Genomic DNA, 71620 nt, shown 5'->3' with positions numbered 1-71620 from the left:
GCATTCTTGTTTCTTTGGTTTTGCTCCAGGTTAGTTTTGGATGCGCTCACAATGGGTGTTCTTGCTTTATTTCTTAGGTTTTGCTCATTGTTGGGTTTTGGTGAATACGTAATGCTAGACATTTGCTCGAGATTTGTTATTGGAGGGGTCAGTATTGGTTCACCACTTGTTGATAAACATGCAATAATCTCAATTATCTGGTTTGCACATTTGTAATTCTTTTCTTGTGAGAATTTTCAGCTATCAAAATTTTAAATCTATTGTGCAAGGTTTTAGTGTTTTAGTTCACTAGTTAGAGGAAGTGTAAGTAAAAGTAGGATTCTTATGATCTTGCAATTATCATCTCAATTTTCATGATTGATTGATCTTCTAATTGTCATCTCAATTTTCATGACTGCTTGATATTGTAATTATCATCTCCCTGTGTTTGAGGTTCCTCATAGATTTTGGTGGCGATCAAATTTCAAAAGTTTAAATGAGAATTTGATTTTTGTGTTTCCTTTTTGGGAACTGGTGAGATGTAAATATGATGAGTGATCTAGCTATACTGGTTTCCTATCTTTATGAGGCTCTTATTAATTGTTCTCAATGAACAAATTGTCATATTTTCATGCAAAATTTTGTTAACAATATTAACAAGTGACTAGCTTTGTTCATTTTAAATCGACGTATGCTTTTGTGTAGTTGTGTGTGGTAATGTCTTTGCAATTCTTCTTCTTGTCAAATTTGTTGGTGCTAAAGTTTATGATATTTGAGTTCTTGAAAGTAGACCTTCTTTGAAGTATCTATAAAAGTCTAAAGAGATTTGTAGCCCACATATTTTATCAAGTGGTGACTCTTGCCTAGCAATCTCTGTGATTTATTGAATAATATTGGACTACTAGATTCTTCTTAGGCCACTAATATGTTTATTACAATGTTTCAATGAACATTGAGCTATGCAGATGGAAAGAGTAGGAAATCTAGGAGGAATGATACTTCAAGATCCAAGTGACGATGATCCATGGCTTGGTCTTACTTTGGGCCCAAGTAAAAGTGTTGTTGAGGAGTTTATGCGAATGAATAGGGAGGAAGCCCATGAAGAACATAATAGGAAGCCCCCAAGTAAGTCTTGTCAAATGACATTGGTGGACTCTAGTGATGATGAAACATGGCTTCAACTTAAGTTGTCCAGAGCAAGGAAGGTCCACTGCATGTATTGCGGCAAGCCATTCTATAACCGGCAAGTTCTCGGTGGACATATAGTCAACTGTAGAAGTAAGAAAAGTTTTGTATTGCTTGTTATTTTACTGTTAATCACATCTTATAGATTTGTTATGTTATTATATATTACTATTTTACTTATACAGTGACATTTCATTTCAGAAAATCAGCCTTTAGATGGACCTACGAAGTTGTATTGCAAGCACTGTGCAAAGGAGTTTCCTTCTTTAGCAGCCATGTCAGGGCATATGGCTAGTTGCTGAATTGCCAATGTAAATATCAGTTAGTTAGCTAAATAAGAGTACAAAGAACCATACAATTGCAAAACATTCAGGATGTTTGGTTACATTGTGTTGAGAAATCGGTGCCTCGATCTGCTCATCGTATTCTTGGGAAGTGAACCAAACTGATGCCACTTCTTTTGTGGACCATACACTCAGACTCTTATGAGTAGACCTTCACACTAATACTAATATTTTTTTCGCGACCAGAACTTCACCCGTTTTTCATTAAAAGGGATAAAAGTTTAAAACGGTACAAACCAGTAGCTGATGGCAGCGAGTCGCCAACATCAGACAACCAGCACAACACAGACCTAACTACTGGAACTCAGACATATGCATTACATATTCGCAGAATCTTGCGACCAGACTTGAGCAATTTCTCCAACAGGAGAGAAGCCTCCAAGGACCCAATCCTGTCCTTCCCTGATTACTGCTTGCACAACTAAATGAACTGACGACGTCGGTCGCCCAAAAGTTCTGTTGTTCCTTTCCTTCCATAGTGACCAAGCGATCAGAAGCAACAGAGAGTCAAACAATGTCCTGGATGCACCGTCCAGCCTACGTCGTTGGTGCAGCCACCATTCAGCAATGTCGGCCTCGAAGTCTGGTGCTAGAACCAACAGATGTATAGGATGAAGCAAAGCGACCCATACTGCTCTGGAGAAGACACATCCGAGGATGAGATGCCTACATGTCTCAGGCGCCTGATCACACAGAGCGCACACATCGCTGTTCTGCAAGCCGTGCCTGGCTCGTCGTTCAGAGGTCCAGAGACGGCGATGCAGCACATACCAGAAGAAGAGTTTAACCCTGGGAGGCGCCCTGACCGCCCAAAGTTCCTTGGCGCCTGCTAATTGAGATGCTCCATTGAAGAAGGCCTTGTACGTAGCAGATGCCGAGTAGCTCCCGTTGGACGACCATTTCCAGACGAAGTGATCAGGCTGCGATGGTTGAAGTACGACCGAGCGGAGTAGCAGCCAGAGACTATTGAAAATCAACTCTCAATACAGAGAGAATTCAACTCTTTATTCACCGTGAACTTGATACAAGGACTCACACTTCTTCACATGTCTATGGTACCATACTACTCTTCATGCCGACCTATCATGACATGTCACTGTTTGGCTTCGGTTAACTTCACATGGTAAGTGGGATCGCAGGAGGTTAACCATTGCTGTCCTAGATCGAGGTCTTGTGCACTACGTAGTGTGAATGCAAGTAAAGCAGCAAAGTTGTTGCTAGTAAAAGTCATTATGTCTGCTTTTATTTCAGTGGAGCACTATTTACAATGCCCAAATTACACTGGCCGCTTTTTAGATGCCACCAAAATTCCAAGTTTTTTCGCTCTCTCTTCATCACATCAATTTTTAGCCGTTTGCATGGAGTATTAAATGTAGGTAAAAAAAATAACTAATTACACAATTTAGTTGGAAATCACGAGATGAATCTTTTGAGCCTAGTTGGTCCACGATTGGACAATATTTATCAAATAAGACAAAAGTGATACTATTTATTGGTTTGAAATTTTTTCAGCTTCTAAAGGAGGGCTGGGTGGACCAGAATGCTACTGCAGTATAGCTAGATCCGAAGCATGTTCCTAGCACCGTAGGAGAATTTGGTCCTTTTGGTCTGAGTCCATACAAGAAATTTATTCATAGAATATCTTTGTATATTTTTAAATTATAAGTTGTGTCGCTAAAGTTTCCTAAATAGAGAGTAGGATTTCCAAAAACTTCCATAGTAGACGGTGAAAACTGTAAAGTCCATGGGATGGCATCGTGCTGCGGTGTCCGAGTGATTCATCGTCTTCCCGGAACCAACTGGCCGTTGGGTCTGAGCCCGGTGTTTGACCCAACCACACCACGCGGGACGGGGCTCCGACCCCGCGCCGACCTGGCCGTGACCGGCTCACTCGGCCTCGCTGCCGTGCCGTACCATACCGTGCCGCCCTGTTCATCGGGTCAAATCCCTCGTCTTCTTCCTCGTCGCTTCCTCTCCACCACCTCCCCACTTCTCCGCGTAATCCCCAATCCGGAACCTCACCGCGGAGAACCCCAGATCAAACCCTTCCCCCGCCCATTCCCTTTCCTACTCCCATTCCTCCAGTGCCATCCGTTTCCTCCTTACTTCCCTGCCCGCCCGAGGGAGAAGACGAAATCGGGACCGACCGCCGAGGTTTCTTGATCCGGGCGCGTGATTCGCGGCGCCCAGGCACCAGTGAGAAATCAAATCAAGAACGCGGCAAGGGAAGGCCGGGGAAGTGAGACGAGGGCGCGGGGAGCAATCAAGATTGCTTCTTGGAGCTGTCGGTTCCCCCGCGCCAATGACGGATCCGGCCGGCGGCGCCCCCCGCTCCCACGGCGCCGGGCTGGCATGCCCCCTCTGACCGCCCCCGCCTGCCGCCGCGGCTCCCGATGCTCGTGTGGTCCTCGGGAGCAGGAGAGGGAGCAGCGGCCGTCGTGGGCGGCGGCCAGGAGCGAGGATGCAGATCCGGCTGTCGCCGAGCATGAGGAGCATCACCATCTCCACTAGCCATGGCCTGCTAGACTTGATGAGGCTCAAGGTCGCCGCGCGACACTTCTCCTACCGCACCGTCTTCCACACCGTCCTCATCCTCGCCTTCCTCCTGCCCTTCGTCTTCATACTCACCGCTGTCATGACGCTCGAGGGCTTCAACAAGTGCTCCTCACTAGGTACGTGCGCCAGCAGTAGTTGCAGCTGCTGTTTCTGTCTTGTAACCATGCATATAGCTACTTTCAATTCCATTCTCCTAATGATCGCCCGTTACTGAAATGGCTGCTGCGTGCTGCTACTTCCATTCCTGAAATGTTGTCAGTACTGAAACAGTTTAGATAGTGCATTGCTTGACTAGTGATGCTCCATGTGCATGTGGTAGCACGAGATGCCTGATTCGGTCGGTGGATAACAGGAATGAGGCTGATAAACTTGGCGTTCTTAACCAGATTTTTTTGTTATGTTGCGCACATGTAACTGCATTGGTCATGATTGGCGTGCCTTGTGCTGCTCTAGTGCCTCGTGGGGCAGCTTGGTCGCATACATCTGATGTGCTGAGCAACCACCAAGGTGCCATCTTGGTTTGCTCAAGCATCCAAAAACCGCTTATTTTGGCATATGTATGTAAAAGGTTACTCTAGAGAACGGTGGCTGCTTATGTGCCATATTAGGTTGTTGCTGGTTTGAGGCTATATGCAGCTCAGCATAGGGTGGGTTCTCATTATTTGGTTATTTGTTACAACACAGCATTGTTCAATGATGAATTCTGTTTATAAAATGTATTATATTCCTGGTCACTTGTTACTAATCACCAGCTGCTATTTTCAGATTGTCTGGGAAGACGTTTAGGTCCGCGCCTTCTTGGTAGGGGAAATGATGGTTCCATGGTACTTATATGTCCTCTATCTAATCTGTTACTTTCTTCCATTTTGAGGATTTGCTTTATTTATTTGAACTTGTATTCTAATGTGCAGAGGCTTGTGAGGGATTTGTATGTGATGCTTGATGAAGTACATTCTGAGGAAGCACCTCTTGATTTGAAGGTTCCAGAAACTTTTGATGGATTTATCTGGGACATGAAGAATAATGATTATGATTTAAGGTCATTTGCTTTTAAGCTGAAGGCTACGGTAAGCTAGCTTATTTCAGTACCCCCCCCCCCCCCCCCCCCCCCCCTTCATTTAAACATTGGCAGTAAACCGTTAGCTTGAGTCAGTTCTTAGTTAATGTTGTTTGGTCATGTACAATCAGATTTTGTCATAGACACTGAATGTTCTTTTTTTTACAATCTAACGAGTATATCACCTATACTTTGCTGTGAAATTATTTATTGGCATTTTGTTGTACTATCAACAGTTCAACACTAATGAAAATATTTTATACACTTGCATATTGTCCAAAGGGTAGTCTAGGAACATGTGTTCTATAAAAGGATCTCTTTTCAGGTAACAATGCATATGGTTTCAGTGTCCCACAAACTTACGCCCTTTCATCTGAATGGTATCTAATTGAACCATGTCCCAAGTATTTTCAGATCTGATGGTTAATAACTAGTCTTGATCAAATGATGTAATCAGGATTCTACATTAGGACTCAATTTTGGAGTAAGAATGATTACTAGCCTCCATCTACCTGACTCTAAATCTTAAGTTATTTTACAGCAGATCAGTATGCCATAGAAATTGTTAACTTTTTTTTTACTTACACAGCGTCCTACAAAGCTAATGCACTTAGTGTGAGTGGTTGACAACCTAAAATTTTAATATCACCTAGTGTGTCATGATGATACCGATACAACTTTCTCTACTTTGTTCCTATTAGCAAGTTGCTGTTCTTATTCTGATTTTCCACATTATGCCATGCAGATGGAGAGCATGGATAAGGAATTGAGGTCATCAAGGTTATCGGAGCAGTTGAACAAGCACTATGCTGCAATTGCTATTCCTAAAGGCCTTTATTGCCTTTCATTACGTTTAACTGATGAATACTCCTCAAATGCCCTTGCAAGGAAACAACTACCACCCCCAGAGTTGGTGCCTTGTCTTTCGGACAACTCCTATTACCATTTTGTTTTAGCATCAGATAACATCCTTGCAGCCTCAGTTGTCGTCAGATCAACTGTTAGATCATCACTGAAACCTGAGAGGATAGTTTTCCATGTTATTACTGACAAAAAGACCTATCCTGCCATGCATTCATGGTTTGCTTTAAATTCTCTCAGTCCTGCTATTGTTGAGGTGAAAGGTGTTCACCAATTTGATTGGTTAACAAAAGAAAATGTTCCTGTACTTGAAGCTATAGAAACTCAGCGCACTGCCAGAGATCGTTACCACGGAAGTCACCGTCCAAGAACCAGTGCTAGTGATAGCTCAAGGGTTTTTGCAGCCAAGCTGCAGGCAGGAAGTCCAACATATACTAATGTTCTCAATCATATTCGAATATACTTGCCTGAGGTATTATAAATTTCTTCTGAATATTGTTTTACTGTTTCTTACTTAAGAGGGAAGGAAGTCCAATTACAGTTTTTGTCTGCTCTGACATATTTGATGAACAAGTAATCATGCTAATTGATAGAAGGATGGTTTGAAACAATAAAAACTGCAAAAGAATTGAAAGTATTTTAGTTTTTTACTCTGTAGAATTACCCACTGTGGACCTGTTCTAGTTTGCTGGTCCTTCTGGGATCAAAAAGTGATGCTGCCCTTTTCTTGAGATATCTGGAGCTTTCTCTGCATATAGTCTATATATACAAAATTTGTATATGGTACAAACTTGTTCAAAATGCAATTATATTTGTTGACCTACATCCTTTTTTTGCTGAAAGTTCCACTGATTTAATCTGTAATCTGTGGACGCAGTTGTTCCCAAGCCTCAACAAGGTCGTATTCCTTGATGATGATGTCGTTGTCCAGCATGACCTATCACCACTTTGGGATATCGATCTAGCTGGGAAGGTTAATGGTGCTGTTGAGACTTGCAGAGGTGGAGACAGTTGGGTGATGTCTAAGAGGTTCAGGAATTATTTCAACTTTTCTCATCCCCTCATTGCAAAAAACTTCGACCCTTCAGAGTGTGCTTGGGCATATGGTATGAATATTTTTGACCTGAATGCATGGAGGAAGACAACAATCAAAGATAAATACCATCATTGGATCAAGGAGGTAAGAATAGATATCTTTTTATGGCCATTTTATAGTATAACGAGTTAACAGATATATACGAACATAATTGTCTTTTACTTGTAGCATAGTTCCAAAAGACACCAAATAAAGAAAAAAAATCAATACATGCCTTCTGATTTGCTTAAAAGTGATCGAAAAAGCATATTTGAGAGAAATTTTATCAGCATTACTTTCCAGTTTAGTTGATTATTGAAACTATCTACAGTCTAACCTGTATTGTTACATTTGAAAGTACGAATTGATGAGCTTCCATTCTTGTTCCTCTGCATGCAGAACCTGAAGTCAAACTTCACACTTTGGAGGCTTGGAACATTACCACCAGGCCTTATAGCATTTAAAGGCCATGTTCACCCAATTGATCCATCATGGCATCTGTTAGGCTTGGGTTATCAGGAAAAGACAGATATCAGTAGTGTTGAACAAGCAGCAGTTATACATTATAACGGGCAAAGTAAACCGTGGCTGGAGATTGGTTTTAAACATCTTCAGCCATTTTGGACAAAATATGTGAACTACTCAAATGAATTCATAAGAAACTGTCATATAATGGAGCCTCAGTTGTAGATTGTCGTGACAATATAAATAAAAGCATATATTAAGTGAAATTAAATTCGTTATTTTGGAGATCAACAGCAGAGAGTTTATGAAGGGTAACCGGGGAGCTCAGTAATCCCCTCACATGGTTACATGCGCTGATGGAGAATATTCAATGAACAGAAAGGAAATGTTATTTTTTCCTATTTACTCTAGGACCCTTTTCCTTTAATTTATTCCATTTGTATCATAGCTCATGAAATTACGATATTGTTTAGGATGGTTCTTTTGTATTTGATGGAGCAATATATAAGTTGAATTGATGGTAGTCCCATCATTATTGTAATTGATGAAGAGTATACACAGTTCACCATGTGAAAAGCATGGATTTTGATTATGTAAAGCAAACCTTGTATACTTGTTACTTATTCTTCGGTTCTCTGAAGCCTGATCATCCCAAAAGACTAACCATCTGTTTTTGTGAATTCCATTTGAATCAACATTTTTTTTTTTTACAGAAGAAAAGCCCAAAAGACTAACCTTCTGTATGTGTGAATTCCATTTGAATCAACATTATTTTTTTTACAGAAGAAAAAGCACGGATTTAACTAATTTTAGTCATTGGAAAGATCAATACAGCTGTGAACAGAACGCAATTCACTGGCACATCAGCAAGTTCGATGGCACAGTTTCCTCTGGAATTTGTTTGATGCTGAACATTTCTTTTCTGAGATGTTGATGAACTGTACAAAGTACAATGACATCAGTAATTCAGTATGACATCACCTGGAGACTATATTCGTTGGGAAAATGTGGATGGCCTAATTGGGGCACAAATCAGAAAACGAACACATATCTTTACAGTGACCTTGTTCTTCAGAAATCTCTATTATATATATAATCAGAAAACCTCGTGACATTCTATCTCAAAACTACAGATTATCATCGGCCACAAGCTTCAGCCTCAAAGTCAGGGAAGACGACAAACGCAATGGTCAGAGGGGCAACATAGATTGGTGAGTTAACTGAAACTTCCACTGGATACAATGGAGGGATGTCACCATCTTCAGTGAGCTCAAGAGGAACTCCATTCAGCAGCATGGTCCGGGCAAAAGGGTTCCCATCTTTCGCCGAGAGATGGTACTCCTCCCTCTTGGAAAAGCCATCGGAGGCTTTGCTCCCGACCCAAGAAACCGTTCTTTTCAGGCCATGGACAAAGGCATTGTCCCTTCTGATCCCTCGCCCTTCTGCGAGATTGACATTTAGGTCGTTCCTGACTGAAACCATGAAGCCCATGGTTCGGTGCAGGTTCAGCAAGAGAAGAGCAACACCACCCTGTAGTAAAAATATTTTGAAAGCCAAGAATCAGCCATCTGTTAATTTGAAATCCCATAAAACTCAGCTAAAAGGCTGACATAACTGCAGTTGTGCACTAAGATTTCAATATTTGTTTCAATTAGTTAAGCTTGTGTAGGCAATCATTGAGTAATCAACATTGTGTTTCTAAGAAGACATCTTAGGGTAGACTTGTACCTTTTGCTTTGCGCAATGCACATAGGCACGCAAGTACGAAGAACCACTGATGTCTATGGAAAGAACACGCGTCCCCATGAGCCGATGCCACAGCAAGGCACTGAACAGATACTATGGTTCAGTCCAATGCATATGGAAGTAGTAAATCAAGTTTGTAGCGGCATATTTGGTATACACACTTACCTGTAGTAATCTGGGTTTGGTACAAAAGTGTCGGTGTCAAGAAGACCGTAATTGCCACCAATCAGCGTCTGTCTACAATAAACCTTGGTGTCATACTTTGCTGACTGACCCAGCTGATCAAGATACCTAGTGGAAACACAGAGGTGAGAGTGATTAAAAAATAATGATGGTAAAGATGTATTTTTTTTTTCATCTGACAAGTGATCACCAGAAGCTATTGAGAAAAGTATTGGACACGAGTCGGCTGCCACTATTATATGCACCACCAGATTCGCCAACCCATGGAGCAGACCACGGTCCATGGCGTTGTATGGTGAGTTGGAGACTTCTGAATGTATCGGAGGTCCGGCTCAGATACTGTGGGTTCAAAATTCTGTTTGGAACTTGTGGATCATTACCTAATCAAGATTGAAATTAGCACAATTATGTCCCCTCGATGTAAGACAAAAAACAAAAATTTCTCAAGGAGTAGAGCCAAAATAATATCTGGAAGGACTCACCAGCACCAAGATTGTAAATATGATGAGTCATTGCATTGAGAACATTTGGCCCGGAGACATCGAGAAGCTGAGCAAACCATTTTTGGTCATAAAATCCTCCTGGGGCTACAACCAGTGGTTTGCTGGAATCTCCGTATAACTCGTTGATGATGGTTTGAAGTTCAACTAGGTCTTTTCCATATTGTTCAGCTGACACACTCGCACCAATTCCACTTCCACTCAGTTCATTACCTATGACACGAACACAGCATCTTATATAAGCATTACATGAATATAATACATCCCCAACTCCAAGAGCATTAAACAAGAATTTTATAACATTGCATTACCAAATTCCCATGAATCTATAGGATAGTTCTTTGAAACAGTGTATTCAATGAATTCTCGAGCATTGCTAGAATTCCAGGGACCACCCCAAACACCTTTTCTTGTCTGTTGTCGTCCTTGAAGCGCGTTGAGACCAAATGTAACAACTGCACTGAAGGGAGAAAATAATGTAGAATTAGAAAACAGATATGTGAAATAATATGCTATTTCAAAGCAACAGAATATGGATATCCTTGATGTAGGTTTATGGAAAGAATAAGTTACAACATGTGGTACATTCGACAATCCATACTATAGTAAACCTCTTCAAGAAAATGCAGAGAACGATAAATAAACAATTATAGAAGGAAGGACTCACCCAGTATTCAGGAACAGATCATTAATATCATCCCATCTTTCCAAGGTTATGCATCCTTGAGAAAACCCAAAAAGGCCACTTGAAACCTTTGTAAATGGGTCGCATGACGATCCTAAATTTGGTGTGCCATATAACACTTGATCTTGTAAAGAGCCTCCAACTCTGATTCGTAGTGGACTAAAGGCTACAAGAACAAGAGTGGAAAAGGAATATATTCAAGATGGAAATATGCTGTCATCATCATATTATGGAAAAGAATAGTATTTTTTTTGGTGGCTTGGTAAATAAACATGGCATAGACTACATAATGGTACATTTTAGCAATACATCAATCATACATTAGATGGGGTATACTCTACCAATGTTTTGCCTTCTAAATTTAGGTAGTGTAAGAAATGATCTCCATATGTGAGTTCACCATTGAATGTTGTAGAATCACTCAATTAAGTAGTTAAAGATATTCACCTTGGATAGCTTTAGCCAACAAAGAATTAGTCAAGTCCTGGGAAAATTCACAAAAGGACCAAAAATTAGTTTTCGCCAGTACCAACCACATGATAAAACGGTTGTCTTGGGAACTAACCAAATTTAAGACAGAAGCCCTTCCCCATGGACACTGGTCGTAGTTACACTTCTCTGGAGGCCACCAATCAATGGTGGCGCAAACAAACTCATCACTGGTCGAAGCAATCGTCTCAGAGCCTCGAACGATGACAGTTACATCCGAGTAATCCTCTGATAGAACCTGCGCAGGCAGACAGAGCAGAGGCAAGAGAAAGAGAGACCATAACCTCATGCTTCCAGAACCTGCAAACGGTGGCATCAACCAAAAAGACACTTCCCAATTAGAATGGCTCGGACTTATTATAAATATATGGGAAATAGTTGGTAGGGAAAGGTCTAATTTCTACTCCATTAGTAAAGCTGAACGTGACTCCTGCCGTTTCAACTTTGTCTATATTATCTGTTCTTCTTTTAAGAGGTCAGAATTCAGTACGTGGAACTGTTCAGCTTTCTTTATTGAACTATTTAAGTAGACCACTTTGTTGATGTCTCAATCATGAAGCTATGATTCGCCCTATGGCACTAAGTCACCTTGAAATATCTACATTTTAGAATAGGATCAAGATAAGTTCATCTATGTCTTCATGTAGAGAAAAACATTTTTCCTTTTTCTCTGAGAAAGGAGGAATTTCATCAGTAGGATAGAGAAGCAAAAGCACTCAGATCCACAAAATGCTTCTCTCGAATTGCCAGCGAAGGCCCCGTGACATTGTACTTTGCTCTCTGAGATGGGAAAGAAACCTGCACCTTGTCATCCAAATCGAACGAGACTCGCATAGAAGGAAACTGAATCCTCTAAGAGCACCCCAATTGGTCCATGGAATCACACAAAACTCTCTCCCTTCCCAACAACCAACTGAACAACATCGAACCATGAACTGAAACAGCGCAGCCGCGCTACATCCAAACACCCGACGCCCGCGGCAACCCACTGCAGATTTTATCTACTGAACCGAGTAAATAGAGCTGAAATCCAAGAGAGCCGGAGAAAAAGCCATCATTACCTGAATAACCGCAAGGAGCCCAAGAACGCCCGGGAGTCGGCTCAGGTGCTCCCCAGACCGTCGAAGAACAGGACCTCCTCTCGTCCCAATGAAGGCGACAGGGCAAATCAAGAAAAGCTCGAGTCTTTCGCCGCAACCCCAGGCCCCCGTCAGCTGGAATCAGACGCGCGGGGGTGGCTTTTTATGATCGCGCGCAGCTCGCGCTAGTGGATAAAGAGCGGGGGTGCGGGGAAGAAGAGGCTGCAGATTCTTGAGGAAATCTCGGCGGTGGTTGCCGCTTCGCTTTGTACTGTGGTCTGTATCTACTCTCTCCCTTCCAAGCTACTCCCTCCCTCGCCGAGAGAAAGCTACGCAGCTCCTAATTAAGTACAGCAAGTAGTGGGATTTACTACCAAACAGCGATGGTTTTGTTCACATCACTCGTGTCCTGAAAAGTCACAGCTGCGTTGTTCTTTTCAGGGAGACTGTGCGTTTGTTTTGTGGGCAGAGGACTCCTCACCAGAATCTGAAGGCAACAGAGCGGGGATTAAACAATCACCGTGTCTATAGCCTGTAGGCCAGGCTGGATTAGGGGGAGAGAGAAAAAACTATCCTGATTCCAGACCCTGAAATGGTGTTGGGTGCAGAGATGGGATCAAGGTTCCAGAATGGCAGAATCCAAATGTTCGACTTGGGCCATAATCGGCTAGCCGGAAAAACGGTTGATGTTGATTTGTTGTGAGAGAAAAATACTGTAACTTCGCTGAAATGGTACGGCTGATAAGTTCAGGCGAACAGGGCCTTGCTTTCTTGAAATTTGGAAATGGTATTATGGAACTTGTAAAAGAACTTTGCTAGAGGAGTGAGTCAATTCTATGCAGCTGCAATTGGACTTTCCTGGTCATCATTTCTTGATATGCAACATCTCATTGGACTGCGGAGAGCTGGTCAATGGTGACAGCCGGATGTGGGGTTAGTGGCAGAGATGTGGGCCCTAGGAGGCACGAGGCAATATGGTTGTTCGCTTAAATTTATTAGCCTGATTTATCAGTCAATAGTAAAGACATTCAGCAAGCAAGTATTATTCCTCGAGTTCTTTCTTTCTTCTTCTTTTCTTTTGATTGCTTGCTTACAACCAAGATAAGCATGCTCTACCTCGTAATGATGAAACAAAACAGCATCAAGGTTGGGAAATGACAATTGTCGTCCAGATCCATGGCTTGAAGAAAGAGCAAGGGTTGGGAGGCTTCTGAGATTTGGATAGGGATGTCTGCTTGCTGCTGCAATGATGCAAGTCGGAAGTCAAAGTCTCACGTTTGATTCTGAAATGGTGAAGATGAGGGGGCGTCCATGGAAGTCAAAGATCGACCGAATCCGCATCACCCTTGTCGACGCAAGATGCAAAGCCCGGGGATGTGCTTTCTATCCACTTTCCTCAGCGTGCAACTTGCAGCTTTGGTGAAAAGCAGGAACGGGAGGGATGCCTGTAGGCTGCAGCTGCAGCTTTCCCATGGTTGAAAGCTTGCATCCGATGATCAGATCCAGCCTGTTCGGGAGGTCGTATCGTATCGTGGATTATTTACTGTTAGCTGATTTGATGTGAGAGAAAAATATTATTCTTGACTGGAAATTTACGATCGTTTACGAGCAAGCGAACACGTTGACCTCTCACGTCAGTCAGACCATGATGTGCACGTGAACTAAACGGCCACTGTTGTCTATGTGATCCCGAATTCTGTCAGCATTGGTTAGCTGAAACAAAAAAAGAGATATGCTAAATTGTTTGATTTGATTATCTTCACATAATTCTAATAGCCACAGTTGCAGTCCTAGCAGAGATGTGTGGCTGGTGGTGGTCAGTTTCCGGATGACCAAAATGCCCTCTGCACAAACATGTTCTTATTTCTTAACCATCAATCCCCTGTTCATTTTGCTGAAATTTGGCCGTTGCTGATGTTGATTTATTATGAGAGAAAAACAATGTTCGTTCGCTGAAAAGTACCACTGGAAAATAGGGCATCGCCTTCATTGTCATTCTGATCTGATATCACATGTTGCATTCCTTGTAGATATATTATGTTCTTAATGTCTTCATCAACGCTGATCTCTCACACGCTGCATATAATTGATTCTCTCTCGCTTGGTACATGTGCAGTGGCTGTAGCCCGTAGGAAGATGCTCCAAATGGCATGCATGCATGCCACGTAAGGCATGCTCATCCATCTATCCACTTCAATCCAAAAGCACGTCATATGCATGCTTCCTTTGCCTCTTACACAAATGATAGGATATGCTACATATATGCTCATCTATTCCACTTTTGGATTTTGGATGCCTCAACTGCTCCAAAGACCAAAATCATAACCCGGCTGGTTCCGTGTTGGAACTCTTTCTAGCTGGGTGGGGTGGCTAGCTGCTGATTCCTCGAATGTTGACTTTGTATTTTAGTACATTCGTCAATCATATAAATATAATATAAAACCAAAACTGGGCCAGCCATATCTTAGAATAAACATCTAGTGTTACTTCAGGAACCATAGCATTGGACACTGGCGTGATCACAAAAAGAAAATGTAACTTTAACCAGGAGTAATATTTCATAATAATATTTACATAATCCATTTGTTTTGCAAAAACATCATCCATTATGTTGGCGTAGCCATTATGGACAAAAGTCATTTCTTTGGTGTGGGTAGATGCATGGTAAAATGGATGTACCGAAAAAGTCAGAGCGACTTATAATTTGAAACAGAGGGAGTATGTAACACCCCTGGTGTTTGCCTTACATTGGTGCATCTGCATTGCATCACATAAGCACATTCATATCATTACCACATGTGCATCATTCTATCTTTCCATGTTGCAACACGGTGTTCTTTACTGCTCATGTATGTTTGTACCTTCTGTGGTGTCTGTGTGTTATGCCTAGTACCCTAGAGGGGTTGTACATGTCCCATGTACTAGGGTCCAGTGTTTCAACGAATTGTTTCGCTTGTTTCGAGTTAACATTCCATGTGTTGCAAATGCATGTTTAAATTGATTTGAGAAGCTAGAGCAATTGCATCACATGCAAATGAATGTGCTGACCCACCAAAATACCCTAGCTACATTTATACTGTCATTAGGAACAATGTTCATAAAGGTCATTAGTCCAAATTAGGTTTCTAAGCCCTAGTTGACTCATGTTGACCCTAGAACTAGTTTTGTTTGACTATTTAAAAAGTGCAGCTTGGAGTGTTTGCATGGAGGAGCACCCTTAAGCAAAGTTGTAGTAAACTTGCTAAGGAACAAAAGTTGTTTTATGGTCATCTCATGAAAATGATCTGAACACCCTCAAAAGTGGCCCACATGGCAGAATTGGGGCTGTTTTAGACTTAGCAAATTTTGCTAAGTGTTAAGCTGTTTTACAGTTTCGGGGTTCATACTTTGGAACAATGTAACTCCCAATCTAGGTCGATCCAGCTCTAACTCATGTTGACAAAGTTGTAGTTCCCATGTAGCTCTACATCTTGTATTACTGAAATTGTGGCAAAGGACGAACAGATTTGGAGTTATGGATCGTTGAAAATGGAGTTTCAGTCGTAATTTTGCGGTAGTATTAGTTCCTTCAGTTTTTGGAACGTCTGAAGCTCGTCATGGCCGACCGGCCACAGCACTTCGCTGCCGCGTGGCCTTCAGTGCTCGTGTCCGTTCGCCAACTCGCCCAAGCTCGCGACGTGTTGATGCCGAGCTGCCCAGATGCCCCTCACTTGCCTCCCCACTCCCTCTCCATTCTCCTCCTCCGCTCAGCTGCCAGCGCCATGGCGGGCGCGCCCATGGCTGCCACGGCAAGGCCCTGCCCCATCCACCCTCGTAGCTCGTCACCTCCACCATCTGAGCACCCAGTTCCATGCCCCTCCAGCGTCTCCTCGCGCCGTCCCCTACCAGCAAAGCCATAAAGCATTGCCGCCGAGACCGTGCCCGTCAGCCGCCGCATCCCGCCGCTGCCATAGCCGGCCGCCGCCGAGGCATGTCGCCCATGCACGTGGCTGGACCTTCCTAGGACAATGCCGGCCAAGCCGAGGCCACCGGCGAGTGCGCGCGGGCCTCCCAGTGCTCCGCCGCCGCTCCACCATCGCCGACGAGCCCCCTACGACCGTCACCGACGAGCCACAGTGCCTCCTCTGCTTCCTAATCCCGTCAGGGACTGTTTACTAGAATTCGACGAAAGTCAGGGGCCTAACTGCAATGTCATTGACTCAAGTGAATAGTGCTTCCGAGGACCTATTTGTTGTAAATCGGGTAAAACTTTGAAACTTCATAGTAAATCATAGGAAATTCGTAAAATAGCAAATGAGGACCTTTTGGAATCCTTGTGAAATTCTCTGTGCACTAGATCTATAATATTACATGTTTTAGTTTAAAGGTTTAGCTGTAAAAATAGATTTAGGCAGTTAGGTTCTTAATGCTAGTCATGTCTTGTCCTTTTTATAACTGCAGTTATTTTACTCAAATAAATGTGAAATTTTTATGGAGTGTTACTGATGTGATTAGTGATGTCTGGTAAAAATTTCAGTATTTTAGGCTTGATAGTTTAAGATCTATAAAAATAACAAATTGCCTGTATTGCCTTACCCCTATTCTGAATAGGCCTGCAAGATTAAATTAATTGGCCTAGTTAGGTGATGAATCATGACTTTGTGATAATACATGAGTTGTAGTACTTTTATTAAGATTTTCAAAAAGCTAAATATCATGATTTTTGGTTAAGTAGATCTTGAGTTATACTTGCTTAAATATCAGTGGCTGTTTCTGCCCAAACTCTGACAGGGTTACCTTGTTGGTATTGTGGGGCCTTCTTAATAGTAGAATTTGCTTTAGGTGTTTACAACAAAGTTGTTTAGAATTTGATAAGCTTTCTAAAAAGTCTAGAACCATATTTATTGGACCTGTATAACTCCATTTATAGTTGTTTAAAGTGGCATGTCAGTTTCTGTCTATGTTTTGGACAGCGATGCAATTATTGGATTAATTGACCTTTCTAACTGTAGAATCATCTTATGATGATAATAAGAAAGTTGTAGATAACTCACCTAACTAGCTTGTGTTAAATTTTCATGGCAGGTGGCCAAGTAGTTTGTGAGTTATGACTGTTCTAAGTTGGTCTTCAGAAATTGTAGCTTTCTGGAATTTCTGGACCAGCCTTGATAAATGTGCCTATTTAACCTTGTTAACTTTGGAATCATGCTGATAGGTTTAAATATGAATTGTAGACAATTTCATAAGATTTCCAGAATGTCTTCTTGCAAGTCATTTGGATTTGTGTAACTTTAGTTATGCTTCTCTGAAGTTGCAATCAGTTTTATGTCCATGTCTGGACAGGTCTGAAACATCTACATGTTTGACCTGTTTAACTTTGTAATTAGCTTTTTATGTAAACATCAATCTTGTAGACAATTTCTATGGATTTTCATAAAGTCTTAGATCATCCTTGTGGGATGTTTGTAGCTTAAGTTATGTTTGAAACAAGTGACTGTTTGCTGCTGTCCAAATCTGCTTGTATCTAGAATTGTTTGCTTCTACTTGCTCTTGTTTGTATGATTGCAAATGGTTATCTTGGACACCTAGAGTTAAGGTAGCAGGCCTAAAATGTTTTGCTAAATTGTGAAGTACTTGATCATGTATAGCTAGCTGGTTGTATGACATGCTTATGTGTGTATAGTGTAACATATGCTTGTTCAGTATGCTTATTGCATTCCTTCATGTGTATTCTTTATGTTCATGCATCTGCATCTATGCATCTCATCCTAGGTATGCTAGGTACAGCACGTGGACGTGGAGCGCATGATGTGGAGACAGACGATGGTGTAACGGTGGGCTGTCCAGAGGATGGAAGAACCCCTGAATGCAAGTGCTAGGACCTGAGATGTCACCAGGACGGTGCAACCTAACTGAACTGACTTGTGTCGGATCTCAGGCAAGCCCCGGAGCATTATAAGTCTCCTAATTTATAAAAGCAATTCTTTCTATATATGAGTTATATATTGTTGCATTAAGTTGTAGGAGTTGATTGAAACCGTTGATGCATTTATTACTATCCTTGCCTACCTTATTACCTTTTTACCATGTTAGGTCAGGATCGAATAACTGCTTAGCCTTGCTTAGACCGGTAGCGATCGGTGATATCCGGTCACCTACATTTATAGGTGGTTACTGAAAGAATTTAGCTATGGAAAGAATGATATCCTGGAATTAACCATGTGTGATGGATAATTGGAGACCGGACGGAAAAAGTTGGAGGCAACCAGACAGGGTTCTGGGGTGCTATTAGTTTCCGTCTGTGTCGATTAAGGACCGATCGTTGTTGGGCCTCGAGTCATGTTGAACGCATGCCTTACATTTAGCTGGCCGGATAAAGTGCCATTCGACCGCGAAGCTGGGAGATTTTTTGGGTCGAGTAGATTGCCCGCAACGCACTGTGCCGGAGCAGGTGTGGTAGGACACGGGGGCGAGATGATAAGACCAAAGTGCAGTCGGTCGGCCCCCGGGTACATGTGGTTCCTGGCAAACTCGAGATTCCTGGAAAGTTGACTCGGTGATCAATATCTCACTTTAGCGGGTGAGTGAGGTTTGTGTAAGGAATAAATCACCAGCTGGTTAGGAATCGATTCGAATCGCCATCGCTCCTGGATAGTGAGCACTTGACTCGAGTTACTGCATCGTAGTAATTATTATGGAACAATGATGGTTATCTGGATGGTATGGGATATGCTAAATCTAAATTGGTAACTGGATGTTATTGGTTAATCAAGTGATTGCTATAGTACAGGTGCTTACCTAGATGGATAGGTCATAATAAAGATGATGCAAAGTACTTAAAATGGTTTCTTTATGATAGCTTATGCTTTTCGCAAACAAGTCAGCTAGCCCACTAAAGAAAGCCTTGCATGATCCTTGGTGTCATTTGTTTTGGTTTCCGATGGGTAAGTCTGGCTGAGTACATTCGAGTACTCAGGGTTTATCCCACCTTGTTGCAGGTGATGTTCTCGGCCTGTTGAAGATGGTGGCTAACCACCGGTGGGCTCGGTGATTCTATACTTACTTCTCATCTCTATGCTTTTGTCGGATGATGTCACTTATGCTAGCAATGTATTTGGAACATATATTAATGTAATCTTTTGAAAGCTATGTTGTGTTCACTAAGCGGTTTTGAAACCCAAACTTGTACTATTATTTGTTAACCTCTTTGTAATATTATTTCCGCTGCAACCCGATGTATGTGATGTGTATTGGCTTAATCACGCGATCTTGGTTGTGATGTTGATTTACCGAGGTCTTTCGGGACACTCGGTGGACTACCGGGTTTATATGAGTGAAAGTATGGGTGTGTCAACGTGTTAGCGGGGACAACCGTACTTGATCTTGTATAAATTGGGCGGTTCTGTTACAGCTGGTATCAGAGCGAGATTAAGCATAATACTGTCAGGTACATAGTTTTAAAAGCTAAGTTTTGGTTTTAAAAGGTCTATTTTAACTAAAACTTTTGCTACAGGCAAATTTGTCAAAACTTATTTGCAAAACTATGCTAGCGACATCTTCCTTTATGCCCAGTTAAGGACTATTAGGTGGCTATCTAAGTACTAACTTTAAGGGATGTACTTTATTGTAATTTTTCTTTCGTCGTCCATACGGCGTGCTATTGTATGGATGCTATTCGCTTGAATGGTAATGTATGGATCAATTGCCTCTACGTCCAGGTAAGTGTGAGTTGTGAGAGCATGACCGTCCAACTGTCGGTCTAAGGGAGAGTTAGCTATGGCTACTGGAATATTTACATGTTACACACATGTATATATGAAGGTACTTAATTGCGGGTATATTTATCGGGTAGCTATGGATATCAAAGTATATACATCTAGGGATGTATATATGGAGAGTATCTTAGTTTACTGTTTTCATTATCTCTTGTGGGGATGGGCTGCAATGAATTTACCTACAGGTACGCTAACCACGAATGCGTAGATTGAATGTAGCTGACGACTAGCTATATATCGAGAGAGTACGTGTTATGCCACCGACATAGAACGTGATTGCCACCTTAGGCTGGCAATTTCGTGAGGACGAATAGGACGAGCATGCATCATGATTGTGCTTGTGCATAAATATGCTTCCCTTCCTTTGTTCTGAGTACTAAGTAACTTGTGATCGATGTATTGCACTATCTTCCTCATGTGGAGTTAAACCAGAATGCCTTGTTCCATGTTGCTTGAATAGGAAGTGCTTGAGAAAAGTGTGTGCTTAGCCTTGCTAGAAATAATTGTGGTTACATGCTTAACCTATAATGTCCTCCAGTTTAGCCAAGTGGTGGGTATGTATGCTTGTTATCTAATTAGTGCCATAGTTATCACCCCTTTTGTCCTCGGTAAGCATACGAGTGTTGAAGAGCTCTATCCTAGAACCACGTCCAAGTTTTGGTAATCTCATGGTTGTCATTTTCAATTAAGTTCTCTCTTAGGAGCCTAAGCCTGTACACGTGGTTGCTAGCCATTGAACGTTGTGCTATGAAGACTTTTATCCATGCCTTTGCTTGATTTTTGACCCAAGCTTAGCCCCCCTTATTTGCTCGCGTGTTTTGTGGTTGTCCCGCTCATGTGTGGGAGGACATTGCTCAAAAATCCTTGTTAGATCTGATGATCTGGTGCAACGCTAATCGCTATCTACCCTGCTTTGGAACCTTTTTCTCACAGATCATGTCATTGCCTTATCAACTGAATCCTTAGTCAGTGCCTTGGCTCTATTCCTTGAATCTTGTTTATTTTGTCTCCAACCTTCCCATGTCTCGGGATGTCTATCATTCTTGGTCTCATGTTGCTACTCGATAAGATCAAATCTCATGTTAATCTTTATCTGGTAATCACTTGGGTGGACACAAGACGTATATGGAAATTTGGCAAGAAGTCCCCTGCTCAGTTGTCTTTGGCAATTAAGCTATGCTCTCTTGCGTTGTGTTTTAATTTTTGGATCCCTTGCTTGTTGACTCCTAACCTTGTGACTACCTTTGTTTGCTATCCCTCCTTCGCATAGTGCTTGCTCCTATGCAACCCAATTTATGCCATGTGAGATTTCTTGTGGGCTGTATGTTCAGTAATGGTGCCACGATTAGCGATCTATGGTGCCGCGACGAAATCGAGAGCCTCCTATGGGCGCGCACACAAGGTTGTGCTGCTCGGCACGCGCTGGTATCGAGGTTTCTAGTCATGATCCATTGCAGAACTGCACCGATATGTTATTCTCACTTGAGCTCTTCCTTGGTTATCTCTCCTTATCATGTCAAGCGATCTATATGTCGAACTAGATGCAATAGGACTCCCTTATGAAGTCGTCCAACGATTAACCTTTGAAGAACAGGTCACTAACAGGAACATAAACAGACTGCAAGAGGTGGTAGACAAGTGACTCTACTTGACGATCCCTATAATGACGTCGGTCATCTAGTGAGCAACTTATGTCATTTTCATTGGATCAGAAAGGTGCACCACACTTAAGGTTGAACAAGTTATCAGTCGGATGATAAATGGACCAGGAGATTATGTGCTGTAATAGGTCACCTGGTATATATGAGATTCCTGTCCTAGTTCTCAATCTTTAGGTGCATAAGGATGACGTAGACGAACCGACCTCCTTTGGTGTGACCCCTTTCTGCTGACTTCAATGGCGACCATCTGTAGGCTTCGACTAAAATTTTTATTATCAAGAGGGAAGATTTGGAACCTTTTTAGTGTTGAGGGACAACTGATTTATTACTAGTAGGAAAGTTAGTCTTTAGATAGGTAACAACTAATTGGTAACTATGAAGGCCAGATCTCACAGAGCAATGTTGATCAAGGAAACAACAAACCTGGCCCCACAATGCAAGTGCTACTTCTTCTCCAAATATGCTATCAAGTCAATTCCATCTTGGACGATCACGTATATAGTACAAGACGTGGTATCGGCTAGGTAGGAGCTAGTGAAAGCACGTCCCTAATTTTAGTTAGCATCTTTATGCCCCAAGGTGCCAATTACACATGTGTCCGGACTCTATTGGATGAAGTGCTGAAGGATATATAGGAATGGTTCCTTGTCAATGTAGAAATGCCCTACATGTGGAATAATGTTTTGTGCCCTGTAAAAACAGCCCACAAGTCCAATGCTTGTGCATAGTCAAGTTGGTATCTAGATCAACGGCAGAAATTGTTACCTAAGAAGCATGTGAGGAAAACTCTAGCCTCCATCCTCAGCTAGGGAAAGGCTGTTGCCGCTATCCAAAGGGATCGAGAGTATAGAACACACACCACAACGTATGAAGCAGAGAAAGAGAAGAACGAGAAATCTATCTACATTTTAAGGTACAGAACCGAACATCTTCAAGCCAACAATTAGTGACTCAAACGAAGTTGGATTGACCCCAAACTTGGTGATCTCATTCATTGCTTAGGACCCTTCAATGTCTTAAGTTGGTTTGAGTATTGGTTGAGTAAAACATCGGATTTAAGAGATATCTTGTCGGCTCGGTTTGCTACCATTTCAGAACACAACAGTTTTGGTAGATGAATTATTTGGATGGTCAAACGGTGTCCGTTTGAGTTGAATTTTGGTGAGTATTTAGAAGACTCATGGATCTGTATGCCTACCAAAATTCATGCATAATGGAGCTGTAGATTGTGAGTTATGAACAACAAACAAAAAGGTATAGAATCTGCAATTTCGCTGTGACTGCGATCATCATTTGTATTAGACAGTTGTGTTTGTAATTCATGCCAAGAAATTACAACTTGTAGGTGTATTGCTGTTAGACAACCCTCCATACTCTTGAGAAGACTAATTGCACCCCTATGTGCCTTGCTTTTGCCCGCTTAGATCAGCGATGTGTGAGCAATTGAGGTGTTCTAGAAGTCAAATTGTGCCCTTGCAATTCGAAAGTAATTGGAAAGGTGTTAAACCGTAGATTTTCGGATTATGGTTTTTGAGATATTGATTGGCCTTAGAATGGAAGCCTCGACGACAAATGTAGTAAGAAGGCTGGTTTTGCTACGATGCAAGTCAACCCAACTTGTTGTGCAACTGCACCACGAAGGCAAATTGTACTCAACCTGCTTGGTAGTGAACTAGTCCCTAGTTTTGTGATTACTTGCAACTTGTGTTGTCCTCCAAGCCATGCTAACATCTTTCTGCGTCAATGGTTCTCTAATGCTGACATGCCTTTGGTACCTTATATGTGTTTTTACCTAAGAGGTGGCATCAGATTCAACCTAGATCACTGTTGCAACTTGGATACGAAGGCTCCCTAAGGAATGATCATCGAGAACGTTGAGCCGACAGAGTCAGCTATTAGGTTTACCACTCACTCGGCAGACTCAGACCATACAATATTGTTATCAGAGAAAGAGAACTGCACACATGGAACCATTGCAACAAGTATCCTTCAGAAGATTATCATCTAGTGCAAAGTCCATATGGTATGTGCTGTATCCACTAGGGAAGTAGATGCTACAAGTATTTAGTCTACGTTTGTATCGCTCTTCGTACATCGAGGACAAAGTACGTAGGACATTGCTATCTTGGATTCCTCCCAAAGTAACCATACTTCATGAAGGCCAACGAAGGAAATTCTTCAGACAAAACTTACTACCAAGGGACAAGTATCAGAAAGTGTCTTGACCAAATTAGCCTCTCTGATACTCCAAAGTTAAGTAGCCTAATGCTATCACTGATGTTGGGAACTGGATGACAAGTTTCTCTTCCCTTAAAAGTCTTTCGCACCGAATCTCGGGACGCGATTCCTTTAAGGGGGGAGGGCTGTAACACCCCTGGTGTTTGCCTTACATTGGTGCATCTGCATTGCATCACATAAGCACATTCATATCATTACCACATGTGCATCATTCTATGTTTCCATGTTGCAACACGGTGTTCTTTACTGCTCATGTATGTTTGTACCTTCTGTGGTGTCTGTGTGTTATGCCTAGTACCCTAGAGGGGTTGTATATGTCCCATGTACTAGGGTCTAGTGTTTCAACGAATTGTTTCGCTTGTTTCGAGTTAACATTCCATGTGTTGCAAATGCATGTTTAAATTGATTTGAGAAGCTAGAGCAATTGCATCACATGCAAATGAATGTGCTGACCCACCAAAACACCCTAGCTACATTTATACTGTCATTAGGAACAATGTTCATAAAGGTCATTAGTCCAAATTAGGTTTCTAAGCCCTAGTTGACTCATGTTGACCCTAGAACTAGTTTTGTTTGACTATTTAAAAAGTGCAGCTTGGAGTGTTTGCATGGAGGAGCACCCTTAAGCAAAGTTGTAGTAAACTTGCTAAGGAACAAAAGTTGTTTTATGGTCATCTCATGAAAATGATCTGAACACCCTCAAAAGTGGCCCACATGGCAGAATTGGGGCTGTTTTAGACTTAGCAAATTTTATAAGTGTTAAGCTGTTTTACAGTTTCGGGGTTCATACTTTGGAACAATGTAACTCCCAATCTAGGTCGATCCAGCTCTAACTCATGTTGACAAAGTTGTAGTTCTCATGTAGCTCTACATCTTGTATTACTGAAATTGTGGCAAAGGACGAACAGATTTGGAGTTATGGATCGTTGAAAATGGAGTTTCAGTCGTAATTTTGCGGGTAGTATTAGTTCCTTCAGTTTTTGGAACGTCTGAAGCTCATCATGGCCGACCGGCCACAGCACTTCGCTGCCGCGTGGCCTTCAGTGCTCGTGTTCGTTCGCCAACTCGCCCAAGCTCGCGACGTGTTGATGCCGAGCTGCCCAGATGCCCCTCACTTGCCTCCCCACTCCCTCTCCATTCTCCTCCTCCGCTCAGCTGCCAGCGCCATGGCGGGCGCGCCCATGGCTGCCACAGCAAGGCCCTGCCCCATCCACCCTCGTAGCTCGTCACCTCCACCATCTGAGCACCCAGTTCCATGCCCCTCCAGCGTCTCCTCGCGCCGTCCCCAACCAGCAAAGCCATAAAGCATTGCCGCCGAGACCGTGCCCGTCAGCCGCCGCATCCCGCCGCTGCCATAGCCGGCCGCCGCCGAGGCATGTCGCCCATGCACGTGGCTGGACCTTCCTAGGACAATGCCGGCCAAGCCGAGGCCACCGGCGAGTGCGCGCGGGCCTCCCAGTGCTCCGCCGCCGCTCCACCATCGCCGACGAGCCCCCTACGACCGTCACCGACGAGCCACAGTGCCTCCTCTGCTTCCTAATCCTGTCAGGGACTGTTTACTAGAATTCGACGAAAGTCAGGGGCCTAACTGCAATGTCATTGACTCAAGTGAATAGTGCTTCCGAGGACCTATTTGTTGTAAATCGGGTAAAACTTTGAAACTTCATAGTAAATCATAGGAAATTCGTAAAATAGCAAATGAGGACCTTTTGGAATCCTTGTGAAATTCTCTGTGCACTAGATCTATAATATTACATGTTTTAGTTTAAAGGTTTAGCTGTAAAAATAGATTTAGGCAGTTAGGTTCTTAATGCTAGTCATGTCTTGTCCTTTTTATAACTGCAGTTATTTTACTCAAATAAATGTGAAATTTTTATGGAGTGTTACTGATGTGATTAGTGATGTCTGGTAAAAATTTCAGTATTTTAGGCTTGATAGTTTAAGATCTATAAAAATAACAAATTGCCTGTATTGCCTTACCCCTATTCTGAATAGGCCTGCAAGATTAAATTAATTGGCCTAGTTAGGTGATGAATCATGACTTTGTGATAATACATGAGTTGTAGTACTTTTATTAAGATTTTCAAAAAGCTAAATATCATGATTTTTGGTTAAGTAGATCTTGAGTTATACTTGCTTAAATATCAGTGGCTGTTTCTGCCCAAACTCTGACAGGGTTACCTTGTTGGTATTGTGGGGCCTTCTTAATAGTAGAATTTGCTTTAGGTGTTTACAACAAAGTTGTTTAGAATTTGATAAGCTTTCTAAAAAGTCTAGAACCACATTTATTGGACCTGTATAACTCCATTTATAGTTGTTTAAAGTGGCATGTCAGTTTCTGTCTATGTTTTGGACAGCGATGCAATTATTGGATTAATTGACCTTTCTAACTATAGAATCATCTTATGATGATAATAAGAAAGTTGTAGATAACTCACCTAACTAGCTTGTGTTAAATTTTCATGGCAGGTGGCCAAGTAGTTTGTGAGTTATGACTGTTCTAAGTTGGTCTTCAGAAATTGTAGCTTTCTGGAATTTCTGGACCAGCCTTGATAAATGTGCCTGTTTAACCTTGTTAACTTTGGAATCATGCTGATAGGTTTAAATATGAATTGTAGACAATTTCATAATATTTCCAGAATGTCTTCTTGCAAGTCATTTGGATTTGTGTAACTTCAGTTATGCTTCTCTGAAGTTGCAATCAGTTTTATGTCCATGTCTGGACAGGTCTGAAACATCTACATGTTTGACCTGTTTAACTTTGTAATTAGCTTTTTATGTAAACATCAATCTTGTAGACAATTTCTATGGATTTTCATAAAGTCTTAGATCATCCTTGTGGGATGTTTGTAGCTTAAGTTATGTTTGAAACAAGTGACTGTTTGCTGCTGTCCAAATCTGCTTGTATCTAGAATTGTTTGCTTCTACTTGCTCTTGTTTGTATGATTGCAAATGGTTATCTTGGACACCTAGAGTTAAGGTAGCAGGCCTAAAATGTTTTGCTAAATTGTGAAGTACTTGATCATGTATAGCTAGCTGGTTGTATGACATGCTTATGTGTGTATAGTGTAACATATGCTTGTTCAGTATGCTTATTGCATTCCTTCATGTGTATTCTTTATGTTCATGCATCTGCATCTATGCATCTCATCCTAGGTATGCTAGGTACAGCACGTGGATGTGGAGCGCATGATGTGGAGACAGACGATGGTGTAACGGTGGGCTGTCCAGAGGATGGAAGAACCCCTGAATGCAAGTGCTAGGACCTGAGATGTCACCAGGACGGTGCAACCTAACTGAACTGACTTGTGTCGGATCTCAGGCAAGCCCCGGAGCATTATAAGTCTCCTAATTTATAAAAGCAATTCTTTCTATATATGAGTTATATATTGTCGCATTAAGTTGTAGGAGTTGATTGAAACCGTTGATGCATTTATTACTATCCTTGCCTACCTTATTACCTTTTTACCATGTTAGGTCAGGATCGAATAACTGCTTAGCCTTGCTTAGACCGGTAGCGATCGGTGATATCCGGTCACCTACATTTATAGGTGGTTACTGAAAGAATTTAGCTATGGAAAGAATGATATCCTGGAATTAACCATGTGTGATGGATAATTGGAGACCGGACGGAAAAAGTTGGAGGCAACCAGACAGGGTTCTGGGGTGCTATTAGTTTCCGTCTGTGTCGATTAAGGACCGACCGTTGTTGGGCCTCGAGTCATGTTGAACGCATGCCTTACATTTAGCTGGCCGGATAAAGTACCATCCGACCGCGAAGCTGGGAGATTTTTCGGGCCGAGTAGATTGCCCGCAACGCACTGTGCCGGAGCAGGTGTGGTAGGACACGGGGGCGAGATGATAAGACCAAAGTGCAGTCGGTCGGCCCCCGGGTACATGTGGTTCCTGGCAAACTCGAGATTCCTGGAAAGTTGACTCGGTGATCAATATCTCACTTTAGCGGGTGAGTGAGGTTTGTGTAAGGAATAAATCACCAGCTGGTTAGGAATCGATTCGAATCGCCATCGCTCCTGGATAGTGAGCACTTGACTCGAGTTACTGCATCATAGTAATTATTATGGAACAATGATGGTTATCTGGATGGTATGGGATATGCTAAATCTAAATTGGTAACTAGATGTTATTGGTTAATCAAGTGATTGCTATAGTACAGGTGCTTACCTAGATGGATAGGTCATAATAAAGATGATGCAAAGTACTTAAAATGGTTTCTTTATGATAGCTTATGCTTTTCGCAAACAAGTCAGCTAGCCCACTAAAGAAAGCCTTGCATGATCCTTGGTGTTATTTGTTTTGGTTTCCGACGGGTAAGTCTGGCTGAGTACATTCGAGTACTCAGGGTTTATCCCACCTTGTTGCAGGTGATGTTCTCGGCCTGTTGAAGATGGTGGCTAACCACCGGTGGGCTCGGTGATTCTATACTTACTTCTCATCTCTATGCTTTTGTCGGATGATGTCACTTATGCTAGCAATGTATTTGGAACATATATTAATGTAATCTTTTGAAAGCTATATTATGTTCACTAAGCGGTTTTGAAACCCAAACTTGTACTATTATTTGTTAACCCCTTTGTAATATTATTTCCGCTGCAACCCGATGTATGTGATGTGTATTGGCTTAATCACGCGATCTTGGTTGTGATGTTGATTTACCGAGGTCTTTCGGGACACTCGGCGGACTACCGGGTTTATATGAGTGAAAGTATGGGTGTGTCAACGTGTTAGCGGGGACAACCGTACTTGATCTTGTATAAATTGGGCGGTTCTGTTACAGCTGGTATCAGAGCGAGATTAAGCATAATACTGTCAGGTACATAGTTTTAAAAGCTAAGTTTTGGTTTTAAAAGGTCTATTTTAACTAAAACTTTTGCTACAGGCAAATTTGTCAAAACTTATTTGCAAAACTATGCTAGCGACATCTTCCTTTATGCCCAGTTAAGGACTATTAGGTGGCTATCTAAGTACTAACTTTAAGGGATGTACTTTATTGTAATTTTTCTTTCGTCGTCCATACGGCGTGCTATTGTATGGATGCTATTCGCTTGAATGGTAATGTATGGATCAATTGCCTCTACGTCCAGGTAAGTGTGAGTTGTGAGAGCATGACCGTCCAACTGTCGGTCTAAGGGAGAGTTAGCTATGGCTACTGGAATATTTACATGTTACACACATGTATATATGAAGGTACTTAATTGCGGGTATATTTATCGGGTAGCTATGGATATCAAAGTATATACATCTAGGGATGTATATATGGAGAGTATCTTAGTTTACTGTTTTCATTATCTCTTGTGGGGATGGGCTGCAATGAATTTACCTACAGGTACGCTAACCACGAATGCGTAGATTGAATGTAGCTAACGACTAGCTATATATCGAGAGAGTACGTGTTATGCCACCGACATAGAACGTGATTGCCACCTTAGGCTGGCAATTTCGTGAGGACGAATAGGACGAGCATGCATCATGATTGTGCTTGTGCATAAATATGCTTCCCTTCCTTTGTTCTGAGTACTAAGTAACTTGTGATCGATGTATTGCACTATCTTCCTCATGTGGAGTTAAACCAGAATGCCTTGTTCCATGTTGCTTGAATAGGAAGTGCTTGAGAAAAGTGTGTGCTTAGCCTTGCTAGAAATAATTGTGGTTACATGCTTAACCTATAATGTCCTCCAGTTTAGCCAAGTGGTGGGTATGTATGCTTGTTATCTAATTAGTGCCATAGTTATCACCCCTTTTGTCCTCGGTAAGCATACGAGTGTTGAAGAGCTCTATCCTAGAACCACGTCCAAGTTTTGGTAATCTCATGGTTGTCATTTTCAATTAAGTTCTCTCTTAGGAGCCTAAGCCTGTACACGTGGTTGCTAGCCATTGAACGTTGTGCTATGAAGACTTTTATCCATGCCTTTGCTTGATTTTTGACCCAAGCTTAGCCCCCCTTATTTGCTCGCGTGTTTTGTGGTTGTCCCGCTCATGTGTGGGAGGACATTGCTCAAAAATCCTTGTTAGATCTGATGATCTGGTGCAACGCTAATCGCTATCTACCCTGCTTTGGAACCTTTTTCTCACAGATCATGTCATTGCCTTATCAACTGAATCCTTAGTCAGTGCCTTGGCTCTATTCCTTGAATCTTGTTTATTTTGTCTCCAACCTTCCCATGTCTCGGGATGTCTATCATTCTTGGTCTCATGTTGCTACTCGATAAGATCAAATCTCATGTTAATCTTTATCTGGTAATCACTTGGGTGGACACAAGACGTATATGGAAATTTGGCAAGAAGTCCCCTGCTCAGTTGTCTTTGGCAATTAAGCTATGCTCTCTTGCGTTGTGTTTTAATTTTTGGATCCCTTGCTTGTTGACTCCTAACCTTGTGACTACCTTTGTTTGCTATCCCTCCTTCGCATAGTGCTTGCTCCTATGCAACCCAATTTATGCCATGTGAGATTTCTTGTGGGCTGTATGTTCAGTGATTCTATACTTACTTCTTATTTCTATGCTTTTGTCGGATGATGTCACTTATGCTAGCAATGTATTTGGAACATATATTAATGTAATCTTTTGAAAGCTATGTTGTGTTCACTAAGCGGTTTTGAAACCCAAACTTGTACTATTATTTGTTAACCCCTTTGTAATATTATTTCCGCTGCAACCCGATGTATGTGATGTGTATTGGCTTAATCACGCGATCTTGGTTGTGATGTTGATTTACCGAGGTCTTTCGGGACACTCGGCGGACTACCGGGTTTATATGAGTGAAAGTATGGGTGTGTCAACGTGTTAGCGGGGACAACCGTACTTGATCTTGTATAAATTGGGCGGTTCTGTTACAGAGTAGAAGATATCCCGCACATTGCTGCGGAGATTGGGAAGAATTTAGAATGAAATTAAGTAGAGATAACATGGATACTTTGTATTAAAAGGTTGAAAGTTAATGGCATGACATGACTTTAATGGAAGATGGTGTGAATAGTTAGTGAGAGATGATTTGGATGTTATGCATGTTGAGATAGAACTTTCAGTAGAGATTAGTTTTATAAGAGATATAGATACATGCCTGAAAATTTTCTTGCCGATTGCTTTTCAAGTAAAGATAGAGTGAAAAAGGAAATTTTCTCTAGTACGTGTTGTGTATAGGATTTTAATTTTTTTTTAGAACACGCTTATGCACGTATTTCATTAAGAAGGTAAGAGTTTCGAAAACAAGGTAACAGAAACTTGGTAACAAAAGCGTTACCAAGCCACCTAGCACTACTGGATTTTAAATTTTCAAATATAAATATTACAAGCAATATTTTTTTTTTTACAAATTATTACAAGCGATAGTCTGACTTCATTCGTTCCAAAACGACAAAGTAACTTGAAGAGAAGTATTTAGTTATATTCCCCCCTCGTGCACAAGAAACATAATACTTGCTTGGCAGATCCACTTGGAATTTAGAATGCCTCCGATCCTCCTTCGTCCATTGTTTGCCGGGTCCGACTAGTTCAAATCAGCAACTCCAAATTGGAAAATTCCAAAGCATAACCTTCTTAATTATCGTGTTAGCTGCCTCGTTTATTTTATTTTAATTAAAAAAATATGTGGACTCTGAATTCCATCGCATCCGCCCAATATTTCCAAATATGGGCCTGGGCCGGTCTTCTCTTTCTACTACCTCTAGTTGCTCCAAGAGCCCATTCTCAAAGGTTTGAGCTCCTGGATCACTTTGACCAGGTCCACTTCCCATCTGGCTTGGACCGGCCTCTCAACGGTCAACGGTCCAGTCAAGCCAGCAAGAAAGACCAAAACGCTCTTCAAAATTAAATTGAGCATATGTAACATATGACTTGTGCTGGTGAGTGGAGATATCAGCAGGAGTGACATATGGACAAATCTGCCAGCATATGCAGCGTGTAGTTGTAAACTTAAAATGCAGTGAAATGAAGCTAAAAACATAGAAAACAAAATTCTAAAAAAAACAAAGAAAACGTTGACGGAAGGTTAGTACCATTTTCAGGAATCAGATAACACCAAGTTTAATCTGGTTTATCCTTTTCAAACAAGCCAGTTTAAATCATTACAGTAACTTGCTTACTTATTTGCAGTACAATGTCAAGCCTTGCACAAACACAAAATCTGTACGAACTTTCCTTTTTTTTTCTTTTTTTTATTGAAGTACATGTTAGTATTGATCTCCCACCAGTTAGGCCCAACGGCCTAACTGGGCCTTGTCCTCGCGCCCTGATCGGGGGCGCCCAACCCTACATGGTTGGTGGGCCCCCGTCGCACAGCGCTATAAAGGAAGGTGGGGGCCGGGGCTCGCGGTACGAGGTTCACCGCGCCGCCAGTCACCCCACCGACATCCTAAACCCTAGACCCGATCGAAAGTAGGGGCGCTGCCAGCGACGGGAAGTACCACCGACGCCGGCAACGCCACCCGACGCTCACGCCGCCGCCGAGGACGCCACAGCGCCGACTCCCTCTCCACCGACCGTCGCTGCCGGCGCACAGATGGCGTCCGTCAACGAAACCCCGACCGGAGCTTCAACAACTACGGCATTTGACGGTTTGCCACCTATCACCCATCTCTCAATCTCTCTGTGAAATCCGAATGCTCTATTACTGTGCTAAGTATCCCGATCCGATGAATATACTAAGAACACTAAATCTAACAATGGTACCGGAGCCACGGTTCGTCAAGAAATCAGATGCGGATCGGGAAAGAAAGTCGAAAACCGAACCCTAATACCTAACCCTAATTCCCAAAATCAAAACTGAACAAGGGATTCAAGAAGGGGAAAAGGGAGGGTCGGATTCAAGAACCCTAGAACTCTAATCCGAAAGAGGGGAAAAGGGGAAGAAGAAAGAAGAAGGGTCAAACCCTAACCCTAATCCCATTTTCCATTCGGATGAACGAAAAGGAAAACGAATCGGCAAGAACAAAACTCTAAACCTAACCCTAGTTTTCCCCATTCGGATAAAACCAAAAGAACAAACTCAAAAAAAGGAGAAAGGGGAAAAATTAGGGTTAGGGTTCGTTGGGGATAAACCTCCACCGGCGCGGAAGAAGAAGAAGAAACGCACCGGCTCTTTCGCCGGCGCTGGAGGAGAAACCGAGCCGAGGGCGCGGGCTCGGCCAAGAAACGGCTCGCTGGGCTCGGCCAAGAAAGCGCCGTGGCTAGGCCGCTCGACGGTGGCGTGCTCACCCGTTGGGGAGCACGCGCGCCGGCGAGGGGGCCAGCGACGGCGCCAATGCCTGCTCTGCTTTTCCTCGCTCGCGGCTGCTCGGCGGCGGCCGTCTCCGCTGCGGCTGAGAAGAGAAAAGCAGCGAGGAGAGAGAGAGGAGAAGAGCCGAATGCCTAGGGTTTCCAGGGCGTCGGCCGCGGCGACGTTTTGATCCGCGCGAAACGGCCGCTCGGCCGTCGGATCGAGATGGACGGCCGCGATTCGCTGGGCCAACTCGCCGACCCAGGCGGGAGCGAGCACGTGCGGCGCTTTGCCGGCCCAGGCCCAGGTTGCGGCCTGGCTGCGGCCTGTGCGCGCGAGGCAAGCCGGGCCGAGCCGGTTCAGCGCGTCTTGGGCCGCGCTGGGCTGAAAAATGAAAAGAAGAACAAGAAATTTTTTTCTTATTATTTTCCAGAAACAATTTTAAATGCATATTTTGATGAATTTGAATGATTTTGACACAATTTTCTGTGTAAATTTTATCCAACGATATTTTGCCCAGAAAACAATAAATTTTTTAGTGCTTCTAGAAAATAATAACATGAAAAGATCATTAATGTTTCCGCTGTGCATGATAATTATTGTTCTCTTTGATTAAATTTGAACCAACGGGATAATTTAATTTTAAGAGAAATGAATTTCTGATAATTTTGATGCAATTATGATATTGTTATTTTCTGACCAACGTTGTTAATAACAATATTATAACTTTTGATCCATGAGAAATCGTGCATTAATTTTACTTCTGCCCAACGGTGATGTAAAATGTTTTGCATGGATGAATTATAAGTTTTAATTTGACCAACGTTGAGTTAAAGCATGGAATTTTATGTATAAATGTTTCTTACTTACTCTGGTATGATTTCAGGAGGCAAATGCATTGTGAACATTGCCAACATCCTGACACTCAACGGAACCAATCACCGTGTGTGGCGGGAGAAGTATGAATTGGAACTTGCGTTGGGAGAGGTCGATTTTGCCATCACCTCACCGTGTCCTACTGAGCCAGAGGACCCGGTGAGAGGTGACAATGAATCTGACGCTGATTTCGCTTCTCGGAAGCGTGATCATGCTGAAATAAAAATGAAATATGACCTTAAACATAGGCAATGGACTCTCTCCAACCGCAAGTGCCTATTGGTAGCCAAAGCCACCATAGAAGATCAGATAAGGGGCTCGATCCCTGAATGTGCTACTGCCAAAGAATATCTTGAGAAAATCAAGAGTCAGTTTACTAGGTCTACCAAGGCCACAGCAAGTTCACTGATTAAGAAGCTTGTGAATGAGAAATTCACTGGTGGTAGCATAAGAGAGCACATTTTGAAGATGAACACTACGACATCTAAGCTAAAAGAAATGAATTTAAAGGAGGAGGATTTCCTAATTCATTTGATTTTTGCTTCTTTGCCAAAAGAATATGACACATTCATTGTGAACTACAATATACAGCATGAAAGATGGGGCATAGAAAGACTCATCTCAATGTGTGCTCAAAAAGAGGAGAGGATAAAGTCCTCACAAAGTGAATCTGCTCATTTTGTGAAGGACAACAAAAGAAAGAACTTTAATGGCAAGAATTCTAAACCACAAGGGAAACCTAAGTGGGATAAGTCCTCTTCCTCCAGTTCACAAGGAAAGAAACCCTAGGATTCTGAGAATCAGCAGTATGGTGGAGCAGAAAAAGATCAGTGCAAGCACTGCTTCAAGAAGGGACACTACAAGAGGGATTGTCCAGACTTCCTGAAATCTCTGCTAAAGAAAGGTGATGAATTTATTACATTTGTAGATGAATCTCTGTATTTATGTTATGATAAATCCATTTGGTGGGTTGATTCAGGAGCAACTACTCATGTTGCAAATTCTTTACAGGGGTTAAGTGGGACGAGAACCTTGCAAAGAGGAGAAAGAACGATTAAAGTTGCAAATGGACTGCAAGCCAATGTTGAAGCCATTGGAGATTTTTCTTTAGAATTGAATAATGGTTTTGTACTTAGACTTAAAGAAGTACTTTATGTTCCCTCTTTGCGTAGAAATTTGATAAGTGTTTCGAAACTTGATGATGATGGAATTGATTGCCATTTTGGTGATGGCAAGTGTAAGATACTGGTTAATAATAAATGTGTTGGTCTTGCCTTCCGACAAGACAAGCTTTATTTATTATCTCTTGCTGAGAATGCGAACAATGTATGTGATGAGAATGTGAATGATTTCCCATCTGCGGATGTAACTAAGAAGAGGAAGAGAATTGATACTGTCTCTTCGAAATTATGGCATTGTCGCTTGGGCCATATTTCGAGGGGGAGAATGGAACGATTGGTTAAGGAATCAATTCTCCCGCACTTAGAATTTTCAGATTTAGAACAATGTATTGATTGCATTAAAGGAAAGTATGTCAAGAAAATTAAGAAAGATGCCAAACGAAGCACAGAAATTTTAGAAATAATCCACACAGACATATGTGGTCCTTTTCCTGTGAAAAGTGTGGATGGTTATGACTCGTTTATAACATTCACAGACGATCACTCTCGTTATGGCAATATTTATCCAATTAAAGAAAGATCGGAAGCATTGGATAAATTCAAAATATTTAAAGCTAAAGTTGAAAATCAGCACAATAAGAAAATCAAGATAGTACGATCAGACCAAGGTGGAGAGTACTATGGGTGACATACCCCATATGGCCAAATTCCTGGACCTTTTGCAAGGTTCCTACAGGAAAATGGCATAGTTGCTCAGTACTCCACACCGGGGGAGCCTCAGCAGAATGGAGTGGCTGAAAGACGTAACCGTACCTTAATAGATATGGTAAGAAGCATGATAAGTTACTCCACATTACCGATTAGTTTATGGATGGAGGCACTGAAAACCGCCATTCACATACTTAATCGAGTACCAAGTAAATCGGTGCCTAAAACACGATATGAATTATGGACAGGAAGGGAACCCTCACTTAACCATTTGCGTGTGTGGGGCTGTCCAGCTGAGGCAAAAGTGTTTAACTCGAACATAGGAAAGTTAGACTCCAAGACAGTCAGCTGCCATTTTATTGGCTATCTAGAAAGATCGAAAGGATATCGTTTCTATTGTCCTAACAGACATACGAAGATTGTAGAAACAAGACACGCTGTGTTCTTGGAGGATAACATGATCAGAGGGAGCATGGTAGCACGAGAAATCAGCCTACAAGAGAAGCGGGTACATGTACCCACTCCGATGGTTGAAGAACCATTCTTCACGCTACCTGCTGCTGTTGCACCGACAGTGCAGGACACTGTAGTGCCAACACCTGTTGCAAGTTCTCCCATGGCGACAATGAATGAACATGAGAACTTGTCCTTGAGGAACCTATCCTTGAGGAAACTATAGAACTAAATGTTGCACATGAGGAATAACAACAATAGCCTAATGTGGAACAAGTGCCGGAGGCACCTAGAAGGTCTCAAAGAATAAGAAGATCAGTTATTATTGATGACTATGAAGTTTATGAAACTGAAGAATGTCAGATGGGGGACGATCCCACCTCATTTGAAGAAGCCATGAGAAGCGACCACTCATCAAAGTGGCTTAAGGCCATGGAAGATGAATTGAAATCAATGAGTATCAATAAAGTTTGGGACTTAGAAAATATTCCTAAAGGAGCCAAAACAGTAGGCTGTAAATGGATCTATAAAACGAAATATGACTCCCAAGAGAATATAGAAAGATTTAAAGCGCGACTCATGGCGAAAGGCTTCACGCAAAGAGAAGAGATTGATTACAATAAGACGTTTTCTCCAGTCTCATGTAAAGATTCCTTCAGAATTATAATGGCACTTGTAGCCCACTATGACTTGGAGTTACATCACATAGATGTAAAGACGGCTTTCCTAAATGGGGATTTAGAAGAAAATATTTATATGGCACAACCAAAAGGTTTTGTCGTAAAAGGAAAGGAAAATATGGGATGCCGCCTGAAGAAATCAATCTACGGATTGAAACAAGCTTCAAGACAGTGGTATTTGAAGTTTGATAGAATGATAAAAGGTTTTGGGTTTGAAGAAAATGTTGAGGACAATTGCGTTTATGCAAAGTTCAGGAATGGAAAGTATATATTCCTAATTTTGTATGTGGATGATATCTTGCTTGCTAGCAGTGATATCAATCTACTAATGGAAACGAAGAAATTCTTGTCCTCGAACTTTGATATGAAAGATCTCGGTGATGCCTCGTTCGTTTTGGGAATAGAGATTCACCGAGACAGGAGAAAAGGGGTTCTAGGATTATCGCAAAAGGCATACATAGAAAAGGTCCTGAAGAAATTTAGTATGCATGCGTGCAGTCCTTCACCTGCTCCTATAATCAAGGGCGATAGATTTGGGGAACATCAGTGTCCCAAGAACCAATATGAAATTGACCGAATGAAAGCGGTACCGTATGCTTCAGCTGTTGAAAGTTTACAATATGCTCAAGTGTGTACACGCCCTGACTTAGCTTTTGTTACCGGGTTACTTGGCAGATATCAAAAGAATCCAAGAATTGAACATTAGAAATTAATGAAGAAAGTCCTGCGTTATTTGCAGGGTACGAAAGGCCTCATGCTTACGTATAGAAGATCTGATTCCCTACAGATAAAGGGGTATTCAGATTCTGATTATGCGGGAGACGAAAGAAAATCCACGTCAGGATATGTATTTACTCTCGCAGGAGGGGCTATATCGTGGAAAAGCTCCAAACAAACCGTAACTACATCCTCGACAATGTATGCCGAGTTTGTAGCATGATATGAGGCAACGGGGCAGGTGAACTGGCTGAAGAAATTCATACCCGGATTGAAAGTGATTGATGATATAAATGAACCACTGCGATTATATTGTGATAACAATCCAGCGGTACAGTACGCTCACAACAATAGGTCAAGTGGTGCTGCCAAATACATTGATATAAAGTACTATGTTGTGAAAGATAAAGTTCGGGATCATATAATAAATCTTGAGCATATAAGTACAGAGAAAATGCTCGCGGATCCGCTCACAAAGGGCTTACCACCCAACGTGTTCAGAGAACACGTAGCCGGCATGGGTTTAAGGGAAAGCCTATGATACCCGAACATACGAAGGGCCCAAAGAAAGTTTACATTTCAAAACGGAGAATTGTATTGTGGCTGTTAGTCTAACGGCACTAATTGCTGTGACGATGGGACGGTTCTATGCACTAATCTGTGATGAAATAGGATGGAAGCAAGAAAAATATGAATTGAAAGTTTTGAGTATGAAATTAAAGAACGAAGAATAGATGAGAGATCAAGGGGGAGAATGTTAGTATTGATCTCCCACCAGTTAGCCCCAATGGTCTAACTGGGTCTTGTCCTCGCGCCCTGATCGAGGGCGCCCAACCCTACATGGTTGGTGGGCCCCCGTCGCACAACGCTATAAAGGAAGGTGGGGGCCGGGGCTCGCGGTACGAGGTTTACCGCACCACCAGTCACCACACCGACATCCTAAACCCTAGACCCGATCGAAAGTAGGGGCGCTGCCAGCGACGGGAAGTACCACCGACGCCGGCAACGCCACCCGACGCTCACGCCGCCGCCGAGGACGCCACAGCGCCGACTCCCTCTCCACCGACCGTCGCTGCCGGCGCGCAGATGGCGTCCGTCAACGAAACCCCGGCCGGAGCTGCAACAACTACGGCATTTGACGGTTTGCCACCTATCACCCATCTCTCAATCTCTCTATGAAATCCAAATGCTCTATTACTGTGCTAAGTATCCCAATCCGATGAATATACTAAGAACATTAAATCTAACACTACGAACAAACTTACATGGGAACGAGCAAACTTCAAAAGCTCCACTTTTACAGTCACCAACAACCAAATACAAGTCCAAAATTCCAAGAACGGTGATCACGCACACTGCAGATCAAGAAGCGCTCATGGCACGACGACACCTGCTGCCATAGCCGGAGCAGCAGCCTTGCTGGTTTCCTGCAGCGAGATGACGGTCTCAAAGGCGCCGACGAGCGCCTTCACCTTGCTCTTCCTCGCCTCAGCGACGAGCCGGCTCGCCGTCTCCTCGATCACGTTGTTGAACAGCCCCGGCTCCTGCTTTTTCGTCTCCTTACCTTCCTGCCGCCGCCGGAGCACGACGACCTCGGTAGCCGCGTCTCTCGCTGCAGCGCCGCCACCGCCGCCGCCGATCCTCCGGCTGGCGATCCTGCCGCCTCTGCTCTTGGCTGTCGCGTCTGCCGCGGCTATGGCAGGCCTGAACCGGAGCCGTCTCGGGGTGCTGCCGTTGCTCTCGTCGGGGTTCAGTACCTTGCCCCGCCGGAACGTCAGCTTGCGAGGCGGCTGCGCTGGCACCACGGTGCTCGAGGTGGTGGCGGGCGCAGGCTTTGGCCTCCTTGCGGTTGCAGTTCTTGCAGTGTCGATTTTTTCTGTGGAAACGGAAGCTGAAAAATTGTCATTCTCGTGCAGCGCGAAAAATCAGTTTCCACAGAAAGAAGATTTGCCAACGATTAAGACCTGAGTGTATGTTGGCGTCAGAACCATTATTATTTACCAAAAAATGAGAAAAGAATTTACCCCAAAAAAGAAATAAGTAAACTTGCATTGAGAAGAAATGCACCTCAGTTCAGAAATTGCAAAGAGAAGCAGAAATGCACACCAGTTCAGAATAATATTTGCATCGAGTAGAGATGCACAATGTTGTAAATTTGTACCTTTGCGAGGTCCGATCTCTTTGTTGTTAGTCTCCAGTTTCCGCACTTTGGTGAAGCCGTTTTCAGAATTCTCTGTTTAGAATCCTTAGCATCAATACTAGAATTTCCTGTTCCAGAAACCTTCTTGCTGCTATTGATTGGGGGAGCAATTTTCTCTTTTCTGACTGTCCTCAACTTCACACCCGAGAGTGACTTGCCACACATGTTTATAGATCGAGATAGTTTCAGTGGACCTGTTTTTACCCTGTCTTCTCTCTTCTTTGGAAGAATTTGGGCATTCTTGCCAACATTGTTCCCTGTCATCTTTCTGTCAGTCTGTTTCCCTGAAGCAAGTGATGGAGATGGCGCAGTTTTCGTTGTCGAAGCCTTTAGCTTTGCCAACCTAGAAGGTTCTGCAGATGAATCCTTTGAGTTAGATGCTGAATGTACTTTGATCTCCTTAACTTTTTGCAGAGCTGATGTAACTGTAGGCCTGATTTTTCTCTCTGGGTTACTGAACTTGGTGGTAGCAGTAACATCTGCAGGTTTTCTTGCTGTCTTTGGTCCACTGGAGCTGTCAACTGCTATACGAGTAGATGTCAGATGCGATGTTCTTGCACTTTTCTGACTTGAGCCTTTGTCTCTCGTCATACTCAATGCGGCCTTCGCCTTTGGTTTAGACCCCTTAGGCAGACTCTCTGATTTAGTCCCAAGCAAGGCTTGTTCATGCTTCTCAGAGGCTATCACAGTCTGAGGAGTTCTGTTATCTGAACTTGCACACTCATTTTCTGATTGATCAGGCACAGGACGCACAGGTGACTGTCCCTCAACTCCGCATACACTGTCAGCAGGCAGAATGGTATCCTCAATGTGTTCGTCGGATTCATCGATGTCCTGGATAGCTAATGGCATCTCCAGCTCAATGCTTTCAGCTCCATCCAACGACTCCCCATCTCCACAGTCTGTCACATCATCATGAGAGACGACGAAGCATTCTGCATCAATTGGCAGGGTTCCAGCCACAGCAAGTTCAGATGCTTCAGCTGACGAATCTTCCACGTGGGGATTGCTTTCAGAATGATCAAGTACTTTTTCAAGTGGTGCTTTCAGAGTAATGAATTCAGGCTTAGAAGGAGCAGTACTGTTACCACCTTTTACATGAGAAACCTTGACCTTCTGGTCCTCCTTTGTTGGTCTGTTCTTTTGTGGTAGTATGATTTGAACCCGGTCACGTTCCATGTTCCCAGTGCTCGCACGGCGCAATTGCTTGCGACTAACAGGCCAATACTTCTTGGGTTCAGAGGAATGCTTGATCCCAAACTTGCAGTTGTCATGGCAAGAGCTCGTGGATGCTCTTAGGTAATGCGGGATCGGCTTTTCCTTCCTCTTGACATCAGGTGTCATGCTGCTGCCGTCCATGACTACTGGAGAATTTATCAGGAGGTCTCCGCATTTTGGTTCAGTTGATGCAGGAGTGGAGGTGACGGCCTCTTTGATCACTTGTTCAGTCATTAGAAGTGCAGATGCTGCAGTTACAGACACAGATGTGATGTGAGCAACACAAAAAAGGATGATATACTGATCTCAAACACAAGCACATAACTGTAGAGATGGCAACGGGGAATTCCCCGTCGGGTTTTGCCTCCCCATCCCCGTCCCCGCGGGGGAGAAATTTCCCCGTCCCCGTCCCCGCCAAGGCTCGCGGGGGACGATCTCTCCCCATCCCCGAACCCGAGCGGGGAAACATACCCGACCGGGTCCCCGTCCCCGCTATACAAAGATCTATAGTACTCAAATCAATTATACAGAAGAAGAAATGTCGACCATAGAACGCATCTTGCAACAAGAAATAAGATGCTTAGTTTAGAGACCGGCACACTTGCTTACAAAATTTGCAAAGAAATCGCACACAAGATCTCACAAATCCATTAAATCCACTTCTATATGCTCTAAGCGGGGCGGGTTTGCGGGGATCGGGTTCGGAGGATGGATCCCCATCCCCGTCCCCGCCAGCCCCGACGGGGATTGTTTTCCTACCATTTGGATCCCCATGGGGGAGAAATTGGCCCCGTCCCCGTCCCCTAATAGAGGAATTCCCCGCGGGGAATCAGGGATCGGGGCCCGTTGCCATCTTTACATAACTGCCCAAAAGGAGTGTGTTCACATTAAATCAGCTGTATATATTTTTCTTAAAAAAAAGAAAAAAAAAACTGTTGCCCATCATTGCCCTATCATATTTGGTGACTGAATGCACCTTTTCAGGGTCTTCATTGCAAAAGTACTTGGAACTTGTTGCAGAAGCACACAAGAAAGCATTTAAGGAGCTGTTGATTCCCCTTTAGTTCAACTAATTCCCACTAAACAAAAGGCTAATCAACATTGGTAATGGAAAGGGCTTGCGAGTTACTTATTGGTGCAAGTCAACCATATTGCCAAACCACCCCAAAACATATATTAGAATGTACTAAAATAATGAATCCAAAAATAATTCAGAGTGCAGAACATCAGCATCCTCTGTATTTTAATCCGTAACTACTACAGTGCCTAATCACGCAACCATATTTTATATACAAACCTTTTTATTTCCCTTCTGCTATCATACTGTAAAGATTGTAATCAGATCCTGGACAAAACTCGTGCAATTAATAATTGATTCTAATCTGTCATTGGCATGGCTGATACTTGTGGCTGTGGGTTTAGCAGCCAAGTTCACGCCAGTACCAACTCAGTTTGGCGTAAACATTGGCAAGACACGTGAAATGATTTTCATCCCTCCCCAGAATCAAACAACTAATGACTACACATACAGGGGCATCGAATTCAATCACATCTGAAAATATACCCGCACCAACACGAACGAAGACAGAAACATGAAACACGCATTGTTTCTGATGCGTTCTGCGTTTTGTCAGACAAATACCACAGGGGACTGACAAAAACAAACTCAAGAACCCGGATCGGATCGTCGAGGCAACTGAGCACCAGCGACGATAATCTCCAGGAAACGCAGGAACAGGCCGCCAGACATCCAGAAGGCAGGAACATGATCTAGAAGGTAATAAACATTTACCTCTCGCCGATCCTTGGTGGAGATTCAGATTTCGCAGATGCAGGCGAGACGGTGGCAGACAGGCAGAGGACGATCGACCCAAAGGAATGGCTTCCCTTGCCGCCGCCGCCGAACGGAGGAGGAGCTGGTCGAGAGGGAGAGGGAAGGGGTCGCTGGGTGATGAGTTGGAGCCTGGGAGGAATGGAAAACGTGGGAAAGGGAGGCAGAGGGGTGTGACCCTGTGTGTGAGGGAGGAAAAGGCACGTGCACCGGGTTCATGGACCTGTGAGCTGTGACGGTGGCTTTTCGGTTTTTTGGTTTTGGATGGAGTTAGAAGTGGTTTTAGAGGTTCCAACAAACCGGTAAGCTTAGATTTGCAGGGCTCGAAGCCTGACCAGTGGTTTAGAGAGGAGATGTTTTATTTTTTTATTTTAATGGGTTTTATTTTAATAAAAATATCTGTTATAATTTATGAGCCTAAAATAGGGTGTTTGGATGAGACTGGGTTTGAGGTTCGTGAGTTGAGGTTGATTAGCCGGGTAAGTTGGATCTAGTACGGGCATGAATGTAAGAATGCATGAGAATGTTTACCCATTATTGAAAGTTTTTATTGGAAAAAAGGAAACAAACGCTTACACAAGAGAATTCAGGAAATTAAAGAAAGGAAGAAAGAAGAGGAGATCTAGAATTACAATTAAGCATGTAACCATTGCTCCAACAAAAGGGTAATAAAATCTCAAAAAAGAACAAAAGGGTAATTTTTTTTTGTCATATGAAATGCTAGGGCAATTTGTTCCTTGAACCTACATTTGATGCGAAGATGGATGGTTGCACTTGTTCAAATATGAAGTCATTGTGTGTTGTCCAGACACTTCAGCTCATGAGAATTACTTCCTCCGTTAAGTCGTTTTGACTTTTTTGGTACATTGAATTTGTTATGTATTTGGACATAGTATGTGTCTAGATACATAGTAAATTTGATGTACTAGAAACAATCGAAGCGACTTATAATTTGAAAACGAAGGAAGTATGATTTTCATGAAGAAAGGGCATGTATTTGGACATAGCATGTGTCTAGATACATAGTAAATTTGATGTACTAGAAACAATCGAAGCGACTTATAATTTGAAAACGAAGGAAGTATGATTTTCATGAAGAAAGGGCAGTCGGCTTTTGTTTATATATATATATATATATATATATATATATATATATATATATATATATATATATATATATATATATATAGGGAGAGGCTATTCAGTAGCCGGCTACAAAATAAGTTATTCTGTAGCCACCTCCATTTACTATAATTTTATATACTAATTTACCATAATATAAATACATATTTACGATAGTTGGGTTACTATAACACATGGGTATATTTACTATAACGTTATATTAAACCACTTAGTAAGGAGTTACTATAATCTCGTAAAATAACATAGTAATTATCGTAACTCAAAGTGGCTACAGAATAAGTTATTCTGTAGCCAGCTACAGAATAGTAGTTCTATATATATATATATATATATATATATATATATATATATATATATATATATATATGTGTGTGTGTGTGTGTGTGTGTGTGTGTGTGTGTGTGTGTGTGTGTGTGTGTGTGTATAATCTCCTGCAGCTCGCAGCCCTAGAAATCTAAAAAAATCTTCTAAGCATAAGACATGATGAAAACTTGGGGCATGTTTGATATCATGGCGAGGCTGGTTCGTCCCGTAGACTTGTCCCAGGCGAGCCAGGGCCTGTCCGAAGTGGTGCAAAGCCACTTGTTCGGTTGCCTGTACCAAATGGACCTGACCCAGTAGAGATTGTGTTTAATAGGATGTATAGATGGATGTGTACGGATCGTGTGCAAACTAAGCTTCCCGTGTAAACATGTAAACTAGCGACGTGGGCTCTAGGATCGTGATCTGATGGCTCCTGAGAGAGGTGGGAAATATTTGCACTTCAACGCCCGCAGCATCCCACCGGTTCGTAGATTTTTTTCACGTTACCCCCTCCTCCGTTCCGTCCTCCGTTCCGTTTGGCCGTCGTCTGGATCGCGAGTTTGCTTCGTCGGTTCGCTGGATCGCGGTTCGCTGGATCGCGACCGCCGCGCCGGCCTGGATCGCGCCGCCGCCCAACATCGCGCGGCCGCCCAACATCGCACAACATCGCGCCGCCGCCCAACATCGCGCCGCGGCCCAACATCGCGCTGCCGCCGGACTGGTTCGCCTGGTTTGCGCCGCCGGCCTTGTTCGTCGCCGGCCTGGGTCGCATCGAGAAGCCACCACGAGGGCCTGCAACGTCGTCGCTGGAGCAGCAGGGCCATCCACCACGAAGCCGGCGATCTTGCTGGACGTGAGACCCTCCATCTCCGATTTAGTCAGCCCCTCCATCTCTCCTTCCTCTGCCCTATGTCTGCAGAAACTCGCGCCGCAGCCGCAAACTATTTCATCACAGTGCATATGATGAAAACTTGCAGGTCATACTGTGATGATGGAGCCCCATCCGGCAGCGTCCACCGTGGAGACGAAGGACCCCCGTCCGATGGCCACGAACTCCACTCCGATGGTGCTCACGAACTCCGACCTAACGCTGAGCACGGGCTCGCCTCCGTCGTTGGCCACGAACGCCGCCGCAATGCTGCCTATGATCCCAGGAACACACGGCCCCGATGCAGGTTTGTTTTTTCTACAAAACTTTCATCTTTACTATCACATTGACTACGCTCATTGGTAATGTCGTCGTTAACATGCAGTCCTGTCCATCATGGACGTCGATGCTGGAGTTGTAGCCCACGTTGAGGAACCAAGCACACCACGGACTATACCTTCTCCTAATATAGCAGATAAGTGCAAAGCAAATAAAAAGCCTGTGGTGGGAATGACTTTTGATACACTCAAGGCTGCGGAGATTTTTTACAAAGACTATGCACACGATGCTGGTTTCTCGGTTCGTGTTGGTGCACATAGGAAGGAGAATGAGGTAATATTGTACCAGAGGTATTTGTGCTCAAATGAAGGATATAGGAAGAAGAGCGAAGAAGAAGTTAGTGAGCAGCCCGGGAAAAAAAAGAAGACATCAAATGTGATGGACACCCGATGTGGTTGTGAGGCTCATATTGTTGTCAAGCTTGACAATGAGAAGAAGTATCAAATATTGTCATTTGTTGAGGAGCACAATCATGTTTTCGTGTCGCCAGATAAGAGGCACCTGCTACGATCCAACCGTCAAGTTAGTGAGAGGGCAAAGAGTACTTTGTTCAACTGTCATAAGGCTAGCATTGGCACGTCACAGGCATTTCGACTTCTCCAAGTCACTGACGGTGGATTTAAGCATGTTGGTTGCACGCTGAGGGATTTGAAGAACTACTACCGTGACCTGAGGACCAAAATCAAAGATGCTGATGCACATATGTTTGTGCATCAACTTGAGCGAAAGAAGGAAGCAAATCCTGCCTTCTTTTATGAGTTTATGGTGGATAAAGAAGGACGACTTGTGCGTGTCTTCTGGGCAGATGCCACATGTAGAAAAAATTGCAGTGTTTTTGGTGATGTGCTTTCGGTAGATTCTACATATACTACCAACCAATATGATATGAAGTTTGTGCCATTCACTGGGGTCAATCATCACTTGCAAAGTGTTTTCCTTGGCGCAGCGTTTCTGGCTGATGAAAAGATCGACTCATATGTATGGTTGTTTCAGACCTTTCTTAAGGCTACTGGTGGAGTAGCACCTCATCTAATCATAACAGATGAAGATGCGAGCATGAAGGCTGCTATTGCTCAGGTTCTACCAAATACAACTCATAGACTTTGCATGTGGCATATCATGGATAAGGTTCCTGAGAAGGTTGGGCCAGACATAAAAAATGATGAGGACTTCTGGAAATTATTAAACGAGTGTGTTTGGGGCTCCGAGAATTCAGATGAGTTTGAGTCTAAATGGAATTCTATCATGACAACGTATGTGCTCACTGAAAATGAGTGGTTTTCCACAAAGTTCGCCAGCCGAGAATCATGGATCCCAGCATACTTTATGGACATACCTCTAGCAGGACTTCTTAGGACTACATCACGATCGGAAAGTGCAAATTCTTTCTTTAACCGTTTCATTCATCGAAAATTATCCTTTGTTGAGTTTTGGCTGAGGTTTTCAACAGCTTTGGAGTGCCAGCGCGAAGAGGAGTTGATAGCCGACAATAAAAGTCTTCACTCCAACCGTACATTGATGACACCTTGGGTCATGGAGAAGCAGTGTAGTGTTGTATATACTCATGAAATTTTCAACAAGTTTCAGGAACAACTAATGGTTGCAAGAGACCATTGCATTATTCAAGGAATTTCAGAGAATGATGATAAAAAAATTGTCACTATTAGCAGCCAATCTGGTAAAGAGCGAGTAGTTCAAATGAACAAATCAAACTTGTTTGGTATGTGCTCTTGCAAATTTTATGAGTCCTATGGCATCCCATGTCGTCATATCATTCAAGTGCTTAGAGGCGAAAAACAAAATGAGATACCACCAATTTATTTTATAAAAAGGTGGGATATGAGGTGTAAAAGGTGAGTTTACAGAGTTGTTTTGTTTTATATAGACGGACTGTTTTTACATGTGCAATATTTCTGATTGGTTGTTTTATTTCATAGAGAAGTGACATTTGATGAGGAAGGTAACCTACTGGATGAAAAGGCTAAAGATCCTGTGGAGGAAGCAATGGCGAGAAAAATTTCAGATTCACGTAACAAGTTTGAAGAGCTAATCCAGATGGCCAAGAACTCTGAACAAGGAATAGAATTTTTATATTCTAGCTTATCAAACCTTGTACAACCTCTTCAAAATATCGTTCCTGCTGCTACAGCCAGTAAACAAGATGAGTTCGAATCGTTCCTTGGTGGAAAAATTCCACAAGAAGTTGAGATACATCCACCAAATGATATCAACTCCAGAGGGCGAAGCAAAAGAATCAAGAAGGGCAAGGAGCAGAAGGCGCCCAGAAAACGGATGTGTGGAAAATGCAAGCAATTAGTGGCTCATGACGCACGTAATTGCCCGCTCAATGGTGTGGAAAATGCAAGCAATTAGTGAGCTCTGAATATTTCTAGGTTCATTTTGTTAAGACATGGAAGGTTTATGTTACTGGATATTTTTAAACATGTCGTTTATACTTTGTCTTGTGTCCTCTGAATATTTCATTGCATTAAGCAAAGAATTTCGCTTGTTTGAATTAAGCATTGGGGAGAACACACTCGGAAGGGAGAACGTTCAGAATCCAGCAGATGATCTAGTCCCATCGTCAGGCCTGAACCACCACCTCGGCGAGCTCCTGGAAAAGGGGACGGGACACGGACGTGACCGGCGGCGAACCAGGCCTTGTTCGTCGAGCGACCGGACGTGGGCGGGATGTCGTGGCCGGTTGCGATGAGGCGCGACTGGAGGAAGTCGAGCGATCCGTGGTGGCGCACGGCGCGGCGGCGATCCGAGGACCGCGATGTTGGGCGGCGGCGCGATCCAGGTGACGATCGATCGGGGGGAATCGCGTACGTAACGTAACGATCGCGACCGATCGATGTTTCGCGTACGTAACGATCGCGAGATCGCGATCCCGAACGGCGGACTGACGGCCAAACGGAGGAGGGGGTCACGTGAAAAAATTCAACGAACCGGTGAGATGCTGCGGGCGTTTAAGTGCAAATATTTCCCACCTCTCTCAGGAGCCATCAGATCACGATCCTAGAGCCCACGTCGCTAGTTTACATGTTTACACGGGAAGCTTAGTTTGCACACGATCCGTTCCCTGGATGTATATGATCACCTCGCATCTGGAATATGGTGGCGTTACCTCCCCCTCTCTTGTTGGTATTCCATCGAGCAGTTGGTTGACGACGGCGAGGAACACAAGCTGGACCAGCACCACCACGACAGAGCTTGGAGTCGGCAGCCGCGGAGGCATGCTCGGCGGCCATGGCGATCAGCGGCGACGGCGAGGACCCCGACAACGGCCACTACAACAGGTCCTTCCCGGTCATGCGCCCCGACGAGTACACCCTCTTCTTCGCCAACTGCGCCCCGGAGGCACTCGTCTCCATGAACACCACTGCCATGGGCGAGCTAGACGGTGCCCTCCTCCTCCTCCCAGAAGGGCTCGTCGTCGTCGTCAGGCCAGCAGAATGAGGAGATGGAGGTGGAGACGGAAGCGTCGGGCCCACGGAGGAGAGCTCGCCGCCGGCGTAGGTGAGGCTCTTGCGCAGCTTCCGCCTGGCCCGCTGCTCGTGGTGGTCGAGCACCCCCGCGGCGACGCCATGGACGCCGCCATCGCGGTCGCGGAAGAGCTGAGGCGCGCGCGGGGGAAGGGGCGGATCTGGCACAGGATGAGCGGCAGCCCTGCTCTGGTTCGACATCGGCGACGGCCTTGCATCGGACTCGGGCGCTCCCGCACTGCGGAGATGAAGTATATAACAGTGAATCAAACACGGGAGTTGCATCCAGGAGCGCAGCCAGGCCCTCGGGCCACCGCATCAAACACGCCCTTGGCAGCTCTATATTTTTGCTTTTGAGAAGTTCTCTTGTATTTAGCCTATCCTATAATAATAGCCTGAAGAAAACTCTGTCTTTGTTTTGACAGGAATGTATTCAAAGCTATTTAAAAGCCATGTGGAATATTATGTGACAATTAGAGATATGTAAGCCTTTGCTGAAGTGTACATTGGAGAGCCCCAAACTTATACCCATTGGCCATTGATCATGTTCCGAGGTGGCCGGTAAACCTAAGTAATAGCTGTTCCAATTCCTGGAACTGATGAACACCTTGTATAGTTGTATGTGTATATATTGGTAAAGGCACGATGTAAAGCACCCTTTCTTGATCTTTTGCAAAGTTAAATTTTTATTACTTGCAAAGGTAAAGACCTTAGGCCAGCATTGAGAAAGAGTCTGTCTACCCAACAACCATGTGTTTTATAGAGTTTCAACACATGAATTTTTTTGCACTATAGAATTATGATCCAACAGCCATTATCCTCCTTCTACCTCCAGCCTTCTACATCCAGTCTTCTTCTACTTCCAGACAATTAAGATCATAGATCCACAGATTACAAGAAACAATTTTTTTTCTATAAAAGGACAAATCGCATGCATCGTAGCAATCGCATGGTCTCGGGGCCAGTGGCCCAGTTCTGCACTGCTGCACGTGTCGCCATCCCTGTCATGGGTCATCGGTGTGTGGGAATCGAATCGGAAGGTGCAGTTTCGGGTGGGGACAGGCCGAGAAACAGTTGAAAAGAGAGGAGAGAGGGATAAAAAAAATCCATGTGTTTTTTTTTTGCTAAAATATATATGTGTTGTATAGCATTTCTGTTGAAAAAACACTATAATATTATATCAAGAAAGAAGTACTTCTTAAAAAAAGAAAGTGTGTAGCTAGTGAATTTTTCCTTTGTCGAGAAACCACACAGGTTGATCACAAACACGCAATCAATGTCTCTTGTCTGTGTCATTTATTAGGAGGTCCTTAGTCCCTCGGCCTCTCCGTAGATAGAAAAATATGATCGGAATAAAGATAAATGACACCAACAAGATACATATATTTTTGCTTCACATCTGCAGTTAGTAGATTTTTTTTGGTCATACAGAGATCTATGAAGACCTTTGGAAGGTCGATGTTATTTCTCAAACGACTCAGAGTATTCAGGACAGGTGATTTAATATTCAAATTTCTTTCGCAACTTTGTTAGTAGTTTTAATTTCGTAATGCTCTCTACAGACACGCGTCTTCGTTGGGTTTGAGGACCAGATCTGACCGACCCATTATTAAAAAACATCTAGACGCTTCCATCGGATGCCTCGTGCCGTGCGCCGTCGGCACCTCTGCCTCGTGCTGTGCTCCCCCGCACCCGCGTCAACAAGCTTTCATTGTGCGGCAGCAAGTAGATGAGCACATGTTGCAACCGTATGTTTCATACGTTTCAAATGTATGTTGCATATGGATGTTGCAAAAGTAGATCTGGTGTTGCATATGTTGTAATGGCTATACACGTGTGTTGCAAGTGTATGTTAAGTGCTTCAGCTATTTCAAACGTATGTTGCAAGTGTTTCATCTGGATGTTTCATATATTGCAGTAGTTGTACACGTACGTTGCAAGTGTGTTTTCCAAATGTTTCAGCTGTTTTCATCTGGATGTTGCATGTTTTCATCTGGATGCTGCATATATTGCAGTAGTTGTACACGTATGTTGTAAGTGTGTTTTTCAAATGTTTCAACCGTTTTATCTGGATGTTGTTGTTTTCATCTGGATGTTGCATATTGTTGCAGTGGCTATACACGTATGTTGCAAGTGTATGTTCCAAATGTTTCACCTATTTCTGACGTATGTTGCAAACGTTTTATCTGGATGTTGCATATGTTGCAGTGGTTATACACATATGTTGCAAACGTATGTTTCAATTATTTCACCTGGTTTTAGTATGTTGCAGTAGATGCTGCTCCCCACGCGCTCTGACTCGCGGGCATGCACGCGCTGCACGTACCCTCCAACGCTACCTATCTCTGTCATGCAGGCCAGCTCCTATAGTCGGACGTGCACGCAACGACGATCAGTGCCCAAATGGTCGAGCACTCCCTGGTCAAAGTGCATGTGCGCATGACATAGAACCAGGCGCCCCTGCACCACCAGGCTTCCCCCACGGTAGAGCACGCAGCCAGGTCAACACAGATACGCGTGCTGTGCTCCCACCCTTTCTCTCTTGCATGTAGCTAGGCGGGGCCCACGCACATGCTCTCCCATGCAGGCGCAACAGCAGCACGCGCGGACCCAGCAGCAGCGGGCACGGACGCAACCGCAGCAGCACGCTCGGGGCGCAGCAAGTCAGGAGGCACAACAGCAGCACGCACGGACCCAGCAGCCACAGGCGCGGCGCGAAAAGCACGCAGGCGCTGGCGTAGTAGCACGCGGGTGCGTGGGCGTCTGGACGTTCACGCGCTAGCATGACTCTTTTAGTTTTTTTTCATTTTGATAAGCCTTTTATTATTCAGGAATTCGTGGAACAACCCATCTTCGTAAAAAGTACAGTGCACGTAACAAAAGCTATCAACGGTGCTGAACTGAACCCCAACCCACCGACCTCATGACATCGCCGCTACGGGTGCATAGACCGAGCCCATGCGTGCAAAGCTAAACGGCCCCATCATCTCCATCTAGCCATCCCATTAAACTGGGTAGAAAATGAAAATGTGATTAGACAGGACAGATGGAATCAGCTGAACTGAACCCACCGACCTCGCCCATCTAAATCTGTCTCACTCGTTGACAAACCATAACCATGCGCTTCTCACGTGGAGACAATTAACAAGCTAGTTACCCTACACTATAGAGTGCTTTCTGCTATTTGTTTATGCCACTTCTCTCAACTCTACAGTGGTAATGGTATATCTGTACTTTTTCTTTGAAGGGAAATGGTATATCTATACTTAGTGCAGAAGCAGTACAGTGAATATTTAACATCATGTGCGCAATCACGTTGATGTTTGGACAGACCTTGATCCGATCTCGAGTGCGTCGGTTGACTACGTGATGCCGAGAACATTATTGTCTTATCTCTGTCCTAAATCATTTAAAAGTTTTGTTATGTTTCGATGAATCTTTCTAGATTGAGTTTGAACTTCAACTTTTGCAACAAAGTACGTATATTGATGCACTATGGATTTGCATTGTTTCAAAATTTTCTAAATCACGGAAGTATGATTTTTTGAAAAAGTTTGCATGCTTATACCAACCTTTACTAAAAATAGTACTACATGGACATGGTAAGCTGTATACTCCTATGTACTTATCCGTGTATGGAATTGAAGGTACTTGTGTACGGGGCGGACCTGTCATCACAGTGGGGTGGGACACTGTGGCCGGGCCGGCCCCGCCGCAGGTAGCCGGCGGCGTGACAGTCTAAAGGACCGGCGAGCCGCCTCCGCCTCCGCCTCCGCCGGCCGGTTGAAGAGGAAGTGCCTATCCGGCTATCGGTTGTTTTTTGGCTGCCTAGACGTGTGAACTAGAGGCCCAACTACTGAACTGCCAAGACTTGGGCCTGGCTTGTTGGATCTGCTGGGCACTGGCCCAAGTCATGACTCGCCCAACAGGCCTAGTAGTGCTAGTGGCCAACACCGTCCCGAAGTCCCGTGCACCCTGTCTCCTTGCCTCCGTCGGAGGAAAAGCTGTTTTACCTAGGAACTGGAATCAGCAATGGAGGACCAGGCATCTGGAAACGGCTATGGAGACTGGACTGCCCGCCGAAAGGCAAGCATTTCCTTTGGAGAATGAGCCACAATACTCTAGCTGTGAAGAGGGTCCTAAAACGCAGGGGGTGAAAACTGACACTCTTTGCAGTGTATGCAACAGACTAGATGAAGACGGAGGGCATTTATTTTTTAAGTGCAAAGAAGTTAAGATTGCTTGGCGTGAACGGAATCTGGAAGATATTCGGTGTAAACTGTTGGAAGCCGGGTCAGCAAGAGGAGTGATGGAGGTAATCTTGGGCTTGCAAGGGAAGGAGCAACTCACCGTTACCCTGCTGTTGTGGACGTGGTGGGACGAAAGCAACAAGAGAAGAGAAGAAGGGAGAAGCCGATCTCCTTCTGAGATAGCGTACATGGCAGCGGCCTATGCTGCTAATTTCCTGAAAACCCCACAGCGTGAGCTGTTGTCGGAAAACCGACAGAGGCCAAGGTGGAAGAAACCTGCTGAGGGAATTCTGAAGCTGAACTCTGACGGCGCATTCAGAGAGGGGAGTAAGGATGACGGGTGGGGCTTTGTGATCAGAAATCACCAAGGCCAAGTGAGGAGTTCTTACTGAATGCTTTCCATGCTGAATTTTTAGGCTGTGCTGCGGGGTCGTTGCAGGAAGCTGCTCGGATGGGAATCTCTCGCCTAGATATTGAAACAGATGCGTCCCTTGTCAAAGCAGCAATGGCTTCAAATGACTACAGGTTATCAGAGGTGGGAGGCATTATAACTGAGATGAGGCTCCTGTTAGCTACAGATTTTTCTTCTTGCAATATTAGCATTTGTAATCGAGTCTGTAATGAAGTGGCACACTCGTTGGCTGCTCTTTGTAATTTTCCCAGTGGACAGATTGCCATCTAGGAGGGTGCTCCTCACGAAGTTGAGGATATGATGACCAGCGATTTGGCTGGTACGAATGAGTAATGAAATGCACCTTGATTCAAAAAAAAAAAATCTTAGATGTTCAATTTGGGTGACCATATTGATCGCTCCGGGGTTGCTTCTATGTTCAATTTTTTTTTGAGAGGTGCTCTCCACGCTTGTCACGCGGTTTCTATGTTCAAATTTTTGGTTCACGTCAAGCTATTTGTTTCTAACACATCACATCCCTCACCTCACGTGTCATCAGCATCAATTGCCTGATCAAACCCGGCTTGATCCGCTTCTTTTTTCATCTGGAACACTGTTTTTCTCTCACAAATTCCTCCAGAATTCCTCCAAACCATCTAAATTCCTCCGGAACCATACCATCCGAACGGGCCAGAATCGTATTAACCAAAATCCAAATCAATTTTTATCTACACCAGAATTTGAGCTCGGAGATAGGATAGAGTTAGGTTGTAGACTTGTAGATATAAGAATGAAAAAAATCTACGTAACCCCCCAAACTATTCAGTTTGGTCTACTTCACTCCCCAAAAAAAAACTATAAAACTGGATTTTCTACCCCCTGAATTTTTCAAAATCGGTCAAATAACCCCCAAGCGGTTTTGGACGGTGGGTTTTGCTACAGTAACGGTAGTTTTGTCTTTTTCTTTTTTATTTATTTCTGCTGAATCTTTGAAAAATTATAGTAAATCACCAAAAAATCATAAAATAGAAAATACAATTTTGTTGGACCCCACATGAGTAGATCTACACAATGAATATATAATATAGTATGCTTTAGTATAAAGTTTTTGCTGTAGCTTTAGATCTAGAGAAAATTTCTTATTTGGCCCTAGTTTAAAGTTGTCTTTCTTCCTTGACCTGAAACAAAATCTCTTACCCATTTGGCCTCACTTGAAGTTTCATTTTCTAATCTGACCTTACCGTCATCTCCTGCCTCTAACACCGTTAAGTGGCACATGAAATGACCAAACTACCCCTGAGACATTATGAGAAACCAAAGGTCATCCAGACAGCATAACAATATAATTTTGAGCACTCTGAGGTCAAAATTGGATTCAAAGTGCTTAAAATTATGTTGTTATGCTATCTGGGTGACATTTGGTTTCTCATAATGTCTCAGGGGCAGTTTGGTCATTTCATGTGCCACTTAACGGTGTTAGAGGCAGGAGATGACGGTAAGGTCAGATTAGAAAATGAAACTTCAAGTAAGGCCAAATGGGTAAGAGATTTTGTTTCAGGCCAAGGAAGAAAGGCAACTTTAAACTAGGGCCAAATAAAAAAATTTCTCTTAGAGCTATGATTTTTCTGTAATTAATTGGAATAGTTCATAGCTGCAGCTTCTATGGTCCAATTATGGTGGGCTAATTATTATATGCTTGAACTATAGTAAAAATTTCATACTCATTGGATCATGTATAACGTAGTTATAGATTTATTTAGGTTTATCCTTGTTAAATCTATGCTTTATCTATAACTAAGTTATACATGGTCCAATAAGTATGAATTTTTTATTATAATTCAAGCATACAATAATTAGCCCACCATAATTGGACCATAGAAGTTGCATCTGTGAATTATTTTATTTAATTACAGAAAAGCATAGATATAAAGCTACGACAAAAACTTTGTACTAAAACATACCATATTATATGTTCACTGTGTAGATCTACTCATGTGGAGTCCAACAAAATTAGATTTTCTATTTTATGATTTTTTTGTGATTTACTATGATTTTTCAAATATTCAGCAGAAATAAATAAAAAAGGAAAAGACAAAACCACCGTCACGGTAGCAAAGCCACAGTCCAAAACCGCTAGGGGGGTATTTGACCTGTTTTGAAAAGTTCAGAGGGTAGAAAATCCAGTTTTATAGTTTGTGGATGAAGTAGTCCACCCTAAATAGTTGGGGGTTATATAGACTTTTTCCATATAAGAATGGACAACTCATTCTTACATAGTAAGCTCTCTCACTAAAAATAATACCTATAGTTTATACTCCCTTCATCCTAAAATAAATCAATTTATATAATCACTTCAAGTTAAACTGTCTTAAATTTGATTAACTTTATAGAAAGGATAACAATATTTATAATACAAAATAAGTAAATTATGAAAATATATTTCATGATGTGTCAAGTGATACTGAGCAACATGTCTATGCGTTGCTTGTTTTGAGATCACCTAAATGGTATGATGAGGCTTGGAGATTTATGCAACAACCGTGTCATCTGTTTCAATACATTTTAGAATCGGATTCCGTATTGCGTCATCTATTCCAATATATTTGGAATCAGACTTTGTATCATAGTTAGACAAGTGTTGTTCTAACTCATATGGACATGGGTCGTTAGTCCAGACCAGATACAAATAAGGAGAGACGTGACGGCACTTTGAGAATTAAAATAAGGACGAACGAAAGAATCACTTCGCTCTTTAATATGATGGTGATGATAATAATAATAATAATAATTTAGTATCATAGATATTGAGTAAAATATGTAGTGCAAACCTAGGGGTGGATCCAAGGGGAAAATCACGAGGGGCTGGACATAAAGAGTACCAGATCAAATTAATGTTGGGCCTGTTCGCTTGAAGCTTCAGCAAATTACTGTAGACTACTATGCTAGAAACGCGGCAGCCGCTTCAGCAACTTTTTTTTTCAAACCTCAAGCATTCCCAACCTTCCATTCATGGCTGAAAAATTGAGAGATGGTTATGGGGGTTCCACTGATCATAGGGAGCAGGGGCCCAGGGGTAGGGGAGAGGGGGCTTGAGCACCCCTGCACCCACGTGGGATCCGTCTAACGACCAAAACTTCCATCTCACATCTCCGCGCGTGCCTACTAGTCCATGCATGCATAGTCCTGCTTGCCGGCGCTTCTCATAACGTGATTGGCTTGTCGGACGGCGCCGGCAACCAGGGTATGCATAATGCATTTCTTCCATCATCGACATCCATGAATTATCGAAGGGGGTTTGATCGTGCATGCATTTTGGAGCGTGAAACTGGCTGAATTGTTTCGGACGGCCCCGTTCAGCTTGCTGAATTTTGGCTGAAATTGGCTGAAAACACTGTTTTAGCTTAATTGTTATGAGAGAAAAATACAGTTTCGGCTAAAAAAAGAAGCCAAACAAGCCGGCTTCTGGGTAAGCCGAACGGGACCTATTTCCACCCGTGTATATATTATATTTATTGATTTGATTTGTGCATCAATTATTTGAAGGGGCTCCTGCGGCTACGGCAACAAGGTGGCCACGGCGCCGTTTTCGTCGATCTTGGCGGATGACCATCACCATGCACTACGAGTGGTAAGTGTTTTTTATTTAGATTTTTAATTAAAATATTAAAACTAGTAACTCACGTGCCATTTTCTAGGGGAGGGGGACATTTTTATACTTAATACCTGCTGCACTGCATCCTTCCTTATTCAATTGATTATCATTTCTTGCTAATGCATACGATCAAATGTATTTGGCATCGTCGCTTCGCGGCAAATTCAGCTGCAATCATATCAGACCGTCCGTCCATCCCAATAAGGGCAACGTGCTTATAGTCACTATTGGAAACTACGAGTTTCCCTATGGTTTTTGTTGTTTTTCTGTCAGTCCTAGAGAATTATCCGCCTACCTAGGGGTCCTATTCAAAACCATAGGGAATCTGGTATTTCCTTAGGAATCTGGTATCACTCGAATAATGCACTGTTTGAATTTGAATGCACTAAATTATTGTTGATGGTATGGTGTCAATGTGTTTGGATTTGAAATTTGCATTTGAATTAAATTATAATTATTTGGGGCCAAATCTAATGTGATGCATAAATATTTCCTTAGAGATCAATTTCCTAGGGAATGGAACTTTTCATGTAGGATTAGTTCCCTAGGAATACCAAAGTTCTAGGGAAAATAACTTTACACTTTTGATTGGCTTCAGCATGGTCCCCAGGTTCCCTAGGGCGCTATTTTTCTAGGGAAACAAGAATCCCCTACGGTTTCTAAGGAAAACTGTAGGGCACTCTCCTATTTTTCGTCGAAGTGTTCCCTATAAATTTTTCCCTACTAAATATTGTAGAGGATTAGGTTCCATATGGTTTTGGTCCTTTTCCTTAGGAATTCAAACTCTAGGGAAACTCGTAGTTTCTAGTAGCGAGTGAGGAGGACTCGTTGTCAAACGTACCGTACCTGCCAACGCCTCTAGTAGATAGTGATGGGATCGCAACTGTGCTTCATCATGTGACGATCATCTTCACAGCTGGTCATCCAACCGTTTGCACCAAAATAACGTGCAATCACGCTCCTCACCCTCTTGACGATTCGAGTGATGCCATACAATGTAATTCGGCAATGGCAACTGTGTGTTCACGTGCTTCTTTTAGCATGGATACTTCTCATCTTTGATTCCTATCCAATCAAAGGTAAAGGGAACATAGCTACAAAAAATATTACATTTACATATTTCTGCCACTTTGATATACTCCATCCGTTTCTTAATATAAGCCATATAGTTTTTAGCACTAATATTAATGCACGGCTTGAGAAAGGATGTGAGACCGAGGAAAAAAGAAAAATCAGGTCATCTTCTCTCTCCCAATCAGATTGCTTCCTAAATATAATGGATTGGTTGGGGCATGTGCTATGTACGGTGGGAATATTTCCAAATTAATCGGTGTGGGAGCTGATACGTACCTATATTTTGGAATTTTCTTTAGAAATCTATATGGCTTATATTAAGGAACGGAGGGAGTACTTTATTTCTGACATCAAGAAATATATACAGCAAGAACTTTTTTATCATATCTTTCATAATAAAAATATAGATCATTAAGTTGGGTACTAAGTAAAAAGTTTCTGTTGTGATGTTAGGGGGCCATGGCCCTTGCCAGCTCCCCCTTGGCTCCGCTCCTGTATGGCACATCATCGGCTCTGCTGTAACGGATTTTGCAATTAAAAGATTGGGGCTTTATTTGCGCTAAACTCTAAAAATAACCTAGACATGACAAGAGTATCCACCAGTAAGCCGGCTCTGCAACTACCAAAAAAGAGAGCTAGAAAGATGAGCGAGAGACCTTATCGTCAAGGTGTATTATTAAAAAAAAAATCACATTGTAGTTTCTTCACCCACTCAAATATGTTCAAATTCATATAATATAAGTATTTATGTCCATGTCCTGTGTGTGTTAAGTGTTAACTACATCTTGTCACACAAAAAAAGTGTTAACTACATCAAGCCAGCTCAAGCAAGAAACTCTGGAAAATATTTAAAAGAATATATATCATAATAACACTTGATATCAACGTACGCATGTAGGGAAGCTACGTGCGAAAAATAAGAAAAATGAAGAAATAAAACCTGCTGGTGACGAAATGAATCAGACTACTGCCTTGAATGTGTTTCCTCGAGACCTAGAATCTAGATCACCAAAGCACCCCGCGAGCCTCATATGGACATGACGGACTCCATGCTGCCAGCTTGGCAATCGATGTCAGGGTGAACCAGGATTTAGAGGTGAGGTGGAGGCGGCAACGTGAGGTAGTCAAGACAGACTCGTATGACCAAGGCTCTACCGCGATCGAAGAGCTGCCATACGAGAAATTGGGCTCCCCGTCCATTTTCACGGTGGGTGATCTTGCGCGGTAAAAAGAATCATTGAGACTGCGAGGTGTTTGGCGGGATTTATTCGATGCTCGCGTGTGGTGGCCGAGGAATCCGATTTTAATCGGTTCCAAGCAAGGTCCAAAACTTATAGTAATATAATATAATACTATGGTCTATACATAACATAGCCACAAATATTAATAATGATGGTGTATTGCAAAAGTCAAGCGTTTATACAAAGGGGCAAAATTAACGATACCATAATAAGATAAAATAAACTATGTGTACCTCAAAGGTGGATGTTATTGTTAGGTTTGATCTCCCACCAGTTAGGCCCAATGGTCTTTTTGGGCCTTGTTCTCGCGCCTTGATCGGGGGCGTCCAACCCTACATGGTTGATGGGCCCCCGTCGCACAGCGCTATAAAGGAAAGGTGGGGGCCGGGGCTCGCAGTACGAGGTTCACCGTGCCGCCAGTCACCCCACCGACATCCTAACCCTAGACCCGATCTTGAGAAGGGGCGCTGCCAGCGACGGGAAGCACCACTGACGCCGGCAACGCCACCCCGACGCACACGCCGCCGCCGAGGACGCCACAGCGCCAACTCCCTCTCCACCGAACGTCGCTGCTGGCACGCAGATGGTGTCCGTCAACGAAACCCCGGCCGAAGCTTCGACCACTACGGCTTTTGATGGTTTGCTACCTATCACCTCCTTTCTCTCCGTCTCTCTGTGAATCCCGAACACCTATTCCTATTATACTACTACCAATACATCCCGATCTGATGAACATGACTAAAATGAAATCTAACAATGGTACCGGAGCCACGGTTCAACAAGAAATTAGATCGGGGAAGTGAAACCGACCGATCTGATGTGGATCGGGAAAGAAAATAGAAAACCGAACCCTAAGACCTAACCCTAATTTCCCAAATCAAATCGGAACAAGGGAAAAGGAGAGGGTCGGATTCCGAGAACCCTAGACGCAAATCCGAAAGAGAGAAAAGGGGAAGAAGAAAGAAAGAATGGTCGAACCCTAACCCTAATCCCAGTTTTCCATTCGGATGAACGAAAAGAAAGAAACGAAAGCAAAGAAAGCGAATCGGCAAGAACGAACCCTAACCCTAACCCTAGTTTTTCCCATTCGACCCGAAAAGAACAAACTCAAAATCAGAAAGGGGAAAATGCGTTAGGGTTAGGGTTCATCGGATGAACCTTCACCAGCGCAGGAGAAGAAGCGTCGATTCGGCTCGCTGCTCGCTGGGCTCGGCCAAGGGGCGCCGCGGCCAGGCTGCTCGACGGCGGCGTGCTCACCCGTTGGGGAGCACGCGCGCCAGCGAGGGGGCCGGCGACGGCGCCATGGAGCGCTTGTTCCTTCGCTCTCGGTCACTCGGTTGCGCTGCGACTGAGAATGGAGAAGAGAGAGAGCGTGAGGCGAAGAGAGAGAGACCGAATGAAATGACCTAGGGTTTGCTCGATCGGGCGTGGCGTTGAGGTTTTATACTCGGCGAAACGTGCGCCTGGCCGTCGGATCGAGACGGACGCTCGAGATGCGCTGGGCCAACTCGAGGCCCAGGCGGGGGTGCGCTGCCGAGGCGCTTTGCCGGCCTAGGCCCAGGTTGCGGCCTAGGTGCAGCCCGGGCGAGCGCGCGGATGCTGGGCCGTCTTGGGCCGCTGCAGCGCGCGCTGCTGGCCAGGCCGCGCTGCTGGGCCGAGCCGGTTTTCAGCGCATTTTGGGCCGCGCTGGGCTAAAAATGAAAGAAGAAGAAGAACATTTTTCTTATTATTTTCCAGGAGCAATTTTGAATGCATATTTTATGAATTTGAATGATTTTGATATAATTTTCTGTGCAAATTTTATCCAACGATATTTTGCTCAGAAAACAATAAATTTTTTAGTGCTTCTGGAAAATAATAATATGAAAAGATTATTAATGTTTCCGCTGTGCATGATAATTATTGTTCTCTTTGATTAAATTTGAACCAACGGAATAATTTAATTTTAAGAGAAATGAATTTCTGATAATTTTGATGCGATTATGATACTGTTATTTTCTGACCAACGTTGTTAATAATAATATTATAATTTTTTGATCCATGAGAAATTGTGCATTAATTTTACTTCTGCCCAACGGTGATGTAAAATGTTTGCATGGATGAATTATAAGTTTTAATTTGACCAACGTTGAGTTAAAGCATAAAATTTTATAAATGTTTCTTACTTACTCTGGTGTGATTTCAGGTGGCAAATGCATTGTGAACATTGCCAACATCCCGACACTCAATGGAACCAATCACCGTGTGTGGCGGGAGAAGTATGAATTGGAACTTACGTTGGGAGAGGTCAATTTTGCCATCACCTCACCGTGTCCTACTAAGCCAGAGGACCCAGTGAGAGGTGACAATGAATCTGATGCTGATTTCGCTGCTCGAAAGTGTGATCATGCTGAAATAAGAATAAAATATGACCTTAAACATAGGCAATGGACTCTCTCCAACCGCAAGTGCCTGTTGGTGGCCAAGGCCACCATAGACGATCAGATAAGGGGCTCAATCCCTGAATGTGCTACTGCCAAAGAATATCTTGAGAAAATCAAGAGTCAGTTTACTGGGTCTACCAAGGCCACAGCAAGTTCACTGATTAAGAAGCTTGTGATTGAGAAATTCACTGGTGGTAGCATAAGAGAGCACATTTTGAAGATGAACACTACGGCATCTAAGCTAAAAGAAACGAATTTGAAGGAGGAGGATTTCCTGATTCATTTGATTTTTGCTTCTTTGCCAAAAGAATATGACACCTTCATTGTGAACTACAATATGCAGCCTGAAAGATGGGGCATAGAAAGACTCATCTCAATATGTGCTCAAGAAGAGGAGAGGATAAAGTCCTCACAAGGTGAATCTGCTCATTTTGTGAAGGATAACAAAAGAAAGAACTTTAATGGCAAGAATTCTAAACCACAAGGGAAATCTAAGTGGGATAAGTCCTCTTCCTCCAGTTCACAGGGAAAGAAACCCCAGGATTCTAAGAATCAGCAGTATGGCGGAGCTGAAAAAGATCAGTGCAAGCACTGCTTCAAGAAGGGACACTACAAGAGGGATTGTTCAGACTTCCTGAAATCTCTGCTAAAGAAAGGTGATGAATTTATTATATTTGTAGATGAATCCCTGTATTTATGTTATGATACATCCACTTGGTGGGTTGATTCAGGTGCAACTACTCATGTTGCCAATTCATTACAGGGGTTAAGTGGGACGAGAACCTTGCAAAGAGGAGAAAGAACGATTAAAGTTGCAAATGGAGTGCAAGCCAATATTGAAGCCATTGGAGATTTTTCTTTAGAATTGAATAATGGTTTTGTACTTAGACTTAAAGAAGTACTTTATGTTCCCTCTTTGCGTAGAAATTTGATAAGTGTTTCGAAACTTGATGATGATGGAATTGATTGCCATTTTGGTGATGGCAAGTGTAAGATATTAATTAATAATAAATATGTTGGTCTTGCCTTCCGACAAGACAAGCTTTATTTATTATCTCTTGCTAAGAATGCGAACAATGTATGTGATGAGAATGTGAATGATTCCCTATCTGCGGATGTAACTAAGAAGCGGAAGAGAATTGATACTGTCTCTTCGAAATTATGGCATTATCGCTTGGGCCATATTTTGAGGGGGAGAATGGAACGATTGGTTAAGGAATCAATTCTCCCGCACTTAGAATTTTCTGATTTAGAACAATGTATTGATTGCATCAAAGCAAAGTATGTCAAGAAAATTAAGAAAGATGCCAAACGAAGCACAGGAATTTTAGAAATAATCCACACAGACATATGTGGTCCTTTTCCTGTGAAAAGTGTGGATGGTTATAACTCGTTTATAACATTCACAGACGACTACTCTCGTTATGGCAATATTTATCTAATTAAAGAAAGATCGGAAGCATTAGATAAATTCAAAATATTTAAAGCTAAAGTTGAAAATCAGCACAATAAGAAAATAAAGATAGTACGATCAGACCGAGGTGGAGAGTACTATGGGCGACATACCCCATATGGCCAAATTCCTGGACCATTTGCAAGATTCCTACAGGAAAATGGCATAGTTGCTTAGTACTCCACACCGGGGGAGTCTCAGCAGAATGGAGTGGCTGAAAGACGTAACCATACCTTAATGGATATGGTAAGAAGCATGATGAGTTACTCCACATTACCGATTAGTTTATGGATGGAGGCACTGAAAATCGCTATTTACATACTAATCGAGTACCAAGTAAATCGGTGCCTAAAACACCGTATGAATTATAGACAGGAAGAGAACCCTCACTTAACCATTTGCGTGTGTGGGGCTGTCCAGCTGAGGCAAAAGTGTTTAACCCAAACATAGGAAAGTTAGACTTCAAGACAGTCAGCTGCCATTTTATTGGCTATCCAGAAAGATCGAAAGGATATCGCTTCTATTGTCCTGACAGACATACGAAGATTGTAGAAACAAGACACGCTGTGTTCTTAGAGGATAACATGATCAGGGGGAGCATGGTAGCACGAGAAATCAGCCTACAGGAGAAGCGGGTATATGTACCCACTCCGATGGTTGAAGAACCATTCTTCACGCTACCTGCTGCTGTTGCACCGACAGTGTAGGACACTGTAGTGCCAACACCTGTTGCAAGTTTTCCCGTGGCGACAATGAATGAACATGAGGAACCTGTCCTTGAGGAACCTATCCTTGAGGAATCTATAGAACCAAATGTTGCACATGAGGAAGAACAACAACAGCCCAATGTGGAACAAGTGTCGGAGGCACTTAGAAGGTCTCAAAGAATAAGAAGATCAGCTATTACTGATGACTATGAAGTTTATGAAACAGAAGAATGTCAGATGGGGGATGATCCCACCTTATTTGAAGAAGCCATGAGAAGCGACCACTCATCAAAGTGGCTTAAGGCCATGGAAGATGAATTGAAATCAATGAGTACCAATAACGTTTGGGACTTAGAAAATATTCCTAAAGGAGCCAAAACAGTAGGCTGCAAATGGGTCTACAAAACGAAATATGACTCCCAAGGGGATATAGAAAGATTTAAAGCGCGACTTGTGGCGAAAGGCTTCATGCAAAGAGAAGAAATTGATTACAATGAGACGTTTTCTCCAGTCTCATGTAAAGATTCCTTCAGAATTATAATGGCACTTGTAGCCCACTATGATTTGGAGTTACATCAAATGGATGTAAAGACGGCTTTTCTAAACGGGGATTTAGAAGAAAATGTTTATATGGCACAACCGAAAGGTTTCGTCGTAAAAGGAAAGGAAAATATGAGATGCCGCCTGAAGAAGTCAATCTACAGATTGAAGCAAGCTTCAAGGCAGTGGTATTTGAAGTTTGATAGAACGATAAAAGGTTTTGGGTTTGAAGAAAATGTTGAGGACAATTGCGTTTATGCAAAGTTCAGGAATAGAAAGTACATATTCCTAATTTTGTATGTGGATGATATCTTGCTTGCTAGTAGTGATATCAATCTACTAATGGAAACGAAGAAATTCTTGTCCTCAAACTTTGATATGAAAGATCTCGGTGAGGCCTCGTTCGTTTTGGGAATAGAGATTTACCGAGACAGGAGAAAAAGGGTTCTAGGATTATCGCAAAAGGCATACATAGAAAAGGTCCTGAAGAAATTTAGTATGCATGCGTGCAGTCCTTCACCTGCTCCTATAGTCAAGGACGATAGATTTGGGGAACATCAGTGTCCCAAGAACCAATATGAAATTGACCGAATAAAAGCGGTACCGTATGCTTCAGCTATTGGAAGTTTACAATATGCTCAAGTGTGTACACGCCCTGACTTAGCTTTTGTTACCGGGTTACTTGGCAGATATCAAAAGAATCCAGGAATTGAACATTGGAAATTAGTGAAGAAAGTCCTGCATTATTTGCAGGGTACGAAAGGCCCCATGCTTATGTATAGAAGATCTGATTCCCTGCAGATAGAGGGGTATTCAGATTCTGATTATGCGGGAGATAAGAAAATCCACGTCAGGATATGTATTTACTCTCGCAGGAGGGGCTATATCGTGGAAAAGCTCCAAACAAACCGTAACTACATCCTTGACAATGTATGCCGAGTTTGTAGCATGCTATGAGGCAACGGGCAGGTGAATTGGCTGAAGAAATTCATACCCAGATTGAAAGTGATTGATGATATAAATGAACCACTGAGATTGTATTGTGATAACAATCCAGCGATACAGTACGCTCACAACAATAGGTCAAGTGGTGCTGCCAAACACATTGACATAAAGTACTATGTTGTGAAAGATAAAATTCGGGATCATATAATAAATTTTGAGCATATAAGTACAGAGAAAATGCTCGCGGATCCGCTCACAAAGGGCTTACCACCCAACGTGTTCAGAAAACACGTAGTCGGCATGGGTTTAAGGAAAAGCCTATGATTCCCAAACATATGAAGGGCCCAAAGAAAGTTTACATTTCAAAACGGAGAAGTGTATTGTGGCTGTTAGTCTAACGGCACTAATTGCTGTGACGATGGGACAGTTCTATGCACTAATCTATAATAAAATAGAATGGAAGCAAGAAAAATATGAATTGAAAGTTTTGAGTATGAAATTAAAGAACGAAGAATAGATGAGAGATCAAGGGGAAGAATGTTAGGTTTGATCTCCCACCAGTTAGGCCCAACGGCCTTTTTGGGCCTTGTTCTCGCGCCCTGATCGGAGGCGCCCAACCCTACATGGTTGGTGGGCCTCCGTCGCACAGCGCTATAAAGGAAAGGTGAGGGCCGGGGCTCGCAGTACGAGGTTCACCGCGTCGCCAGTCACCCCACCGACATCCTAACCCTAGACCCGATCTTGAGAAGGGGCGCTGCCAGCGACGGGAAGCACCACCGACGCCGGCAACGCCACCCCGACGCACACGCCGCCGCCGAGACGCCACAGCGCCGACTCCCTCTCCACCGAACGTCGCTGCCGGCGCGCAGATGGCGTCCGTCAACGAAACCCCGGCCGGAGCTTCGACCACTACGGCTTTTGATGGTTTGCTACCTATCACCCCCTTTCTCTCCGTCTCTCTGTGAATCCCGAACACCTATTCCTATTATACTACTACCAATACATCCCGATCTAATGAACATGACTAAAACGAAATCTAACCGTTATAAGATTCTCATTGTCATCATTGCTTGATTGCCTCCATCAGTATTTCTCGCCATCTCTACTAAACGCCTCCATCACGACTCTGATTATCACTAGTTGAACTGAAGCCACCGACCTCGCATCTCATCTCCATCTAAATCTGTCTCACTCGTTGACAAACCATAACCTCGCGCTTCTCACGTGAAGACAATTAACAAGCCAGTTAGCCAACAATGGGTGAGCGTTATATATATATATATATATATATATATATATATATATATATATATATATATATATATATATATATAGAACTACTATTCTGTAGCTGGCTACAGAATAACTTATTCTGTAGCCATTTTGAGTTACGATAATTACTATGTTATTTTACGAGATTATAGTAACTCCTTACTAAGTGGTTTAATATAACGTTATGGTAAATATCCCCATGTGTTATAGTAACCCAACTATCGTAAATATGTATTTATATTATGGTAAATTAGTATATAAAATTATAGTAAATGGAGGTGGCTACAGAATAACTTATTTTGTAGCCGGCTACTGAATAGCCTCTCCCTATATATATATATATATATATATATATATATATATATATATATATATATATATATATATATATATATATATATATATATATATATATATATATTGGTTGCCTCTTATCTGGGTACAGCTGTAGTATCTGTTCGTACACACGCACGCACGCTCACTCAACACACGATTATATATATATATATATTTGTTTATCTGCATGCAGTACTGCCACTTCTCTCAACTCTATGGTTGTGGGACTTGTGGTAATGTTATATCTGTACTTTTTTTTTTGAAGGGAAATGGTATATATATACTTAGTGCAGAAGCAGTACAGTGAATATATAATATAACATCATGTGCACAATCACGTTAATGCTTGGACAGACCTTGATCCGATCTCGAGTGCGTCGGTTGACTACATGATGCCGAGAACATTATTGTATTCTCTCTGTCCTAATTCATTTAAAAATTTTAGAGTAGTTGTCTTGAAACAAACTATTTTTCAGTTTGACCGAAATTTATAGAAAAGAGCATTAACATCTAGATGGATACAAACATGCATACTATTTAAAAAAACACACTTCCATTGTTTGGAAAATTTTGAAATTATGCATATGCATAATTCATCCTTATGTGTACTTTGTTACAAAACTGAGATTCAAACTCAATCTACAAAAGTTCATGAAAAAATGACAAAATTTTGGTGCATATGCACTACAAGACAATCCTAGGAATTTCATCTTCTAATGCACATGGACTCCAATTTTGTCATTTTTGCATGATTTTTTTTATAGATTGAGTTTGGATCTCTACTTTTGCAAAAAAAAGTACATATATTGATGCACTATATGGATTTGCAGTGTTTCAAAATTTTCCAAATCATGGAGTATGCTTTTTGAAAAAGTTTGCATGTTCACACCCCTTTACTACAAGTTCATGGACATGGTAAGCTGTATACTCCTACGCACTTATCCGTGTAAGCAGTGCGGTGTAAGGGAGGTACTTGTCTACGGGGCGGACCTGCCATCACAGTGGGGTGGGGCGGCCTCCTGGCCACAGGTAGCCCAGGACTCGCCCAACAGGCTACATTCCGGAAAAGCTGTTTACCTAGGTCCCCAAAATTTCCCTTAAAAAACACCTAGCTTCCCAGATGTTCAATTTGGGTGACCATATTGATCGCTCCGGGGTTGCTTTTTTTTTTTAAGATAAAGATAGTTCATACCTGGCTTTATCTACCAACAGATAGAATCAAGTCAATTATTACAAAGTTCGGCCCGTAGGTCAGCACACGAGCTGTAAAGAACTCCATCTTACAGGCACCCACACAAATGAACAAAGTAAAGTTTTTGACTAAACAAGACCAATAGACCTATTTGACAACCACCCTTTGAAACCAAAAAAATGCAAGACCGACGTCTCTACATGATGCCCTGCTAGGATCAGCTGGTCCCATTGATCATCACACCGCTGTAGTCTTGCCCATTAACAGAGCCAGTGGGTTCCCCTGAAAAGAACCTGCAAAAAAGATTTTAGTCTACATTTGTCAAAAACCACATCGTTTCTCGTTATCCAAACTGCCCAACACAAAGCTGATGCTGCAGTCAACAACAATGAATTATGTTTGTTACCACCCGTCTTGACCACATGTTAAACAAGTCATCTATGCTCTGGGGAGGTGATATCCCAAACATTAAATGTACAGCACGCCACAAGAATTTGGCATAGAAACAATCCAAAAAAAAAAGGTGTTGAATACTTTCTGGTGAGTGACAGAAGCTACACCTCCTATCACCATTCCAATTATGTTCACATTTTTGGTTCACATCAAGCTATTTGTTTCTAACACATCATATCCCTCACCTCACGTGTCATCAGCATCAATTGTCTAGCTCAGTAAAATTCATGGAGGAGGCGAAAGCGAAAGCGAAGGTGAACAATAAAATTTCGGATGAACAATAAAGCGAAGGTGAACAATAAAATTGTCACCTCACGTAAACAGCGAAAGAGAAGGTGAACAATAAAATTTCGGATGAAGAGTAACGGAGAAATAATGTAAAATTCGGGTGAACAGTGTTAGCGCAGTAGCTGGAGCATGGAGGAGGCAGGGATTTATTCCTGCATGAGGGTTAACTATATTCCTAGCTCCGGTAAAGTTTGTAGAAACATTATTTATACTAGCAGGAACCCCGCGCTTCGCGCGGGCTCACTGAAGGCTCACTGAAAAACTATCATATATGGAGGAAGCTACAATTCTTTGGTCTAAAAATGAAACTAAGAGTGCCTCCTAAATTCCTTTAGAGTGAAGGGAGTATGTGTTAATTCTGGTAACCAACATGTAAAAAATACTGGTTGGAAGAGAAAGTACATGGAAAGAATATGAATAACCTAAGGAAACTAATTGCCATATTGTTCTCTTGCCGGCCGAGATGGAACACTTTAACCATGTCTATGGGCATGGTAGGCATCAAGCAGCTTGGGTGCTGATCAGACGACCAAACGTGGTGCCCTTTACTGGGCCTGAGTCATAAATTGAGAAAACACTAAGTTTATAGAATAGGAGAATGTTCACACAATGATCATGTAGAAGAATGTTCATGATATATACTTGATAGGACCATATTCATAGGATATACCAAAGTACATAGGATGAAATCATCATGAGACGCAAATAAGCATAAATGCATCAGTATGGTCCCAAGCAGAATGTAAAACGGAATTGGGAGGTAAGTATCTCCAGTACGTAGCATTAAATAATTAAGTGTAAAGTGGTCCACTTCCTCATGAAATCATCATGAGACGCAAATAAGCATGAGTGCATCAATAAGGTCAGAAGCAGAACGTGAAACGGAATTCGGAGGTAAGCATCTCCATAACGTAGCATTAAATAATTAGGTGCAAAGTGGTTCACTTCCTCATGAAATGCTGCTTGGAGTTGATTAAGTATAACCCATGCAACTCAGAATGAAGGATGTGCGTAACAGTAAAAGGAAAAGATTTATTGAACACAGCAGGATGGTATGGAGGGTTGGTACAGATATAGCAAATTTGACAGATGATTCTGTTCAATTTCTGGCCATACTGTCTGTGCTGCGAATCATTCTTCTTATTGATGATAGCTAATGTCTGCAGAGCAGCATGAAACAAAAAAATGTACGAAACAACAAAAGAATGCTTTCTAGATTTTCATGTTCATATTTAAATAAAAAGTGAGTTCAGTCCTTGGTAGGGCGTACCCAGTGCAAAGAGCTCCCGCTCTGTGCGGAGTTTAGGGAAGGGTGTCAGTGGCAAGCCTTATCCTCGTCTGTGCAATGCGAGGAGACCGCGACTCGAACCCGGGACCTTCCGGTCACAGACGGTAAGACTCTACCGCTTGCACCAAGCCCGCCCTTCACATCATATATAAATTTATGGAGGATGTTGGTCAGGCAAATGCAATGAATTGCAAATAAATTAGGAAGGAGTGTCAAACACAATTTGGGGAGCAACATCTAGAGAATCTCAATATGTGATCTTGCAAAGAACAAACAAACTGGGTAATAGAAATGGCAATTTTTTTATCAGGCAGGGAAACACTGGTGCTTAAATCTAACCACACACACAAAATCAAACTGAAATGATGTACCTTGTTGGCATAAGGAATAAGCCAAGACTGCAACAGGACCATAAAAGAACCCGTTCATTTTGCAATCATCCTCACACCTGTTGATAAGTCAAAGCATCAGCCCAAAACTATAGCGAGAAAAATCCATCTGAACAACCATCAGCCTGTTCGTTTGGCTGTGGCTTGTCGTAAACGATCGTAAATTTTCAGCCGGAACAGTATTTTTCTCTCACACAAACCAGTCAGCAGTACTTCTTCACGAACCAGCAACGATACGAACCAGCCAATCGAACAGGCTGCATATTTGCATGTCAGTAGGTAGGCAGGAAATGAGTCTGAAAAAATATAAATAAGAAGAGTCAGTACACGGTGGCAGATCTGGAGAGTAGAGCGGCAGAGGCTGGGCTGCCGGCGAAACTGTACCTCGTGATCTCTTTCTTCCTCCATCAGAGTGGTGCATAATACTAAGGTTATAACTGTTACAATTACAAACAAATACAGGATTAGGAAAAAGTAAAAATAAAGCGAAGAGTGTGTATGATAAAGTAATTGGCAAGATAACTAAACATTTGTGGACCATTGAATTGTGTAGAAAAAAAATGTAAAGCCTAAAGAGGATACTGAAGAATAGTTTGATACGTAGCATTATGTTTTTCCTGACTAACCTTTGTTTCCTTGTTTGGCGAGGTTCCTCATTTTCCTGAGCTCCATCAGCATAGCAATTACATTCAGACCCCTCCGATTCAGAGGCAA

The 71620-nt window shown here is 42.8% G+C and overlaps 3 protein-coding genes, 1 long non-coding RNA gene and 1 pseudogene across 5 annotated transcripts in view; 2 read left to right on the top strand and 3 right to left on the bottom strand.

Moving 5' to 3' along the window:
- Positions 1-3168: 3168 nt before the first annotated feature.
- On the top strand, positions 3169-8172 carry LOC136509637 (probable galacturonosyltransferase 13). Its single transcript, XM_066504381.1, has 6 exons — positions 3169-4180; positions 4830-4888; positions 4976-5131; positions 5867-6454; positions 6860-7162; positions 7457-8172. Exons 1-6 carry the CDS (start codon positions 3970-3972, stop codon positions 7745-7747), a joined length of 1608 nt encoding a protein of 535 aa, XP_066360478.1. The 5' UTR covers positions 3169-3969; the 3' UTR covers positions 7748-8172.
- A 222-nt stretch (positions 8173-8394) lies between these two features.
- LOC136509636 (heparanase-like protein 1) lies at positions 8395-12571 on the bottom strand. The gene is made up of 10 exons (XM_066504380.1): positions 12187-12571; positions 11202-11425; positions 11084-11120; positions 10619-10802; positions 10263-10411; positions 9934-10164; positions 9642-9831; positions 9434-9559; positions 9251-9350; positions 8395-9052 (listed from the first exon to the last, which is right to left on the bottom strand). The coding sequence occupies exons 2-10, from the start codon at positions 11412-11414 to the stop codon at positions 8660-8662; spliced, it is 1623 nt and encodes a 540-aa protein (XP_066360477.1). The 5' UTR covers positions 11415-11425; positions 12187-12571; the 3' UTR covers positions 8395-8659.
- A 26287-nt stretch (positions 12572-38858) lies between these two features.
- LOC136509545 (uncharacterized) lies at positions 38859-49205 on the bottom strand (annotated as a pseudogene).
- LOC136509544 (protein FAR1-RELATED SEQUENCE 5-like) lies at positions 44792-48648 on the top strand. Its single transcript, XM_066504310.1, has 5 exons — positions 44792-45170; positions 45295-45492; positions 45571-47377; positions 47462-47896; positions 48045-48648. Exons 2-5 carry the CDS (start codon positions 45306-45308, stop codon positions 48235-48237), a joined length of 2622 nt encoding a protein of 873 aa, XP_066360407.1. The 5' UTR covers positions 44792-45170; positions 45295-45305; the 3' UTR covers positions 48238-48648.
- Positions 49206-69472: 20267 nt separating the features above from the next.
- The window catches only part of LOC136509598 (uncharacterized), a 2316-nt gene continuing 168 nt past the window's right edge, over positions 69473-71620 (bottom strand). Inside the window, exons 1-4 of one of the 2 annotated variants that reach the window (XR_010772388.1) lie at positions 71533-71620; positions 71234-71343; positions 70889-71015; positions 69473-69783 (exon numbers count right to left, since the gene is read on the bottom strand). The exon at positions 71533-71620 is cut by the window's right edge and continues 168 nt beyond it. This is a non-coding gene — a long non-coding RNA (uncharacterized lncRNA). The remainder of the gene's footprint in view (positions 69784-70888; positions 71016-71233; positions 71344-71532) is intronic. The other variant, XR_010772389.1, reaches the window with a different exon arrangement.

This window comes from Miscanthus floridulus, chromosome 15 (genome assembly GCF_019320115.1).
Source record: "Miscanthus floridulus cultivar M001 chromosome 15, ASM1932011v1, whole genome shotgun sequence".
Classification (NCBI taxonomy): domain Eukaryota; kingdom Viridiplantae; phylum Streptophyta; class Magnoliopsida; order Poales; family Poaceae; genus Miscanthus; species Miscanthus floridulus.
Note: the sequence above shows the minus strand (reverse complement) of the source record. Positions and strands in the feature narration are given on the sequence as shown.

Coding starts and splice junctions, on each gene's coding strand:
- LOC136509636 (XM_066504380.1), bottom strand. CDS start 11,414: ATGAGGTTATGGTCTCTCTTTCTCTTGCCTCTGCTCTGTCTGCCTGCG. Junction 10,803..11,083: donor GTTGGCTAAAGCTATCCAAG/GTGAATATCTTT, acceptor TTGTTCTTGTAG/CCTTTAGTCCACTACGAATC. Junction 10,165..10,262: donor TATAGATTCATGGGAATTTG/GTAATGCAATGT, acceptor TTCGTGTCATAG/GTAATGAACTGAGTGGAAGT.
- LOC136509544 (XM_066504310.1), top strand. CDS start 45,306: ATGATGGAGCCCCATCCGGCAGCGTCCACCGTGGAGACGAAGGACCCC. Junction 47,378..47,461: donor TGGGATATGAGGTGTAAAAG/GTGAGTTTACAG, acceptor TTTATTTCATAG/AGAAGTGACATTTGATGAGG. Junction 47,897..48,044: donor GTGGAAAATGCAAGCAATTA/GTGAGCTCTGAA, acceptor GTTTGAATTAAG/CATTGGGGAGAACACACTCG.
- LOC136509637 (XM_066504381.1), top strand. CDS start 3,970: ATGCAGATCCGGCTGTCGCCGAGCATGAGGAGCATCACCATCTCCACT. Junction 5,132..5,866: donor CTTTTAAGCTGAAGGCTACG/GTAAGCTAGCTT, acceptor TATGCCATGCAG/ATGGAGAGCATGGATAAGGA. Junction 7,163..7,456: donor ACCATCATTGGATCAAGGAG/GTAAGAATAGAT, acceptor CTCTGCATGCAG/AACCTGAAGTCAAACTTCAC.